At 47.5% G+C, this 72,089-nt stretch overlaps 1 gene segment (V, D, J or C); it reads left to right on the top strand.

Annotated features, from left to right (window-relative positions):
• The first annotated feature begins 30,985 nt into the window (after positions 1-30,985).
• Positions 30,986-71,807, top strand: LOC129520525 (immunoglobulin lambda variable 1-40-like). The segment is given in 4 exon segments: positions 30,986-31,067; positions 31,160-31,491; positions 68,559-68,649; positions 71,647-71,807. Coding segments are annotated over 4 exon segments (642 nt in total).
• The last annotated feature ends 282 nt before the right edge of the window (positions 71,808-72,089 follow it).

Genomic DNA, 72,089 nt, shown 5'->3' with positions numbered 1-72,089 from the left:
CTCCTTCCTAGGATCTGTCCTCCCGGCACATGGACCCAAGTCTGGAGAAACCCTGCCATGTGAGTCTGTATGTGCCACTGACCTCAGAGCACAAGGGGCAGACGTGCTGGCAGTTCTAGGAAGGACAGTGTCACAGCTGCAGAAGTTCTGACAAGAATCCAGTAGAGGACTTTCCGTATAGGTCACCTCCTTGGCCATTTGTGCACTTGGACGAATGTTCTTTCCTAGAAATGCTTTTCAATCACACTGATTAACACTCAATGATGATGCCACTGTAAAGATGCAGGTGGAGTCACTAGTATATTGATCTGTGTCTATTGGAGGGAGATTGTGCATGGGAGTTTTGGCTAAAACATCAGCACAGAAGAAGAAAATGGAATAACTTCGGCTCTCATTTGAATAGATATTTAAAAATATTTACTAAAATTCCTTGTCTTTCAATGGACACCAAGGCTCCTTCCACAGTTTGGCTATTGTGGACATTGCGGCTAGAATCATCAGGGTGCAGGTGTCCTGGCGTTTCATTGCATCTGCATCTTTGGGGTAATCCCAAACAGTGCAATTGCTGGGTCGGAAGGTAGGTCTATTTTTAACTAGAAAGATGAATGGATAAAGAAGATGTGGTTTATGTATACAATGGAATATTCCTCAACCATTTGAAATGACAAATACCAGGAGGAAGGGCAAAATGGCGGAAGAGTAGGGTCCCCATGTCACCTGTCCCCACCAAATTACCTAGATAACCTTCAAATCATCCTGAAAATCTGTGAATTCGGCCTGAGATTTAAAGAGAGAACAGCTGGAATGCTACAGTGAGAAGAGTTCGCGCTTCTATCAAGGTAGGAAGACCGAGAAAAAGAAATAAAGAAACAAAAGGCCTCCGAAGGGGAGGGGACCCGCGAGGAACGGGCTGAGACCGGGGCGAGTGTCCCCAGGACAGGAGAGCCCCGTCCCGGAGAAGCAGGAGCTGCACCAACCTTCCCGGGGGAAAGGGGCCCGCAGGGAGTTAGAGCAGGACCCAGGAGGGCGGGGATGCCCTGGGGCTCCCGGGGACACTAACAGACACCTGCGCCCCGGGAGAGTGCGCCGAGCTCCCTAAGGGCTGCAGCGCGCACGGCGGGACCGGAGCAGCTCGGAGGGGCTCGGGCGGCGGCTCCGCGGAGGGGGCTGCGGGGCGGGAGCGCGAATCCACCAGCGCAGGCCCCGCAGCACAGGGCGCCGGGACACAGCCCAGGATCCGGCCTCCCCCGGGACAGGCAGAGGCCGGGAGGGCCCAGGACAGCGAGGACGCTCCTGCCCCGAGCTGAGCAGATCAGCGGCCCCGCCCCGGAGCCTCCAGGCCCTGCAGACAGAGAGCTCCGTGGTTACTGCGGGGGCTGAATCCAGGCTTTCAGAGCTGGCCCCGCCACTGGGGTTGTTCCTCCTGGGGCCTCACGGGGTAAACAACCCCCACTGAGCCCTGCAGCAGGCAGGGGCAGAGCAGCTCCCCCAAGTGCTAACACCTGAAAATCAGCACAACAGGCCCCTCCCCCAGAACCAGCTAGAAGGACAAGTTCCAGGGGGAGGTCGAGGGACTTAAAGTATACAGAATCACAAGATACTCCCCCGTGTTTTTTGTTTTTTGTTTCTTTTTTCATCTTTTTTTTTCTTTTTGATTTCTAATTCCTTCCCCCACCCCTCCTTTTTTCCCCCTTTCTTTTTCTTTCCCTTTTTCTTCTCTTCTTTCCTTTTTTAATTATTTTTCTTTTTTCTTTTTCTCTTTTCTTTCCTTCTCTCTCTCTCTTTTTCTCCTTTTCCCAATACAACTTGTTTTCGGCCACTCTGCACTGAGCAAATGACTAGAAGGAAAACCTCACCTCAAAAGAAAGAATCAAAAACAGCCCTCTCTCCCACAGAGTTACAAAATCTGGATTACAATTCAATATCAGAAAGCCAATTCAGAAGCACTATTATACAGCTACTGGTGGCTCTAGAAAAAAGCGTAAAAGACTCACGAGACTTCATGACTGCAGAATTTAGATCCAATCAGGCAGAAATTAAAAATCAAATGAATGAGATGCAATCCAAACTAGAAGTCCTAACGACGAGGGTTAAAGAGGTGGAAGAACGAGTGAGTGACATAGAAGACAAGTTGATGGCAACGAGGGAAACTGAGGAAAAAAGAGACAGACAATTAAAAGACCATGAAGACAGATTAAGGGAAATAAATGACAGCCTGAGGAAGAAAAACCTATGTTTAATTGGGGTTCCCGAGGGCGCCGAAAAGGGACAGAGGGCCAGAATATGTATTTGAACAAATCCTAGCTGAAAACTTTCCCAATCTGGGAAGGGAAACAGGCCCTCAGATTCAGGAAATAGAGAGACCCCCCCCTAAAATCAATAAAAACCATTCAACACCTCGACATTTAATAGTAAAGCTTGCAAATTCCAAAGATAAAGAGAAGATCCTTAAAGCAGCAAGAGACAAGAAATCCCTGACTTTTATGGGGAGGAGTATTAGGGTAACAGCAGACCTCTCCACAGAGACCTGACAGGCGAGAAAGGGCTGGCAGGATATATTCAGGGTCCTAAATGAGAAGAACATGCAACCAAGAATACTCTATCCAGCAAGGCTCTCATTCAAAATGGAAGGAGAGATAAAGAGCTTCCAAGACAGGCAGGAACTGAAAGAATATGTGACCTCCAAACCAGCTCTGCAAGAAATTTTAAGGGGGACTCTTAAAATTCCCCTTTAAGAAGAAGTTCAGTGGAACAATCCACAAAAACAAGGACTGAATAGATATCATGATGACACTAAACTCCTATCTTTCAATAGTAACTCTGAATGTGAACGGGCTTAATTACCCCGTCAAAAGGCGCAGGGTTTCAGACTGGATAAAAAAGCAGGACCCATCTATTTGCTGTCTACAAGAGACTCATTTTAGACAGAACACCTACAACATGAAAATAAAAGGTTGGAGAACCATTTATCATTCAAATGGTTCTCAAAAGAAAGCAGGGGTAGCCATCCTTATATCAGATAAACTAAAAGTTACCCCGAAGACTACAGTGAGAGATGAAGAGGGACACTATCTCATACTTAAAGGATCTATCCAACAAGAGGACTTAACAATCCTCAATATATATGCCCCGAATGTGGGAGCTGCCAAATACTTAAACGAATTATTAACCAAAGTGAAGAAATACTTAGATAATAATACACTTATACTTGGTGACTTCAATCTAGCTCTTTCTACCCTCGATAGGTCTTCTAAGCACAACATCTCCAAAGAAACGAGAGCTTTAAATGATACACTGGACCAGATGGATTTCACAGATATCTACAGAACTTTACATCCAAACTCAACTGAATACACATTCTTCTCGAGTGCACATGGAACTTTCTCCAGAATAGACCACATACTGGGTCACAAATCGGGTCTGAACCGATACCAAAAGATTGAGATCGTCCCCTGCATATTCTCAGACCATAACGCCTTGAAATTAGAACTAAGTCACAACAAGAAGTTTGGAAGGACATCAAACATGTGGAGGTTAAGGACGATCCTGATAAAAGGTTAAAGGGTCAACCAGGAAATTAAGGAAGAATTAATAAGATTCATGGAAACTAATGAGAATGAAGATACAACCGTTCAAAATCTTTGGGACGCAGCAAAAGCAGTCTTGAGGGGGAAATACATCGCAATACAAGCATCCATTCAAAAACTGGAAAGAACTCAAATACAAAAGCTAACCTTACACATAAAGGAGCTAGAGAAAAAACAGCAGATGGACCCTACGCCCAGCAGAAGATGAGAGTTAATTAAAATTCGAGCAGAACTGAATGAAATTGAGACCAGAAGAACTGTAGAACAGATCAACAGAACCAGGAATTGGTTCTTTGAAAGAGTTAATAAGATAGATAAACCATTAGCCAACCTTATTAAAAAGAAGAGAGAGAAGACTCAAATTAATAAAATCATGAATGAGAAAGGAGAGATCACTACCAACACCAAGGAAGTACAAACGATTTTAAAAACATATTATGAACAGCTCTACGCCAAAAATTAGGCAATCTAGAAGAAATGGATGCATTCCTGGAAAGCCACAAACTACCAAAACGGGAACAGGAAGAAATAGAAAACTTGAACAGGCCAATAACCAGGGAGGAAATTGAAGAAGTCATCAAAAACCTCCCAAGTACAAGAGTCCAGGGCCAGATGGCTTCCCAGGGGAATTGTATCAAACGTTTAAAGAAGAAATCATACCTATTCTACTAAAGCTGTTTGGAAAGATAGAAAGAGATGGAGTACTTCCAAATTCATTCTATGAGGGCAGCATCACCTTAATTCCAAAACCAGAGAAAGACCCCATCAAAAAGGAGAATTACAGACCAATATCCCTGATGAACATGGATGCAAAAATTCTCAACAAGATACTAGCCAATAGGATCCAACAACACATTAAGAAAATTGTTCACCATGACCAAGTAGGATTTATCCCGGGGACACAAGGCTGGTTCAACACTCGTAAAACAATCAATGTGATTCATCATATCAGCAAGAGAAAAACCAAGAACCACATGATCCACTCATTAGATGCAGAGAAAACGTTTGACAAAATACAGCATCCATTTCTGATCAAAACTCTTCACAGTGTAGGGATAGAGGGAACTTTCCTCGACATCTTAAAAGCCATCTACGAAAAGCCCACAGCAAATATCATTCTCAATGGGGAAGCACTAGGAGCCTTTCCCCTAAGATCAGGAACAAGACTGGGATGTCCACTCTCACCACTGCTATTCAACATAGCCCTAGAAGTCCTAGCCTCAGCAATCAGACAACATAAAGACATTAAAGGCATTCAAATTGGCAAATTGAGACCGATTGGTGCCTCTGTCTAAAGGAGCCAATCTTTCGATGGGCACCGAGGCTCCTTCCACAGTTTGCCCATCGAAAGATGAATGGATAAAGAAGATGTGGTTTATGTATACAATGGAATATTACTCAGCCATTAGAAACGACAAATACCCACCATTTGCTTCAACGTGGATGGAACTGGAGGGTATTATGCTGAGTGAAGTAAGTCAATTGGAGAAGGACAAACAGTGTATGTTCTCATTCATTTGGGGAATATGAATAATAGTGAAACGGAATATAAGGGAAGGGAGAAGAAATGTGTGGGAAATATCAGAAAGGGAGACAGAACATAAAGACTCCTAACTCTGGGAAACGAACTAGGGGTGGTGGAAGGGGAGGAGGGCGGGGGGTGGGGGTGAATGGGTGACGGGCACTGAGGGGGACACTTGACGGGATGAGCACTGGGTGTTATTCTGTATGTTGGTAAATTGAACACCAATAAAAATTAATTTATAAAAAAAATATAGGAATATATCATCTCGAACGTTTAAAAAAAAATAAAATAAAGGAGCCAATCTGGAGGCTAGGTACTTGGAGTCAGCCTGAAACGAAGGTGAGCCAGGAGATTGGACGTACAGGAGCGCTCCTGGCACCTGGGACCACAGGGCTTGAGCTGTTCCTGGGGTGGTGGGATCCTGCATCTGATGGGGAGCTTCAGGCCCCTAGGTATATGCTACCCTTGCATGGAGGCTGATGACAATCATAGTCGAGATTCTAGGTCCGAGGGGCCTCCCTTCTCTTAGGTTGTTTGATCTGGGAAAACAGAAAGGCTGAGGTCACATAGGAACAGATGTGTCCTGGGGCTATGGATAAAGTTGGGCACCCTAGGGTCACAAGGGTTTTGGAGGCCCCCAAAGCTGGCAAGGAACAGACGTGGGCCAGGACCTAGGACATATAGGACCTGACAGCCATAGGAGCTGGCCTGGCTTGTGTGCCAACAGAGACTCTGGTCTCCTGGAAGGTCAGGGACACACTTCACCCTGCCTCCAGGGGAAGGAATTCCCTCTGAGCTGGGCCCCCGATCTGGGCAGAGCTCACGGGCACCATGTGAAACTCTTCCCTTCCCCCTTCAAGGCACCTTGCCTTCTGTCTCATTCCACCCAGGGGCTGAAACAGCTCACTGGAATCCTCAGCTCTCTTGGAGGAATTTGCCTTGTGGATCTACTTTAAATTGATGTTTCTGGAAGAATAAGCATGCAAGAAACTCCTGCACTGTCTTCCTTCTGACGCCACTCTGCTCCCTTCATGCAACTTCAATGCAATGGGATGCAGGGACCTTACATTCACTGCTGTTCTGGCTGGTCCTGAGGCAGGGGGACATCAAACTTCCTGTGTGCAATACCTATTCGAGAATGTCCCCTTCTTAGACCTCAGTTCATCTGATCTCAGCTGCTCAAATTATTGGGGGAGCAGACATCCCTCCCTGAGGGACTGGGTTCTCTTGCTCTTTCCATTTTCAGGACATCGTGGCTGCAATTGTGCATCAGCCTCAGGTAGAGCTGGAGCTCTAGACCCACCCAGAGATGGGTCTACTCAGTGTGGGTGTGGCCTTGTTTTGGATCCAGAGAAGCAGCTGGGAACCTCAGAGCCCAAATATGTACTTGAGTCTGAGTAATAGTACAGGAGACACCAGGGAGGGCTACCTGATTTCTGCTGGCACCAACTTATTACAAAGCTGTCAATACTGAAGCCACTGCTCAGGGTGCAGGTGAGTCTGGTTGTTGTTTCCAGGGATGCAGAGAGGGAGGATGGCTGGGTCAGCATAGACTGGGATGGGGAACCTGCAGACACACACACGTCACAGTGAAGACAAGAGACAGGGTGCATGTGGTTGAGGAGCTGAGCCACAGGGATCTGACTGAGGCTGGGGTGCCCCCTCTACCACTGGTGACTGTGCCTTCCTGTGCAGTGACAGAGGAGCACAAGGAGGACAGGGGTCCAGGCCATGGGGGCACAGTCCCTTCTTAGGCCACAGAGCTGGGGCTGGGCTGCCCCTGCCTTGTCTTATCCCCTGTCCCGGGGCCTCACAGAGGAGGGGCTGCTCATGCAATATGATCACCCCTGCCGCTCCCTCCTGTGCACTTACAGGCCTGTGGCCCTGTGACAGGGAGGATTGCTGATGCACTAGCTTCCCCATGGTGGACCTGGAGGGAGTAGCTGCCAGGACCCACGCTGACCCAGGTCCAAGTACCCATCCCAGTTCAGAGAGGACATTACTATTTAGTTCCCACTAAAAGCAAGGTACCCAGCCCTAGGACTGTGTCAGAGGAGGGATTGCATAACTGGGAGCCCTGTCCTGCAGAAATCCCCAGACTCCATCCTACTTCTCACTGCTGGCCTCTGGGCAACTCTCCCTCTTTACCACCTCAGGCAAGCCTCCTCTTCTGCTTCTCTGACTCCTGTGCTCCCACCATGTGAGAGTAACCCTCCAGGGATGGGTAGAGGTCCTGGGGTGTCGTCTCTAATCAGGATTCCTCCATGGCCTGGGTTCTAGCGGGAGGGATCTGTGCAGTCCTCTACCAGGAGAGCCAGGAACTGCTGTGGATATGAGGACAAGACACAGGGAACACAGAACAGGGGATCTCTGTCCCTGTGGGCAGAGTCCAGGAGAGGTGGGTTGGCTCCATGTGCTGAGTGTGAGGAGGAGCTGGTGTGGGGGACACAGATCTTCGTAGAGGAGGACACAGAGGGTGGGAGTGCTGGGCACTTCTTGAGAAAGGTTGACAAGACACAGAAAAGACTGATGAAGCTGCCAGTGTTTTGGGGACAGAGCAGGGCCTGGGCATCAAACAGGGACCAGTGCAGGGCCATTCTGTGACATCCTTCCCCTCCATTTACTGTGAGATTTTTCATCCCAGCTGTGCCCGTCCTCAGGAGTACTCATCAGAGAATTAGCTTCAGTGGACATCCTAGTGCAGAACGTGGGACAGGGAGACCTAGGAGGGTCCTTAGGAGGAGGGAGTGGCTGGAGAATCGTGACAGCCAAGGCAATGGGTAAGGGTGCAGGGGCTTGTGTCCACAGGTGGGACACTGGGAGGTGACTGACTGGACTCCAGGTTGTGGGAGAGGGTGGGATGGTCCATAGTGTCAGGTGGATGGAGGTTGATGCCAACAGAGTCTGGAATGCCTGGAGAGACACAGGTAAGGTCAATCGGGAAAGCAGGTGGAGGACTGGTGGTGGGTCTGTTGTTCCCATGTCACATAAAGACCATATATGTTTTGTACAAGGTGTGGAGACATTCCAAGACAACCAGGGCTGAGGGAAGCCTTCCCTCCCCCAATGGAAGGAGTGAGTGAGTGAGTGCTACATTAACCACAAGCCTGAGGGCTTAGTCTGAGGGGTCCTGAAAGGAAAGCTGGTGGTGACAGAAGGAACAGGGTGATGAACAAACACACAACGATGATGGGAACCAAGTAGTGTAAACCTTCCTCCACCCCTGCATCTTTGCTATGCATCCCTGAAGGGAACCCCTTGTCTATGAGGGGGCGGGGAGGAGAGGACAGGACAGAGAAGCCCAGGGCTCTGCTGGCTGAGGCCACACGGTGGCATTAACATCCTCCCCTCCACAGTGGTCCCTTGTCGTAGACCAGGTAGCATTGCAGGTGATTCATTTCATCATGGGAACCTCTCTAGGCAAGGAATTGTCTGTCCTGCCTGAACACCAGCCTGAGCAATGACTACACGGGGAGGGGGATGCAACATGAACAAGGGAGGGAGTCAGAGCTGAGCACCCATGCACCTCCAGGGGCTTGGATGCTGCAGAGTCACAGGGCAGTGAGGACACTACCTGCCAAGTGTGCAAGAATTACTAGAGTATTTCCCTGGCTGGGCTGGACCAGAAGCCTGGCCTCAAGGGACCTGTCCCACGGTGCCACCTGCTGGGCTGAGACACTGAGTCCTCCAGGCTCTCTCACCCTCCCAGCACTCCTGCAATGATGTCCAGATTTTTGCAGTTGACTGGAGATGACTGGAGATGTAGCCCAGGACAGTGAATGGAGAGGTGCCCACTGTGGAGTTTTGGGCTGACAGGGTTGTTTTTTTTTTCCAACTCATTAATGACCCCGGGTGATTAAATACATGGTGTACTGCACAGGGCTTCTGTTCCCAGGTGGTTCAGCATCCCTGAGAGTGGAGTTTACCTCTTCCAGGTGCCTGAGTTTATATTCAGTCTACCATCATCTTGAACCAACTCTATGCCACAAAGGCCTCACCGTACCGTAGTGGTTGATACCTTATAATAATTCTACATGGTCCCACCTTCCACTTTCATCCTTGTTGTTGTTGTGAGTTTAGATTCTCCTGTGAAGTCCTGTCAGACTGCCCTACAAGGCCCTTAGATGCTTCTCTTTGTCATGAGAATAGAATGCTGTCAGGGAAACATGTCTTCTGCTTCTCCTGGCTTTTCTGGTTTCAAAGATTCTTGATATTTAGCCTGGCTTATAGATGTGACTCTTTCATATACCTAATATATTTTTAAACCAGTTTTTCACTCAGTGTCAGGATTGGTATAAACATAACATTACTATAAATGGAAGCCTCTTCTACTGAGCGGTCTTCCACCTCCTGCACTGAGAACCCTCATGATATGGGTATTGGGCCCTAACCAACTATTATTGCTCAGAATTATTGTTTGGAATTCATGGGGGATGGATATCTGATATCTAGGCTCAATGAACAGACATTTGTCCAAGACCTTTCCAGCCAAGGAGCCAGACGGAGTTAGCAGCAGGCATCATGTGGTTGAACTGAGATAGTCTGAGAGAAAAGCATTAATTTTCTACAGGTCACTAATAAGACCCAGACTGTTCCATGCAGGGATTATTTAACAGTGTTTATGTGAGGTAATATATTAGTGTTACCTAACCTTTGAGCTTGCTGTCTGCATGGCCCTGGAGTTCCAATCAGTCTCCAGTCAAAACCAAATTCAAGGCCAACTCTTTCCCAAGGTTCACTGTTCATTCATACTTGATAAGATCTACGTGGGTAATCCTACCTGAGGGACCAATGTTGCTGGTGCTGTATTATGAGAGTCTCCTGTTACATCACGTGACCCCCAGTGCACAGGTCCTGGCAATGATGTCTGCATTGGTACAGACTAATATGATCTCAGCATGAAAGTGTCCACTATCGTGCTTCCTAGTCTGGGTTTTAATTTTCCGTTTGCTGTTAGCCTGGGAATTCATTATTTCTTCTGTCTCTCTCATATACTTATGATTCATTTTCCTTTTTTATTAGACCACTGTTCTAATGGTTAAGAGTATAAGGATTGACTAAACATTTTATATGGTACGAACACCTTAGAATTTCTTTCCCTACTCCTGAATCAAGGGACCCCCAGTACCTGGTATCCCACCTCTATTCAGCCTTGTATTTATTTGGTAAGTGAAGCAGGGATTAACAGTATAAAGGCCACAGAAACTTCTGATTTTTTTCTGTTATATCAAGGATCTCTATGACAATGAAAGCTCAGTCCATAATTCTCTTCTCTAAAACATGGAGAAGCCTTTCACCATCATTCCAACCTAAGTGTCAGAGGAAAACCAAAGTGAGAGAAAGACTCCAACTGAGATTAAACCTTACTGGTCTCACCTTAGCTTATTACATCTACAACATCCCCATTTCCTAATTCTGACACATCCTGACACATGAAATATTTGAGAACTTTTTACCACATGAATGAGTGGAGACTAGAATCAATCCATTAAAATTTATATCCCCAGTTTGTTCACATTTTTTAGTTTTCACCTGATGTCCCTTTTCTCTTCTGAGACCCAGGTCAGGATTTTTTGTTACATTCCTGATATCTCCTTAAACTTCTAACAATATGATATTGTCTCAGGCTCTCCTTGTTTTCTGGCATCTATGTCCACACTTACTGAGTGAAGATTATGCCTGACATCATTCAGGTCCAAGAGTTTATACCTGTTACTCGAAGTCCTCTGCACAGGAAAGTGTCTCTTCTGTTTATTCATTGGTACAAGCAGTTAAGAATATGGTCCATGAACAGCTCTTCTAGACTTCGAGTTAAAAGTCAATGCTATTATATTCATTTGACCCTCAAATCTTTCCAGTTTTTCCCAGTGGCAGGATTTTCAGGTGGCTCTTGAACTCCTTGACACACCCTGTCACTGTGTGTGTTCCTGTGTATGCATGGTGGGAGTGCACTGATGTGCTTGTGTTTGTTCTGATGGATTCTTCACTTTCTGACACTACAAGGTGTTCCCTGTTCATCCTGTGTAATCCCTGATCTGGGGATCAAGCATTTCTCCCAAGGAGCCTACCTCTCCTCCTGAGAGAATGGGATTAGAGAGCAATAGCTGAGGAAATACACCATAGTGGTGTTATGGGGCTTCACTGCATCTAATCCCTCACAGCGGAAACACGAAGGAATTCTATGTGGGAGTAAGTAACCCAAACATGCACATAGTGGTCACCATTTCCATATGCAATTATCAGTCTCCACCAAATTAGTTTGCAAACTGCCATCTCCAGCTCAAATCCATGACCACAGGCCTCACTGGGGCCTCCTCCCTTGGTGAATCTGAATTTCTGAAGTGAGCAATCAGCTTCAAACAGCGCCAATCCATTTACTTAATTGTGCAATTCCAGGACACAGCGCAGCCCCATCAAAACCATGCACCTGTTCCCCCGCGGACACACCCCTGTCTCCTAGATACAAAGCTCTGTGCAGTCTCTCATGAAGTTGTGGTTTATGTATACAATGGAATATTACTCAGCCATTAGAAACGACAAATACTAGGCGTGGTGGAAGGGGAGGAGATCAGGGGATAGGGCGAATGGGTGACGGGGACTGAGGGGGGCACATGACGGGATGAGCACTAGGTGTTATTCTGTATGTTGGCAAAAAAAAAAGGATGGAGGTGGCTCAGCCCTGGGGAGAGCCCTGGGTGGAAGCACCTGCTGAGACCACACACAGGTCCCCAGGGGAGCCTGCCAGGCCAGAGGGGACACAGATGCTGAGTCCCCATCCGGGAGCTCAGAACCCAGTTCTCAGGCCCAGGCACCCTGAGTGAAGGGTCCTCACTAAGCAGCCCTGTAGGGACCACAGGGCAGTCCCTCAGCGCCCCCTCCTGGTCACAGGGCACACACCTCGGCAAGGCCCAAAGCCCTGAGAGCCCAGCTGGTTTCCAGGGCTCACCAGTTCCCTCCCCATTGGCATGTCCAGGTCTGACTCTCAGAATGGGTTCCATCTCTTGGGCATTAGAAGCATGAGTTCCACATGTTCTCACAGAAATGTATTTGCGTTTCAACCTCCCGTTTTTGTTTATTTTTGTGTATTTTTTATTGGAGTTCAAGAAACTCCTACTGTGTCATCTGGGTGATGTCACTCTGCTCCCTTCATGCAGGCTTAATGCAATGGGATGCAGGAACCTTACATTCACTGCGGGTCTGGCTGGTCCTGAGGGAGGGGGACATCAAACTTCCTGTGTGCACCAGCCATTCGGGAGTGTCCCCTCAGACCTCAGTTTATATGATCTCAGCTGCTCATCTTTTGGGGGACCAGACATCCCTCCTTGAGGGCCTGGGTTCTCTTGCTCTTTCTGATATCCAGACAATGTGGCTGCAATTGTGCATCAGTCTCAGGTGGGGCTGGAGCTCTAGACCCGACCAGAGATGGGTCTACTCGTTTGTGAATGTGGCCTTGTCTTGGATCCAGAGAAGCAGCTGGGGACGCCGGAGCCCAACTGTGTACTTGAGTCCAAGTAATAGTACAGTAGGTACCAGGGAAGGCTCTCTGCCTTCTGCTGGAACCAGCTTATAACATATCTATCAATACTGAAGCCACAGCTCAGGGTGCATGTGAGTCTGGCTGTTGTTCCCAGGGATGCAGAGAAGGAAGCTGGGTCACCACAGCCTGGGATAGAGAACCTGAAGACACCCACACATCACAATGAAGACAAGAGACAGGTTGCTTGTGATTGAGGAGCTGAGCCACGCAGATATGACACAGGCTGGGGTCCCCCCCCCCGCCCTTGCACTGGGGCCTGTACCTACCTGTGCAGTGACGGAGGAGCCCAAGGAGGACAGGGGTCCAGGCCATGGTGGCGCAGTCCCTTCTTAGGCCACAGAGCTGAGGCCGGGGTGACCCTGGCATGTTATCCCCTGTTCCAGGGCCTCACAGGGGAAGGGCTGCTCATACTAATGTGATCATGCCTGTCTCTCCGTCCTCTGCATTTTTTGGTCTGTGGCCCTTTGACAGGGAGGATTCCTGATGCATTAGCTTCTCTCTGGTTGACCTGGAGGAAGCAGCTGCTGCGACCCCCACAGGCCCATGTCCAAGGACCCATCTCAGCTCAGAGAGGACATGACTATTTAGTTCCCACTGAAAGCAAGGTACCCAGCCCCAAGACTGTGTCAGAGAAGGGATTTCATAACTGTGAGCCCCTGTCCTGCAGATCCCCAGACTCCATCCTACTTCCCCCTGCTAGTCCCTGGGCAACTCTCTTTCGTTCCCACCTCAGGCAAGCCTCCTCTTCCCCTGCTTCTCTGAGTCTTGCACCCCCACCATGTGAGAGTAACCCTCCAGGGATGGGTAGAGGTCTAGGGGTGCTGTCTCTGATCAGGATTCCTACATGGACTGGGATCTAGAAGGAGGGATCTGTGTAGTCCTCTTCCAGGAGAGCCAGGAACTGCTGTGGAGTTGAGGACCAGACCAGGGAACAGAGAGCAGAGGGTCTCTGTTCCTGCCGGAGGGGCGCAGGGGAGATGGATTGGCTCTGGGTGACGGACGTGAGCAGGAGCTTGTGGGCAGGGGACCACACATCTTCACACAGAGGAGGACACAGAGGTGGGAATGCTGGGCAATTGCTGAGCAGGGTTGAGAGGACACAGAAAAGTCTGATGAAGCTGCCAGGGTTTTGGGGACAGAGAATGGCCTGGGCATCAAGCAGGGACCAGTGCAGGGCCATCCTGTGACCTCCTTCCCCTCCATTTGCTGTGAGATTTTTCATCCCAGCTGTGCCTGTCCTGTCCTCAGTGGTGTTAATCAGAGAATTAGCTTCAGTGGACCCCCTAGTAGAGAAGGTGGGACAGGGAGACCTAGGAGGGTCATTAGGAGGAGGGAGGGGCTGGATGATCAACACAGCGAAGGCAATGGGGAAGGGTTCAGGGGCTTGTGTCCCCAGGTGGGACAGTGGGAGGAGACTGACTGGACTCCAGGTTGTGGGAGAGGGAGGGATGGTCCATAGTGTCAGGTGGATGGAGGGCGATGCTAACAGAGTCAGGAATGCCTGGAGAGACACAGGTGAGGTCAATTGGGATAACAGGTAGAGGGCTGATGCTGGATCTGTTGATCGCATGTCACATAAAGACCATATATGATTTGTACAAAGTGTGGAGACATTCCCAGACAACCAGGGCTGAGGGAAACCTTCCCTCCCCCAGTGGAAGGATGTGAGTGCTACATTAACCACAAGCCTGAGGGCTTAGTCTGAGGGGTCCTGAAAGGAAAGCTGAAGGCCATAAGGTGACAGAAGGAACAGGGTGATGACCAAACACACAACGATGATGGGAACCAAGTAGTGCAAATGCTTCCCCCACCCCTGCATCTTTTCTATTCATCCCTGAATGGAACCCCTGGTCTATGAGGGAGGAGGGGAGGAGAGGACAAGACAGAGCAGCCCAGGGCTCTGCTGGCTGAGGCCACACGGTTGGCATTCCCATCCTCCCCTCCACAGTGGTCCCTTGTCCTAGACCAGGTAGCTTTGCAGGTGATTCATTTCATCACGGGAACCTCTCCAGGTGAGGGATTGTCTGTCCTGCCTGAACACCAGCCTGAGCAATGACTACACGGGGAGGAAGATGCAACATGAACAAGGGAGGGAGTCAGAGCTGAGCACCCATGCACCTCCAGGGGCATGGATGTTGCAGAGTCACATGGCAGGGAGGACAGTACCTGCCAAGTGTGCAAGAATTACTAGAGTATTTCCCTGGTTGGGCTGGGCCAGACGCCTGGCCTCAAGGGACCTGTCCCACGGCGCCACCTGCTAGGCTGAGACACCAAGTCCTCCAGGGTCTCTGACCCTCCCAGGACTCCTGCAATGATGTCCAGATTTTGCAGTTGACTGGAGATGATGTCATAGCCCAGGGCCGTGAATGGAGAGGTGTCCACCTTGGAGTTTCGGGCTGACAGGGCTTTTTGTTTTTTTAAGTCACTAACAACCCCCGGATGGTTAAATACATGGTGTACTGCACAGGGAGTCTGTTCCCAAGTGTTTCAGCATCGCTGAGAGTGGAGTTTACGTCTTCCAGGTGACTGAGGTCATATCCAGTCCACCATCATCCTGAACCAACTAACTGCCATAACGGCCCACCGTACCTAAGTGATTCATACCTTATAATAATTCTACATGGAACCAACTTCCACTTTGACCCTTGTTGTTGTGGGTTTAGATTCTCCTGTGAAGTCCCCTCAGACTGCCCTGCTAGGACCTTAGATGCTTCTCTTTGCCATAAGAATAGAATGCTGTCAGGGAAAAGTGTCTTCTGCTCCTGCTGACTTCTCTGGGTTCAAAGTTTCCTTGAAATTTAACCTGATAACTGCTTATATATGGGACTCTCTCATACACTTAATATATTTTGAAACCAGTTTGGTACTCAGTATGAGGATTGGTGTAAACAGAACATTACTATAAATGGAGGCCTCTTCTACTGAGCGGTCTTCCACCTCCTGCACTGAGAACCTTCATGATACGTGTATTGGGCCCTAACCCAGCATTATTGTTCAGAATTCATGGGGGACGGATGTCTGAGATCTAGGCCCAATGAACAGACATTTGTCCAAGACCTTCCCAACCAAGGAACCAGATGGAGTGAGCAGGAGGCAATGCAGGGTTGAACTGAGGGAGTTTGGGACAAGAGCATTAATTTTCTCCAGGTCACTAATAAGACACAGGCTGCTGCATATAGGATTTATTTAACAGTGTTTATGTGAGGTAATATATTAGCATTACCTAACCTTTGAGCTTGCTGTCTGCATGGCCCTGGAGTCCCAATCAGTCTCCAGTCAAAACCAAATCCAAGGCCAACTCTTTCCCAAGATTCACTGCTCATTCATACCTGATAAGATCTACGTGGGTTATCCTACCTGAGGGACCAATGATGCTGGTACTATATTCTGAGAGTCTCCTGTTACTTCACATGACCCCCAGTGCACTGGCCCTGGCTATGATGTCTGCATTGGTACACACTAAAATGATTTCAGCATGAAAGTGTCCACTATTCATGCTTCCCAGTCTGGGTTTTCATTTTCCCTTTGCAGTGAGCCTGGGAATTCATTATTTCTTGTGTCTCTGTGATATACTTATGATTCATTTTCCTTTTTAATTAGTCCAGATTCTAATTGTTAAGAGTATAAGGATTTATTTAAAAATTTATATGATACACACCAATTAAAATTAATTTATAAAAAAAAAATAAAATAAAAAAAATAAAAATTTATATGATACAAAAACCTTAGGATTTATTTCTCTACTCCTAAATCAGGGGACCCCCAGGACTTGGTTTCCAACCTCAACAATTCAGCCTTGTAATTATTTGGTGAATGCAGCAGGGATTGACAGTAAAAAGGCCACGGAACCTTTTTTTCTGTTATATCAAGGCTCTCTATGACAATGAAACCTCAGTCCATAGCTCTGTTCTCTAACACACTGAGAAGACTTTTACCATCATTCCAAACAAAGTGTCAGAGGAAAACCAAAGGGAGAGAAAGACTCCACATTAGATTAATCCTTACTGGTTCACCTGATATGATTACATCTGAAACATCTACCATTTCCTGATTTTGACACATCCTGAAACATGAAATGTTTGAGAACTTTTTATCACGTGAATGAGTGGAGACTGGAATCAATCCATAATGATATATATCCCCAGTTTGTTCACATTTTCTAGTTTTTACCTGATGTCCCTTTTCTGTTCTAAGATCCAGGTCAGGATTCTTCATTACATTTCTGGCATCTTCTTTTTTTAAAAAAGATGTTATTTATTTATTCATGAGAGACAGAGAGAGAGAGAGAGAGAGAGAGAGAGAGAGAGAGAGAGACAGGCAGCAGGAGAAACAGGCTCCATGCAGGAAGCCTGATGCAGGACTCGATCCCAGGTCTCCAGGATGAAACCCTGGGCTGAAGGCAGCATTAAACTGTTGACCACCGGGGCTGCTCCATTCCTGGTATCTCCTTAAGCTTCTCCTACTCCGACATTCTCTCAGGTTTTCCTTGTTTGCTGGTTGGTGTCTATGTCCACACTTACTGAGGATTATGCCTGACATCATTCAGGGCCAAGAGTTTACACCTGTTACTTGAAATCCTCTGCACAGGAAAGTATCTCTTCTGTTTATTCATTGGTACATGCAGTTAACAGTATGGTCCGTGGACAGCTCTTATAGACTTGGAGTTAAAAGTCAATGCTATTACATTCATTTGGTCCTCAAATATTTCCAGTTTTTCGCAGTGGCAGCATTTTCAGTTGGCTCATGAACTCCTCAACACATCCTGTCATTGTGTGTGTGTGTGTGTGTGTGTGTGTGTGCCTGTGTATGCATGGTGGGAGTGCATTGATGTCCTTGTCTTTGTTCTGACAGATTCTTCATTTTCTGAAACTACAAGGTGCTCCCTGTTCATCCTGTGTAATCCCCGACCTGGGAGTCAAGCGCTTCTCCCAAGAAGCCTGCCTGTCCTCCTGAAAGAATGGGATTAGAGAGCAATATCTGGGGAAATGCACCACAGTGACATTATGGGGCTTCACTATGTCTAATCCCTCACAGCGGAAACTCAAAGGAATTCTATGTGGGAGTAAGTAATCCAAACATGAACATAGTGGTGACGATTTCCATGTGCAATTATCATTCTCCACCAAATTACACATGATTGCAAACTGCCATCTCCAGCTCTAATCCATGACCACAGTCTTCACTCAGGCCTCCTACTTTGGTGAATCTCCATTCCTGAAGTGAGCAATCAGCTTGCAGCAGCGCCCATCCATTTACTCAATTGTGCAGTTCCAGGACACAGCTCAGCCCCAACAAACCATGCACCTTTTCTCCCCGGGACACACCCCTGTCTCCTAGATACAGAGCTCCGTGCAGTCTCTCGTGACTTTACACTTACAGGGTCCACTCATGTTCAAAGTCACTCAGTAGAGCAGCTTTCCCCCGAGCGCTGCACTGAGGTGGGCTCACAGGTTTGTCCTGCGGGTCCATGGGTTTGGTCACAGACTACATTCCTTCATGGGCCCTAAACCTCATAATTGACTTTTATATGCAGATTTAAGGGCTCTGTCAAGTGGCTCTACACAGTTCAGTGAATCCTGACAGCGCCGTAGTGACATTTCAGTACCACCACAGTAGCATATTGAAGAATTTCATTGCTCAAAAACAATTTTCTCTGTGCACGTGTACTTTTGCTTCTTTTAGCCTCTAAGCAACAGCAGGTATCATTACACTCTCAAGACAATGGCTCTTCAAAAATGTAATACAATAGTCATAATACTGTGAAAAATATCCAGTTTTACAAATGTGCCACCAATTGGATGACATGTTAGTCAGGAACAGCTGTGTGTTCATTATATATAAACCTGCAATAAACCTCCAGGGGCAGATATCTGGTTGCCTTCAGTTTTTAGAGGCTGTGAATGAAGCTGGTATAAACATTCTTGTGCAGGTTTTCCCTGAGCAAAAGTTTTTGGATTTATGTTTATAATTTTATTGTTTTATGTTTGCATCTATTTAACAAAAAATCAGAAATTAAGACAAAACAGCCAGCACTAGTTATATCCAGATAGTTTCTAAAATCAAAAGGAAATAAGGCTGACTTATTTAAGCACAAATTGGGTATTGTTGAGAACCATGGTATATTCAGAGGCAAAAGAAAATGTTTCATTTATTTTAGACTCAGAAGGTAAAAATGAATATCAACCAGCCTAGAGGTAACTACTCACAGCTGAAGAAGTCAAGACATGTCTGTTTACAGGAAGACTCTTCATTCAGGAGGGGCTGCTCTGAGTGACACTGAGGACAGAAGGGGCAGGAGGAGCCTCACCTCAGGCAGGCCCTGGGATGGACCTGGGCCCAGGGCATCAGGAAAGAATAAGCACAATCACAGGCTACTTTGAGGAGGAACTGCTGGCGTCTCCCCGTCTTCACACATGAGTGTGTTTTTGTCTCACTTCCCCCCCGGCCTGGAGCACAGTGAGAGCATTAAGACTATCATCCCAGGATGAGCAATAATAATCGGCCTAGTCCTCAGCCTGGAGCCCAGAGATGGCCAGGGTGGCTGAGCTGCCAGACTTGGAGCCAGAAAATCGATCCAGGACCCCTGAGGGTCTGATATGATGCACTTAGATGATGGTTTTAGGGGCCGTTCCTGGAGGCTGTTTGTACCAGTTAATATAATTATAACCCATGTTGTTTGTACTTCCAGAACAGAAGATGGTGAACCTCTGACCCAGGGCCCCAGACCCTGAGGGCGGCTGGGTCAGCACAGGCTGGGACAGAGAACCTGCAAACAGAGACCCTCATGGAGGATGGGTCATTGAATCTAGGAGCATCTCAGTTTTGGGGGAAGATCACCCTGGGAGCTCATCCATAAGACTGGCGCTGTTCCCAAGCAGAAAGAGCAGAGCATAGTGACACAACTCCTGAACTCCACAGTTGATGTGAGGTGACCCAGGCTTGTCTTATCCTCCCTACTGTCTTCTGGAAATGAAGGGGCTGCTTATGCAAACTTGCAGCCCCTTCCAGACTCTCTCAGACTCCATCTGATAGTGTTCAGGAGAAGAGAGGACAGAAGAGGCTGAGGGCAGGACCTGCTCTGACTTGGACTCAGGAGGGGGTGGTGTGTGCAGCGTTGGGAACCCCCACAGGACCCTGCCCAGGGGCCTCTGCCAGGCTCTGAGGGCACCAGTCTGCTGGGTCTCACCAGGGGCACAAGGGGCAGCTCAGCCTCTGCCCAGTCCTGAGGACAGGGGGGTTCCCGCAGCTGGGAGGGTCCCCCTGCAGGACCCAGGGGATGCAGAGTGACCCCTCCTGGTTACATGTCCCTCTCACGGTCCTCAGTGTCCTGAGGTTTATATCCTGGGCTCCGTCACCAGCACTCAGCAGTGACCTGTAGGACTGTGTGAAGCCCCCTGTGGGGCCTGATGTAAAGAACATGAATACAGTGTCTGTGATTTAAAAGCTTCCAAATAGAGGGAAGAGTCATACAGAAAGAAGCACTCCTGTGGGTGTAAGAATTTATATAATCCTGGACAGCCCAGGTGGCTCAGCGGTTTAACGCCACCTTCCACCCAGGATGTGATCCTGGAGACCCGGGATTGAGTCCCACATTGGGCGTCCGGCATGGAGCCTGTTTCTCCCTCTGCCTGTATCTCTGCTTCTGTGTGTGTGTGTGTGTGTGTGTGTGTGTGTGTGCGTCTTTCATGAATAAGTAATTAAATAAATAAATCTTTAAAAAAAAAGAATTTATATGATCCATAAACCATATGACAGGGTGAAATCATCCCACCCTCTGAGACATTTAGGAACTCCTCAGGGGAAGGTACTCATGTCTGTCTTGAGAGAGGAGTGACCGTGTTCTGCACACAGAAGAGAAAATGAGACCAGGGCATGAAGATGCTCAAACCATGAAGGGACGTGGTGATTTCACAGAGTGAGAATATCATCTGGTGACGATGTCGCCCTGAGATGGATGGGCACACAGAACAGGGAAGGACTGAAGAAACCAGGTGATTTGCGCAGAACAGCTGAGGCAGGAACACAGCAGGCAGTGTTCTCGGCAGCTGTGCTCCCCAGGAGGAAAGCGGGGTGAGAAGGGGAAGAGGATGGTGAGTACAAAGGTCTCTGATATCATGGGTCCCTGAGAGGGTGCTGGTGTCACTGCAGGGGAGCCTCAGGTAAGGAGGGGCTTCTTTGTGCATGAAGGAGTGGAACATCTGGGGAAGGAACACAAACACTGATTTCCTATTTCAAAAATGGGAGAGACCCTGACCTTGAGCAGCAGGAGCAGTGCCCTCTGCATGGGGCTGGTGTGCAGGCCAGGTGAGCAGACCCCGGGGTGGGTGTGGTCATGTAGGGGGGGACAGGAGTCTAGGAAAGAACCCTGGGTCCCCTCCCTGGGTACAGGATGGGGGACAGGAGTCCTGCAGGCAGCATCCCTCAGTCCAGGCTGGCTCCGGGGGCCTCCCCTGCAAGGTGCCTGCAGTTTGTGGCCCTGTGAGTCCTCCTCACTGTTCTAGGTCTCCCAGGGTGAGCTCGCTGTCAGATGAGGTGACACCTGCCCCTCTTGGTTTCCCCATGGGAATGTTCATGGAGGGCTGAGAGCAGTGAGCATGTGTTGGGGGGTATGTTTGCAGACCTTCACACACCAGCTGGGAAGAGATTCATGGAGGAGCATGAGCTGAATGTCCAAGGTCAGGCTGCAGTGTCGGGGACAGTGGGCATCATGAAGATGTGGGGATGGAGAAGAACCCCAACCTCTCCCTCCACCTGTACATCCCCAGGACCCCAGCCACAGGGAGGGAGAGCTAGGGGCTCTCTATCATCCTTTCAACCCCTGGGGAGAGGGGGTCATCCTGGTCAGTCACTGCTCCACTCTCCATCTTCTCCCTGATGTCCTCTTGGGCAGGAGGTACCTCCTGAACTGTGGGGGTCTGGGCATTATAGCAGGTGGGTCCTGGGCCCACGCTCAGGCAGCGACTTCCTTCCCAGCTGCCAGCACCCCATAGACCTTAGGGACAGGCTTCCAATCCCCTGCTGCCCCAGACCCGGTCCCCCTTAGCTAAGATGAGGGGACAGGAGCCCAGAACATAGCCCCCTGCCTCCAGTGCTGTGATTCCCGTACCCATTATGCTTGGAGTTGACAACACCCAGGTCACACCCAACCTTCTTGAAGCTTCACCTCATGACCCCAAATGGCTCAGAATCCCCTGCTGTGGCTCCTCCGTGGGGACTGTCCTCAACTGTCCCCACTACTCCACTGCTTCTCCAGGATTAGAGTGAAGCTCGAGGTCAGCACGATCCCCAGGGCAGGGAGCACATGAACAAAAACATCAGGGATGCTGCCCCCATGGACTCTCGTGTGGGTCCCCGAAGCCTAGTCTCTCTTTGTCTCTGAGTCTGTCTCTGACCCCACTTCCTTCATATGTCAGCTGAGCCTCTGTCCACACTCTTGGTGGGGAGGCCACGGGCTAGACCTGTCTCTACAATGATTTCTGTTTCTGGCCCCAATTTCCAGGTTTATAAGTAATCAATCTTTAGTTTTCAAAGTCCCTGTGTTGCAGCTGAATGACGTCCTGCAGTCGCAATCAGAACCACAAGGACAGATGTGACCATGACATTGGTTATGGAGAGCCTGAGACCCTCACAACAGAGGACCTTCTGTTTCTGAAGGGACAACGCTGGGTCCCACCATCTGTGACATTAGAGGTTGTGGTTCAATTCCAGGCATGGCTCTGAAACATCACAATGACTGACCCCTCTGCCCAGGGACACACTCTGTCATCTGGACTAAGGGGCTCAGGTGCAGTTTCTTTGCTCCCTTTTCAAAGTGTCCAATTTCCCTCAGGTCCCCACCTTCTTGTCTCCTCTTTCGGGAACATGTGGTCACACCTCCTTGGAGCACTGGATGGGATGATGTCCCCCTGTGAGCTCTGTCATGGACCCCAGACTCCTAGAAGACATTCTCTGCCTTCACAAAGGTGCGGTCGCTCTGGGGTACAGTTTACTGAGTTGTGACAACACATCGGTGTGGTGTGGCCTTTGTCACAGTGCCATGTAAGAGAGTAATATCACCACAAATACAATCACCTCACACACTCCCCCTCCTCATTCCCCCCCCCCCCCCCGTCAATCCCTGGCCTCCTTACCACCTCTACATTCCCACCTCTTCCAAAATACAAAGAAATTTCAATGATGTGGATGTAGCCTTGATATGTTCTTCTTCCATAAAAAATGTGCATTTGAAACGTATGTATATTTTTCGACTTGAGAGCTTCTTTCCTTTTTTTGATTAATATCCCTCTCTCTGGACAGCCTGGGTGGCTCAGCGGTTTAGCGCCACCTTCAGCCCAGAGCATGATCCTGGAGACCCTGGATCCAGTCCCACGTTGGTCTCCCTGCATGGAGCCTGCTTCTCCCTCTGCTTGTGTCTCTGCCTCTTTTTCTCTCTGTGTCTCTCATGAATAAATAAATAAATATTTTTTTAAAAAAAAAGACTGTGGAAGGAACCACCATATCCTTTGACAGATGAATGGATAAAGAGGATATATACAATGCAAAATTACTCAGCCATCCGAAAGGATGAATTACTTACAATTTATGTCTACATGAATAGAAATGGAAGGTATTGGCTGAGTTAAAAGAGTCAATCGTAGAAGGACAATCCTCAAATGGTTTCACTCATATGTGGAATATAAGAAATAGTGAACGATGGGTAGCCCAGGTAGCTCAGTGGTTTAGCACTGCCTTCAGCCCAGGGCATGATCCTGGGGTCCCAGGATTGAGTCCCATGTTGGGCTCCCTGCCTGGAGCCTGCTTCTCCCTCTGCCTGGGTCTCTGCGTCTCTCTGTCTGTGTGTCTCTCATGAATAAATAAATAAAATCTTATTAAAAAAAGAAATAGTGAACATTTCTATAAAGGAAAAGAGGAAAACTGAGTGGGGGAAAGTTTGAGAGGAAGACAAACCATAAGAGACTCCTGACTCTGAGAAACAAACAGGGTTGCAGAAAGGGAGGTAGGTGGGGGAAGGGCTGACTGGGTGATGGGCACTAAAGAGGGCATTGAAGGGATGTGTACTGGTGATATATGTTGACAAATTGAGTTTAAATAAATTATTTTGAATAATTGTGATGCCTCGGGGGCTCGAGTGGTTAATGATCTGCCTTCAGCTTAGGCTGTGGTGCTGGGGTCCTGATAGCCAGCCTTGCACTGGGCTGCCTATTCACCAAGCAGTCTGCTTATCCCTGTCCCTCAGCTCCTCCTATCTCATCCCATCTCTCTCTTTCAGATAAGGACCAGATAAAAGGACCCAGGGTTTTTTGTCTCACTTCCTCCTTATCTAGATGCTGTGGGTAAGTGTAGCTGCTCCCACTACCATGTCGTGTAAAACAGTAATAGTCAGCCTCATCCTCAGGGTGGGCTCCTAGATGGTGAGGTCGGCTTTGTTCCCAGAGATGGATCCAGAGAAGCGATCAGGGATCCCAGAGGGGCGGGTGTTTCTGCTGTAGATAATCGTGCCAGGAGCCCACCCTGGGGTCTGTTGGAACGAGTTGGGGTAGTTACTTGTGACTGACCCAGAGCTGAGGCCACAAGTGAATGTGACTCTCCCTCCTGGAGACACTGACAGTGATGGCTCCTGGGTCATCACAATCTGAGAATCTGCTCCTAAAACCAAGAGGAAGGAAGGTATAGTTATGGGAGACAAGCGTCACGTGAGTCCCTGCTTTTATGTTCCCCCAACGGATGCAGAGTCCATTTCCCTGACCTAAGCCATGAGCAAGTATCCCAAGAAAAAGCACCGTCCAGGCCATGGTGGGGAGCCTCAATGGATGTGGACTCCACAAGCTCTTCGGCTGGAATAGGGTGTCCCTGGACCTTTTCTTGACTCTAGACCTATGATAATAAGCAAGTGCTTTATGCAAATTAGCTTCCTGTCTATCCCTCCCCCATGGTCACCTGCAAATCACATGGGGGATCTTGAAAGGGACAGATGCTGGGACATCACATACACAAACGTCTGCAGGGTGGCCTGGGACCCTGATTGTCAGGAAGACATCTTTGACTAGATCACCTACCTATGACCCTGTTGACCTCCACCCCAAAGTTCCTCACTGAGAATCCTGACAGCTCTATGAGGAGATGGATACATTCTCCAACTCCTGGCCCTGCCTCTAAATCACCTCAACTCTGACCCCTCTCTGGAACATTTTCTTCTCTCCCCAGGGACATTGCTCCTTATTTCCTTGGAGGATCCTAGCAGCCACTCCTCCATCCATGAGGACACTGGGAATCTCAGAGTCCATGTGACAGATATAGGGATGGTGCTCTCCTCTTAGTTAATGATGGACAGTGTCTACAAATAGTCCAGGGGGTGCCAACCCAGAATGTCTCTTTATGAGAAATGAATCCAATACTCTGTGAACAAGTGATCCTCATGGGACATTTTGAACTCCATTTCCCTTTTTGCTCTGCTGAGGATCAAATGGTCCTGGAAGGCTGGGGAAGGAACCTGGAGAAGGAGGACTGGCAGGAGCATAAGGATTCTCCAGGAACAGGAGAAGATGAGGCTCAGGCCTCGTGTTTGCCCCAGTGTTAGATACCAAAAGACTGACATTCATTTTGGAATTACCTGTAAATTGTTGGTTTGATAAATCATGCATGTTTTTTTCCCTTTCTCTTCATGTTTGAGAGCCTGAACTCATATCAGAGAACAATACTCATGAATTTCCTATTAAACTAAGGCATCTCTGACACTTTAGAAGACAAAAGGAATTTCACATCTATCAAATTTTGAGATGACGAATGGTATTCATACAAAAGAAAAAAAAAGAACTGGGAAAGCTGAAAAAACTAACAATATCTTTCTCCATAGATAACTATAAAGTAGTGATATAAATGAGAAAATCCAGTAAGAAATAACAACTGAAATGATGGCAGATAAAGGATTCAGGCACTCACTGCATATTTCATCCAGAGCACAATTGGAAGTCATAGTCCGAGCAAGGGTCCCTGAGAGTGTCCACCTGGACACATTGCCCCAGGCCTTTCCCAGACACCAGCGTCCTATTGACTTCCCTGTGGGGCAGACCTGGAGGGGATCTGCAGCCAGAGCAGAATGTAGGGATTGATAGACTGGAGACAGAATCACCCAAGTCCCCAGGAATCCTCAAAGGCAGGAAGGTGATAGAGCAGCGCCCCCTGTGGGTCCTGAGTGATCATACATGAGTCAGGCAGGAGCATCCTCTGGGCTGTCTGGTACCTCTGAGAGGTCATAATGATGCAGGCTGACCAGGGTGCTCTAGAGATCACTGTGTCCCCTGTGGTACATCCTGTCACATCACTGTTCTCTCCCAGAGGGCATGAAATATAGTTCATCTTGAATTAACTGGGGAGTCACAGTAATCAACCAGCCTCCCTCACCTTGAAGGGAGCCCTGAGCCACACCTAGAACCTGTCTCAGGCATCCTCAAGGCTACCGAGGTCAGAGGAATCATTTCCTACTGGGAAGGTCTGGAGCCACTGGTGAGCACAAGGATTGGAAACTGGGTGTGGAGGACTCAGGGCCCAGGAGCCCCTCGCAAAGTTGGAAGATGCAGACAGAAACCCTGTCCCCTGCTGGCTTAGGGTGATGCAGGCTGTCCCTGGGGAGAGCTGTCTTGGCTGTGCTGCTCATGTTGGAAGGACCATGCCGATGCACTCTGTTCATGAGGGTCTACGGTCCCCAGGAGTCCCATCAGTGGGACGAAGTGTGAGCAGATAAAGCTTCAGGGTGCCCAGGACGTAAAAAACAAAAACAAAAACAAACCGAAAACAAACAAACAACAAACAAACAAACAAACAAAAACAGTGAGGTATAGCTTTCCTGACACAAGAGAAGTCATTTTAGTCCCCAGCTATATTCTGGGATCGCTGTCCTAGTGTCTCTGTGTTCCCAGCACACATCTTGCAGATCTACCTAAGATTTAAAAAGAAATACAAAACAAACAAACAACACAAAACCCAATCAGTACTTGAGGATTTTAACAGGACAAAGAGAATGGGGACCTGACAGTCTCTACCAGGCCAGGAGAGATCCTGACCACATCAGAGAACACAAATAAGTGCTGAACCCCCCAGGGCTGATTCAAAGGAAGCCAGGCCCTGCACTCCTTACCCCAGATGAGGACCATAACCCTTTCTGGTTTACACTGGCTCTGGAGCAGGACCTCAGCGCCTTCCCCCTGTGGGACAGTGACCTCTGCTTCACTCCTGAACAAAAGAAACTATTTGGGCAGCCCCAGGTAGCTCAGCTGTGTACCACTGCCTGCAGCCTGGGGCATGATCCTGGAACCCAGGATGGAGTCCCAAGTCGGGTCCCTGCATGGAGCCTGCTTCTCCCTCTCCCTGTGTCTCTGCCTCTCTCTGTCTCTCTCTCTGTCTCTCTCTCTGTCTCTCTGTGTGTGTCTCATGAATAAATAAACAAAATCTTTTAAAAAAAGGAAAGAAACTATTTAACTTTTCTCCATACCTGATCCCTGCAAAACTCAATATCTGTCATTGAGCACTCTTATACTTTTATGACAATATATTTATTAGCACAAGGTTTTAAGATTCTGTTTTTTATAAGAAGATATAACTGGAAACATTGGTTATATTACCAAGATGTTTACTACAATGTCATACTGGTTTATATGTATAAATTTTCATATATATATATATATACATATATATATATATTATTGGAGTTCGAATTGCCAATATATACTATACCACCCAGTGCTCATCCCATCAAGTTCCCCCCCACATGCCCATCACCCAGTCACCCCATCACCCTTCCACCGCCCCTTAGGGGAAAAGGAGAGAAAATGTGTGGAATAAATTAGAGAGGGTGACAAAATATGAGAGACTCCTAACTCTAGGAAATGAACAAGGGGTAGAATGTCATATTTGAATGAGACATATGCATCTGTATACATCGATGCACACATAATCAAATATGACCTGTCAGATTTAGGGAAGTAGCATTGACTTCATGGATCCAGTATAACCTCTTGGAAATATCATCCTACAACCTTCTTACAGAGTTTCCAACAGCTTTATCAGGCTAGTCAGGAGGTCATGTCCTGGCAGGTGCAGGATTCTTGGGATATTTGGGTACCTCAAGAACAGAAAATGCACCCAAGTGTATACGTGTTTCAGGCTAAGTCTGATGACAAGTTTGGCACAAGTTTTGGCTTCACTTCTATACTGGAGGAGCTGTTAAACATTTCATCCAGAGGTTTTTCACAAAAGTTGCAGCAAATTACATTTTAACAAGAGCCTATATGTTCAAGTGCCATACTTGCTGCAACTATATTTAGTAGAAATGAGGGTGTTTGTTGAGAAAACGTATATTTCAATGACACATCTGAGTAAATACTTGATGCGATTACTGTTCATTATAACCTGAACTTGATCCTGATTTTCTCTAGCTTCCTAAAATCTATGGCTACAAGTCTGAAAACTAGCATGTTGACTTTTCTCCCACCTTTGGAAGTGCATTCAAACTGCCCTGAGGTCCTGAAAGCTAACTGCAAATCCAATGATACAACCTTCAGAGAAGTCACCACAGTCGCTCATGCAGAGGTGGTCTTCATGCCAGTGGCTCTCTGGGACAGAGATCACCAGACACATTTGAAGTACAAACCAGGAAAGTCTGTTAGATGGTCACAGCCTTCTGTCACTCTACCTGAAGACGACATGAGCTTGACATCAAGAAATCTTCTCCACTGGTTACCCTCAGAACTCAGAAACTACCTACAATTTCATTCGATCATTTACCATCCTTTTTTCCCCCATACAACTGCCTCTTGTTTAATACCTGATTTCTTGAACCACAAGCCTGACTTTGAGAATGCACCTCCATCAACCCCTCCTGAAATGGGTTTAAATAAACTTGCCATTGTCAGGAGAGGGTCAACAAAACTGAACAATCTGCTAGCACAAGTTTTAACACATGTATCTTTGGGGAAATTTCAGAGAAGGGAGGGAACTGGCTAATCATAGGCTGCCCCAGATTGGACCCCATTGGCATGAACGTTAGTTTCACTTTAAACAAATGAAACTCAGCAGATTTAGGAAAAGCTTTTTAATCCTCCAAAACTGCCAGCTTGTACCAGGAAGAGAGCTATGACCAGGATCCCTCTTTACCTAAGACATGTGTCTCTATAGCACGACAACCTCTCTTTTCCAAACAAATCCTCTCCCCTTCCCTCTAATGCACTTTCTCCTCTTTGGTCATCAGACTGATGCCCCTCTCCTTCACTCACATATGTGTCATGGTGCCTGACTGTCTTTGGAATTCTCCACGTCTGTGTGGATACCCACTATGTAGGCTATGAAGTTTGATTTTCTTCTGTTAAACTGCCAAATTAGATTTATTAATTCTTTATTAATTCCTTTTTAAATAATAAATTTATATTTTATTGGTGTTCAATTTACCAACATACAGAATAACACCCAGTGCTCACCCCGTCAAGTGCCCCCCTCAGTGCCTGTCACCCATTCACCCCCACCCCCCGCCCTCCTCCCCTTCCATCACCCCTAGTTCGTTTCCCAGAGTTAGGAGTCTTTATGTTATGTCTCCCTTTCTGATATTTCCCACACATTTCTTCTCCCTTCCCTTATATTCCCTTTCACTATTATTTATATTCCCCAAATGAATGAGAACTTATGATGTTTGTCCTTCTCTGATTGACTTACTTCACTCAGCATAATACCCTCCAGTTCCATCCACGTTGAAGCAAATGGTGGGTATTTTATTTTTTAAAAGATTTTATTTATTTATTCACAGAGACAGAGACAGAAACAGAGAGAGAGAGAGACGCAGAGACACAGGCAGAGAGAGAAGCAGGCTCCATGCAGGGAGCCCGACGTGGGTCTCAATGCTTGGTCTTGGTCTCCAGGATCACGCCCTGCCCTGCAGGCAGCACTAAACCGCTACACCACTGGGGCTGCCCTGCACTGAGGTTTTAAATGCCGCTTCTATCATTATTCTCCATGCAGTCTGCACAGATCTGTGAACAATATACTCGTAATTCCAACTGCGTCTTCACAGTGACATCATCATTGAGTCTTAGCCAATGCACATTGAATAGATTTTCTTTAAAAGAACATTCATCCAATTTATGTGCACATTTGATCTAGGGGATGACCAATACGCAATCTCTTCCTCTGGATTCTTGGCAGAAATTCTCCAGCTGTCACATCTTCCTGCTAAAACACCCTAGCACGTCTGCCCCTTGTGCTCTGAGGTCAGTGGCACACACACAACCAAATGTGGCAAGGCTCCTGGGGACCTGTGTCCATGTGGGGGAGGACAGATCCTAGGAGGGAGTCACTTCCCACAGGGTGGGGAGAACTAAAGTTTAAAACAGGTGAAAACAGTGAAAGATGGCAACGATGTTCAGTGTGTAACCTTTCCAGGAAAGAGCATGAGGGCTTCCACACACAACCTGGAGAATCCACTCCCTGGGTCTTCAGTATTTCAGGAAACTCAGAGAAGGAGAGGGCTGCAATCAGGGTCATCATATCGGAGGAAGGTTTCAGCATCCTGCGCAGAAGAGGCCACTTGTACATGGGAACCCTTCACTCCTCTGGATGTGACAGTGATGTCAGACAAATTGGTGTAGCGACACCACCTCAGTCCTCAGTGGCCCATCAAAATCTAAGGGATCCGTGGCAGAGAGAAAGAAAGAGAGAGAGAGAGACAGAGAGACAGAGAGAGACAGAGAAAGAGAGAGAGAGACATAGGCAGAGGGAGAAGCAGGCTCCGTGCACAGAGCCGGATGGGGGCCTTGATCCCAGGACTCCAGGATCATGCCCTGAGCCAAAGAGAGACACTTAACCACTGAGCCACCCAGGAGTCCCTCACACCGAGAAATGAGAGTGTAGCCTAAAATCTATGCCACAGTCATGGGAGACCACATGCGGGGAGACTTGTCCAGATCATAGGAGGAGAGTGGACAGAGCTCTGGAGACAGGACCTGTGTCCTATGGGCAACTGATCCCCATGTCATGCAGGGTGAGGTGGTGTCAGGATGCCAGAAGGCGATTGAGGCATATTTATGAGGGGTCAGGCTGGATCAGAGCTGGGAACACCACCTGGCACTGACTGTGGCCTCTGCTCAGGGCTCACAGTGGGGACCTCCCAAACCACACCCTAGCCCGAAACAGCCCCTCCCCTACTGACCCCCAGACATTCTCAGGCAAAGGGACCTGACCCAGGACCAGGGAGGGGTCAGAGAGCTGGGGTCTCATTTGCATGGGAGGGCCCCTCCCTCTCTCAGAGGATGAAGAGGGGAAGGGAGAGATGAGGGGAGGCTCTGCTCAGCTGAGGGGCCACTGAAGACAGGATCCGTGATGACCTCCACCATGGGCTGGTCCCCTCTCCTCCTGACCCTCCTCGCTCACTGCACAGGTGACTGGATGTGGGACAGGGGGAGGGGTCCTGGGAAGACATGTGGGATCCAGACTCCAGCATCACCCTGTCTATTTCTGTCTTTCTTGCAGGTTCCTGGGCCCAGTCTGTGCTGACTCAGCCGGCCTCAGTGTCTGGGTCCCTGGGCGAGAGGGTCACCATCTCCTGCACTGGAAGCAGCTCCAACATCGGTGGATATTATGTGAGCTGGTACCAACAGCTCCCTGGAACAGGTCCCAGAACCGTCATCTATAGTAGTAGTAACCGACCCTCAGGCGTCCCTGATCGATTCTCTGGCTCCAAATCAGGCAGCACAGCCACCCTGACCATCTCTGGGCTCCAGGCTGAGGACGAGGCTGATTATTACTGCTCTACGTGGGAGAGTAGTCTCAGTGCTGGCACAGTGCTCCATGCCTGTGAGGAAGTGAGACAAAAACCCATTTACCCATCTGCAATGTGAGCGAGCGCCCCAGCAGCTGCCTGCTTAGGCTCCCGCTGGGATTCTGCTCATTCTTCAGTTGATGCCCTGAGCCCAGGTGCATCTTGGGAACCTCCTGGGAATAGCACTTGCTTCATCATCTCTGACCTCAGAGTCACTCAGAGTAGCCCATTATACACAGAGGGTGTCAAAGGAAAGAGAAAGTTTTGTCCTCGTGTTCAGGGACAGGTTCTTTTAGGCTACTGAACATTCACTTGTCATCTGCTGTTTTCTCAGTAAATGAAATACTCTTAGGTCGCGAAGCTATCATGGTCCTTCGGCCCCATCCCTGTTCTGCTGATGCACATGTCAGCTCTTTTTGCAGCTGGGATCATTATTGCCTTAGCTTCAACCAGATGATGAGTTCTTCTTATTTGATGTTTGAATGAAACACATAAATCAATGCACACTCAGAAATATAAAAGGTAAAAAATAAAGCTTTCTCAAGAAAATCCCCACGTGAAACTTTATGGAAACTTTATTCATAATCAATACAATTCAAAAAATAAAAAATCTGCACACTTTGTTTATACCAGATTTTTATAAAATGACCAGATTTGAAGTAACGAAGTTTTACTCCAACCTGATGTATAGTCGTAGCGGGTGATATTAGTCAACATTTAAAGAAATAAGTTCTTAAGTTCAAAAGCATGCATGAATATTAACTGCACATTTCTTCAGGATGAATAACATAAATGGCTAAATTCCACATCATGGGAATTTCATTGTATTTTGGAAAAGGCGGGAATCTAGAGGTGTAAGGAGGCCAGGAATTGACAGCAGGTGGAGGAAGGAGGAGGGTGAGCGTGTGAGGCAACTGTATTCCTGGTGATGTCACTCTCCTATAGGGTACTGTGACAGTGGCCACACCACACTGCTTTGTGGTCACATCTCAGTAAACTGTACTCCAGACCATAGCACCTTCGTGTAAGCAGAGAATGTCATCTAGGAGTCTGGGGTCCATGACAGAGCTCACAGGGGAATATCATCCTATCCACTTTCCCAAGGAGGTGTGACCCCTTGTCCCCAAAGGGAGAGGACAGGAAGGTGTGGACCTGAGGGAGATTGAACAGGAAGTTTGAAAATGGAGCAAAGAAACTGCACGTGAGCCCCTTAGGATGACAGAGTGTGTCCCCTGGGCTGAGGGCTCAGTCCCTGTGATGTGTCGGGGCCAGGCCTGGAATTGAACCATGACGTCCACAGTCACAGATGATGGGAGACATCGTTTCCCCTTCAAGAACAGAAAGTCCTCTGTTGTGAGGGTCTCAACCTCTCCATAGCCAGTGTGGAGATCGGACCCGCCCTTATGATTCTGGAGACGATTGCCCTAGGTCCTTCAGCTACAACACCAGATACTTTGAAAACAAAGGTGGATTACTTATAAACCTATAAATTATACCACACACCTGGGGCCATACACAGAGGTCATCGTAGAGACAGAGCGAGCCTGTGGCCTCCCCACCAGGAGTGAGGACAGAAGCTCTGCTGACAGAGAAGGAGTTGGGTTGAGAGACATCACAGAAAAATAACACAAATATTTGATTTTTCTATACTTTTTAGACATTTCAAATGGATCTGGTGTTGACCAGCAGGCTCTTACCATGGAGACAGTCCACAGGGAGTTACCAGTGATGGAAGGGTCACTTTTTTTTTAATAGTAAATTTATTTTTTATTGGTGTTCAATTTGCCAACATACAGAATAACACCCAGTGCTCATCACGTCAAGTGCCCCCCTCAGCGCCCCTCACCCATTCACCCCCACCCCGCCCTCTTCCCCTTCCACCACCCCCTAGTTGCACCCTTATGCTTTTGGGTGCAATAGTAAATGGGATTGACTCCTTAATTTCCTTTCTTCACTCTCATTGTTACTGTAGAGAATTGCCACTGATTTTGGGGGCATTGGTTTTGTATCTTGCCACAATGCCAAATTCCTGTATGAGTTCTAGCAATCTTGGGGTGGAGTTTTTTGGGTTTTCTATGGACAATCATGTCATCTGGGAAGAGGGAGAGTTTGACTTCTTCTTTGCCAATCTGAATGTCTTCTATTTCTTTTTTTTTTTTTTTGCCTGATTGCTGAGGCTATGATTGTTAGTACTATGTTCAATAGCAGTGGTGAGAGTGGACATCCCTGTAGTGTTCCTGATATTAGGGGAAAGGCTCTCATTTTTTCCCCATTGAGAATGATATTTGCTATTTTCATTCATAGATGGCTTTTAAGATGCTGAGGAATGTACCCTCTATCCCTACACTCTGAAGAGTTTGGATCAGGAATGGATGCATTTTGTCAAATGCTTTCTCTGCATCTATTGAGAGGATCATATGGTTTTGTTATTTCTCTTGTTGATATGATCTATCTCCTTGATTGTATTATGAGTGTTTTTTTAATAAATTAATTTTTATTGTTCAATTTACCAACATACAGAATAACACCCAGTGCTCATCCCGTCAAGTGTCCCCCTCAGTGCCCGTCACCCACTCACCCCCACCCCCCGCCCACATCCCCTTCCACCACCCCTAGTTCGTTTCCCAGAGTTAGGAGTCTTTATGTTCTGTCTCCCTTTCTGATATTTCCCACACATTTCTTCTCCCTTCCCTTATATTCCCTTTCACTATTATTCATATTCCCCAAATGAATGAGAACATACACTGTTTGTCCTTCTCCGATTGACTTACTTCACTCAGCATAATACCCTCCAGTTCCATCCACGTTGAAGCAAATGGTGGGTATTTGTCGTTTCTAATGGCTGAGTAATATTCCATTGTATACATAAACCACATCTTCTTTATCCATTCATCTTTCGATGGGCACCGAGGCTCCTTCCACAGTTTGGCTATTGTGGACATGGCTGCTAGAAACATCGGGGTGCAGGGGTCCCGGCATTTCATTGCATCTGAATCTTTGGGGTAAATCACCAGCAATGCAATTGCTGGGTCATAGGGCAGGTCTATTTTTAACTCTTTGAGGAACCTCCACACAGTTTTCCAGAGTGGCTGCACCAGTTCACATTCCCACCAACAGTGTAAGAGGGTTCCCTTTTCTCCGCATCCTCTCCAACATTTGTGGTTTCCTGCCTTGTTAATGTTCCCCATTCTCACTGGTGTGAGGTGGTATCTCATTGTGGTTTTGATTTGTATTTCCCTGATGGCAAGTGATGCAGGGCATTTCCTCATGTGCTTGTTGGCCATGACTGTCTTCCTCTGTGAGATTTCTCTTCATGTCTTTTGCCCATTTCATGATTGGATTGTTTGTTTCTTTGCTGTTGAGTTTAAGAAGTTCTTTATAGATTTTGGAAACTAGCCCTTTATCTGATATGTTATTTGCAAATATCTTCTCCCATTCTGTAGGTTGTCTTTTAGTTTTGTTGACTGTATCCTTTGCTGTGCAAAAGCTTCTTATCTTGATGAAGTCCCAATAGTTCATTTTTGCTTTTGTTTCTTTTGCTTTCGTGGATGTATCTTGCAAGAAGTTACTGTGGCCAAGTTCAAAAAGGGTGTTGCCTATGTTCTCCTCTAGGATTTTGATGGAATCTTGTCTCACATTTAGACAAGATTGAGTGTTGAACCAACCTTGAAACCCAGGTATAAGTCCTACTTGATCATTTTGAATAATATTCTTAATGTATGTTGGAGCCTATTGGCTAGTATCTTGTTGAGAATTTATGCATTCATGTTCATCAGGGATATTGGTCTATAATTCTCCTTTTTGGTAGGGTCACCCTTTTGGTAGGGTCTGGTTTTGAAAATACGGTGATGCTGGCCTCATAAAATGAGTTTGGAAGTATTCCTTCCCTTTCTATCCTTCAGAACAACTTTAGTATAATAGGTATTATTTCTTCTTTAAATGTTTGATAGAATTCCCCAGGGAAATCATCTGGCCCTCGACTTTTGTGTCTTGGGAGGTTTTTGATGACTGCTTCAATTTCCTCCCCGGTTATTGGCCTGCTCAGGTTTTCTGTTTCTTCTAGTTTCAGTTTTGGTATTTTTTGGTTTTCCAGAAATGCATCCATTTCTTCTAGATTGCATAATTTTGGGTGTATAGCTGTACATAATACATTTTTAAAATCATTTATATTTCCTTGTTATTGGTTGTGATCTCTCCTCTTTCATTTATAATTTTAATTTGCTTGATTCTTTTCTCTTGCCCTTTTAATAGGCTGCCTATTACTTTATCTATCTTATTAATTCTTTCAAAGAACCAACTCCTGATTTTTTGACCTGCTCTATAGTTCTTCTGGTCTCTATTTCACCACGTTCTGATCGAATCTTTATTATCTCTCTTTTTCTGCATGGTATGGGTCTTATTTGCTGTTCTATCTCCAGTGCCTTTTGTGTGATGTTCGCATGTGTATTTGAGTTTGTTTTTTTTTCCAATTTTTTGACGGATGCTTGTATTGTGATGTATTTCTCCCTCAAGACTGATTTTGCTCTATCCCAAAGATTTTGAACACTTGTATCTTCATTTTCATTAGTTTCAATGAATCTTTTTCATTCTTCTCTAATTTTCTGATTGACCCATTCATCTTTTAGTAGGATGCTCTTTAACCTCCAGGAGTTTCAGTTTCTTCCAAATTTCTTCTTGTGATTGAGTTCTGGTTTCAAAGCATTGTGGTCTGAAAATATGCAGAAGGCAATCCCTATTATTTGGTCTCCGTTGAGACCTAATGTGACCCAGTATGTGGTCTATTCTGGAGAAAGTCCATGTGCATTTGAGGAGAATGTATATTCAGTTGCATTTGGATGCAAAGTTCAGTGTACATCTGTGAAATCCATCTGGTCCAGTGTATAATTTAAGGCCCTTGTTTCTTTGGTGATGTGCCTAGAAGATCTGTATTTTACAGAAAGTGCCCTATCAAGGCCTCATTCTATTAGCATATTATTATCTAAGTATATCTTTACTTGGATTATTAATTGATTGATATACTTGGTAGCTTCCACAATAGGGGCATAAATATTCATGATTCTAAGGTCTCTTTTTTCATAGACCCTTTAAGTATGGTATAGTCATCTCTTACTACAGTCTTTGGGATAAACTTTAATTTATCTGATATGAGGATTGCTTCCCTAGCTTTCTTTTGAAGACCATTTGAATGGTGAATGGTTTTCCAACCTTTTATTTTCAGGCTGGAGGTGTCCTTGGGTGTAAAATTAGTCTCTTATAGACAGCAAAGAGAAGGGTCATGCTTTTTTTATCCAGTCTGATACCCTGCATCTTTTCATGGGATCATTTAGCCTATTCATGTTCAGAATTAACTATTGAAAGATATGAATTTAGTGTCATTTTAATACCTATTCAGGTCCTGTTTTTGTGGATTATTTCTTTGGACTCCCTTTCTTTTACGGGTCTCTCTTAGTATTTCTTGCAGAGCTGGCTTGGTGGTCACATATTCTTTCAGTTTCTGCCTATCTTGGAAGCTCTTTATCTCTCCTTCTATTCTGAATGACAACCTTGCTGGATAAATTATTTTTGGCTGCATGTTCTTCTCATTTAGTACCTTGAATATATCACACTAGCTCTTTCTGGCCTGCTTGGTCTCTGTGGAGAGTTCTTCTGTTAATATGATATTTCTCCCCATATAAGTTAAGAATCGCTTGTCTCTAATTGCTTTAAATATTTTCTGTTTATCTTTGGAATTTTCAAGTTTCACTATTAAATGTAAAGGTATTGAACAGGTTTTATTGATTTGGGGAGGAATCCCTCTATCTACTGGATTTTAATACCTGTTTCCCTCTCCAAATTAGGGAATTTCTCATCCATGATTTATTCAAATATACTTAGTGGCCCTCCATCCCTTTTGGCATTTTCTGTAATCCCAAGTATTCGTGGATACTTCCTCCTAAGTCTATCATTTGTTTCCCTTAACTTTTCCTCATGGTCTTTTAATTGTGTTTCTCTTTTTTCCCTCAGCTTCCTTCCTTACCATAAAATTGTCTTCTATATCACTCACTCATTCTTCTACCTCATTAACCTTCATCATTAGGACATCCAGTTTCAATTTTATCCCATTTAATTGATTTTTAATTTCGGCCTGATTAGATCTAAATTCTGCAGTCATGAAGTCTCTGGAATCCTTTATGATTTTTTTCCAGAGTCACCAGTAGGTTTATATTTGTGCTTCTGAATTGGCTTTCTGACATCAAATTGTAATCCAAATTCTGGAACTCTGTGGCAGAGAGTACTGTTTTTGAGTCTTTCTTTTGTGGTGATTCTTCCTTCTAGTCATTTTGTACAGTGCAGAATGGCTGCATGAGTTGGCTAAGTCAAGAATATCAACCACAACCTAAGTAAATTTCATCCTAGATGATTCTGATAAGGTAAGAGACCAGAAAAGGAAAACAAAGATCAGAACAAAATAAAACAAAAGGACCACTAAAGTGAAAAACAAAATTTAAAACAAAGTAGTAAAAAAATAAAATGCCAAAAATCCCAAATAAGAAGGAAAAAATGAAGATAAAAAAAGTAAAGAGAAAAGAGAGAGAAAAAAAAAACAGAAAAAAAAAAACAGAAGAAAAAGATAAAACAGGGGGAGACTGGGAGATAGTGAAGAAGTCATAGTGGAGAAGGAATGTAGTCTACCCGAAGGGTCCTACAGTGTGATCCCCTTGGTTCTGAGTTTTCAGTTCTGTATGTTAGAAGATGCTCAGTCCCAAATTTATATAAATCAGAAATACTTTTAGAAAGCCACAATATTGACCACCAAAACATAAACAAGATAAAAGGGTGGCAGAATGGGAATGAGGAGAGAATATAATCTCACAGAATGAACCTGCACAGTATTCCACTTGGTTCTGGGTGCATGCTGGTCATGTTTTAGAAGGTATTAACTTCCACCATTGTAGAACAAAATGAGGCAGACAAAACAAAAAACACAAAGCAAAACTCATGTTTTGGGAGATATATCTCCCAAAATTAAATTGAGTGTGTTGAAAGGAATTGGGAAGCGAATAATATATCAAAGACATGTAATCATAGAAATATGAAAGTCAAAAAAGAAATTTAAAAATGAAGAGGTGATAAAATATTTTAATTAAGGTGGGAATAGAGAAGACTTATTGGAAATTTTTAGTCTGATATTAAAACGAGATGTAATGGAAAAAGGGAAAAACATTTAAAAAGGAAAAGGAAGGGGGGTGCCCTCTAGTTCTACATACTGTAAATCCCTTGTCTCCCCCTGGAACTTTGCAGCGCTGCTTGGTCAAGAACTTGCTCTTACTCTGTCCTTCTAGTTCATTTTCGGGGGGAAGGGCCTGCTGTGCTGATTCTCAGGTGTCTGCACCTGGGGGAGCTGCCCCCGCCCTGTTTACCCTGTGACACCTCTGGTCCCTGGCGGCCCCGCTCCATCCCAGGCACAGGGTGACACCAGGAGGCCATCAGCACTGGCGGCGGCCAGCTCCCCAGACCTGGAGTCAGCTCCAGCAGCTCCCAGTCCGCAGGGGCCTGGATACTCCCGGGGAGGCACAGGTGCCCTGATCTGCAGTTTGGGGGCACCGAGCGGCAGGACACTTCTCACTCTCCTGGGCGCCCCCCCCCCACCTCCGCCTGCCCAGGGGGGTTGTGGGATCCTGGCCTGTGCCTGCCGGCGCCCTGGGATCCGGGGCCTGTGCTGCTGGAATCGCGCTCCCAGGGTGCGACCCCTGAGGGCCCCAGGGCGCAGCCCCCTCCATCCAGAGCCCGGGCCTGACCGACCAGCTTCTCCCCGAGGCCCTGCAGGGCATGTCCCAGCCCTTTATGGAGACAGGCGCACTGTCTGGCACTCACTTTCCCCGGGTGCGCATCAACTGTTAGTGACCCCGGGAGACTGGAGGCTCCACTGCCCCTCCTGCGCTCTTGCCCAATTTCCTCTTAAGTGCTTTAATGTCCAGGAAGAATCCGGTGCAGATTTTTAAAGTTCCCGCTATCTAGGGCTGGGCTTTCCTGCCTGTGGCTTTCACTGACCACTTTAGCCGAGCTCATCGCGGTGCCCCTCCCCCACGTGATTCTTTTTTATTTTATTTTTCTGCCTTCCTACCTTGCTAGAAGTGAAAACCCTCTTCCGTGTCATGTTCCAGCTCTTCACTCTTTAAATCTCAGGTGGATTCATAGGTGTTCAGGATGTTTTGAAAGTTATCCAGGTAAGTTGGTGGCACCAGGTGAGTTGTGGAAGCTACTCCTTTGCCATCTTCTCCAGTTGTAGTGAATTGAGGGGACACCTGCACCCCAATGTTCACAGCATCAGTGTCTACAATAGCCAATTGCGGAAGGAGCCATCATGTCCTTTGACAGATGAATGGCTAAAGATGTGAGATATGTATGTATATCCTGTATATACTGTATACACACACACACACACACAAACACACACAAAGGAGAATTACTCAGCCATCAGAAAGGACAAATGGACCTGGAAGGTATTATGCTGAGTGAAATAAGTCAATCGGATAAAGACAACTGTGATAGGGTTTCACTCATATGTGGAATATAAGAAATAGTGAAAGAGAATATAATGGAAAGGAAGAAAACTGAGTGGGGGAAAATTAGAAACGAAGAACAACCATGAGAGACTCCTAATTCTGGGAAACAAACAAAGGGTTGCAGAAGAGTAGGAGGGTGGGGTGATGGGGTTACAGGGTCACGGGCACTAAGGAGGGCATTGATGGGATGAGCACGGGGGTTATATGTTGAAAAATTGAATTTAAATAAAATATTTTTTAAAATTAGAGTGCCTGGGTGGCTCAGAGTTTGAGCATCTGCCATTGGCTCAGGGCATGATCCTGGAGTCCTGGGATGCAGTCCCCCATGGGTTCCCTGCAATGCGGCTCTTCTCCCTCTGCCTGTGTCTCTGCTACTCTTTCTGTGTCTTTCATGAATAAATAAAAAATATTTAATAAAAGAAGAAAATATGCATCTATAGGGGCTCCTTGCAGGCTCAGTCAGTGTAGAATAGCATTCTTGATCTCGGTTGTAGGTAGAGGTTAGTGAAAAACAAATTCTTAAAAAATGGAAAATATTGGGGATCTCTGGGTGGCTCAGCAGTTCAGTGCCTTCCTTCAACCCAGGGTATGATCCTAGAGTCCCAGGATCAAGTCCCCAATTGGGCTCCCTGCATGGAGCCTGCTTCTCTCTCTGCCTGTCTCTCTGCCCTTCCCTGTGTATGTGTGTCTTTTGTGAATAAATAAATAAAATCCTTTTAAAATGGAATATATAAATGTAATATTTCCTAAAACATAGTATCACAGTATGTGCTCTCATCTGTATGATTTCATCTGTGTTCTACATGTTTTATGGGGGAAAAAGTTTTAGTGATGTTAAGATTATTTCCTATTAATAAACATTCTGTCTAGCATTTTTGAGGATCCATTGGTATCGTGTGTAAGAAAGGAAAGCGTTGTTACAGGGAGGCACAATTTCATGCCAGCATCCCCAGGGAATATGCTCTACTGAGGTCACCAGTAAAGGGATACCCTACCTTAGGGCATGTGTCCCTGCTCGGGAGCTATTGCCCCAGGACTGTGGCCCACCCCCTCATCTGCCTCTGTCACTGTGCTTAGCTGTCTCTTATCACTGTCATACACCTGACTTTAAGCTCCACAGAAGCTTCTCGATAATGAGGGCTGGAGACAAGGGCCCAGGGTTTTTTGTCTCGCTTCCTCCTTACATGAGATGCTGTGGGTAATTGTAGCTCCTCCCACTGACATCATGCATACCACACTAGTAGTCAGCCTCATCCTCAGGCTGGGCTCCTGTGATGGTGAGGGCAGCTTTGTTCCCAGAGATGGATCCAGAGAAGCGATCAGGGACCTCAGAGGAATGGCTGCTTGTGTCAGAGATAAGCATGCAAGGAGACCGGCCTTGGGTCTGCTGGTACCAGCTGGGTAGTTACTTGTAGTCACTGACCCAGAGCTGAGGCCACACGTGAGTGTGACTGTCCCTCTTGGAGACACTGAGACTGATGACTCCTGAGCCACCACAGTCTGAGAATCTTCTCCTAAAACCAAGAGAGAAAGGTGTTGTTATGAGAGATAAGGGTCACCCTGAGACCTTGATTTTGTGTGCTCTTCAAGGATGCAGAGTCCATTTCCCTGACCTGAGCCATAAGCAAGGAGCCCAAGAAGAAGCACTGTCCAGGCCACGGTGGGGACCCTCACAGGATGTGGTCTCACAGGATCTTCAGCCAGAATAGGGTGTCCGTGGGCCTTTTCATGACTCCACACCTATGAGATTAAGGAAGTGCTTCATGAAAATCAGCTTCCTCTCTCCCCTGGCCCAGGGTCACTCACATGTAATCTGGGAGATCTTGAAAGCAGCAGATGCTGGAACCTCACACACACCAATGATAGCATGATGACTGGGACACTGCATGTCAAGAAGACACCTTTCACCAAATCAACTTCCTATGACCCTGGTGACCTCCACCCCAAAGTTCCTCTCTGATAATCCTGAGAGCTGTATGAGGAGATGGATGTTTTCCAACTCCTGGCCCTTCCTCTAAATCACCTCAACTCTAACCTCTCAGGGTGACATTTTCTTCCCTCCCCAGGGACATTGCTCCTTGTCTCTTTGGAGGATCCTAGCAGCCACTCCTCCAGCCATGAGGACACTGGGAATCTCAGAGTCCATGTGACAGATGTAGCAATGGTGCTCTCCTCTTTGTTAATCATGGACAGTGTTTACAAGGAGTCCAGGGGTGCCAATCAAGGATGTCTCTATCAGAAATGAACACAAAACTGTGTGAACAAGTGAACCTCATGGACCATTTTGAACTCCATTTCGCTTTGTTTTCTGTTGAGGATCAGATGGCTCTGGAAGGCTGGGAAGGAACCTGGAGAAGGAGAACAGGCAGGAGCTTAAGGATTCTCCAGGAACAGGGGAAGATGAGGCTCAGGCCTCATGTTTTCCCCAGGGAGAGACACCAAAATGACTGGCATTCATTTTGAATTACTTGTAAATTGTTCGTTTGATAAATCCTGCATGTTCTTTCCCCTTTCTCTTCATGTTTAAGATTCAGAACTCATATCTAAGAAAAATAATCATACTGCTGATTAGCCTATTAAACGAACATATCCCTGACACTTTAGAAAAGAATAGGTAATTTCATTACTATCAGATTTTGAGACGAGAGGGATCCCTGGATGGTGCAACGGTTTGGCGCCTGCCTTTGGCCCAGGGTGCGATCCTGGAGACCCGGGATCGAATCCCACATCGGGCTCCCGGTGCATGGAGCCTGCTTCTCCTTCTGCCTGTGTCTCTGCCTCTCTCTCTCTCTGTGTGACTATGATAAATAAATTTTAAAAAAATAAAAAAAAAAGATTTTGAGATGAGGACCAGTATTTATACTCAAGAAAATAGAAGAATGGGGAAAGCTGAAAACACAATCTTTTCCATATATAAGTATATAGTGACATAAACAAGGAAAGAAATAAGAACTGGAATGATGGCAAATAAAAGACTCAGGCACTTACTGCATACTCCATCATGAGCACATTTGGGAGACATAGTTAGAGCAACAGTCCCTGAGGGTGTCCACCTGGACACATTGCCCCAGGCCTTCTCCAGACACCAGCATCCTATTGGCTTCCCTGTGGGGCAGGTCTGGGTGAGGATCTGCAGCCAGAGCAGAATGGAGCGATTGATAGACTGGAGACAGAATTACCCAAGTCCCCAGGAGTCCTTTCAGGCAGGAAGGTGATAGAGCAGCGCCCCCGTGGGTCCTGAGTGATCCTACATGAGTCAGGTAGGAGTGTCCTATGGGCTGTCTGGTACCTCTGAGAGGACATACTGATGCAGGCTGACCAGGGAGCTCTAGAGATCACTGTGTCCCCTGTGCTATGTCCTGTCACATCACTGTTCTCTCCCACAGGGTGTCAGGGAACCAGCACTGGGAGCTCGGGGGCTCCTCCCTGGTTGGGGTATCTGATGCATGGCTCACTGCCTCTTCACATCTGCTCCCCTCATTCCATGTTCCCCATCACTGAGAGACTGCACACAACTAGTCTCAGCTCTAATACTCCCAGGGGATCAAGGCCAATTTTTTAAAAAAGATTTTACTTATTCATTCATGAGACACAAACACACACACACACACACACACACACAGACACAGAGAGAGAGAGAGAGAGAGAGAGAGAGAGAAGTACAGATACAGGCAGAGGGAGAAGCAGCTCCATGCAGGGAGCCCGATATGGGACTTGAACCCGGCACTTCAGGATCACGCCCTGAGCTGTAGGCAGGCACTAAGCCGCTGAGCCTCCCAGGGATCATGGACCTCCTGAAATTATGGTTGCGAAAAACTGGAGCACAAATTAGCCAATTAGCCCTGCCTTGCCCAGAATTGTTGATGTTCCCATGGGATAGAGGCGAAGCGATCTACTGAGTAGCTGACACCATGGCAAATGGGCAAAAGGAAATTGCCTTCTTCTTCCAGGTTATGGACACCATGTCTTTGCTGAGCAATAAAGTGAACCCTGCATGAGGGCGCATTTGGGGGATTCATTAGTGTATGCAAGCAGTGGGCACGTTTTTCCAAATATTTCCTCCCCTTAGGCCAACTTATCTCAATATCCTCTTACCATGAGAGTTGGTGCTTTTGGAGATTGGGTGTTTTTGGCTTGATTTTATGGCTCTCAGCCTCTGGATAGTTCTTGGTTGGAGGAACTTACAGCCTCGTATCTTACATGTGGGAGACATAATACAAGAGAAGGAACCCCAGGTTCTCCCTGCTGTGCTCAATTTGTTTGAAGTCTTCCTTCTTCATTCTACCTTCTGAAGTCTTCCTATACTTGTCTCTTGTAGTGTGTCAGGACATTTCAGTTGTAGGATCAGACCTGATTGAATGGGAGCACTTCCTGTTGTCCAGAACTAGGGATCCTCATGGTGCCTTCTCTGATTGCTTCACTGCAGTGCTAGGATGGGGAGGATCCTGCCGAGGTGATGCGATGGAGGTGATTTATCTTGACTTTCAAGCTGTTAAAGTAAAGGACAAGTAATTTGAGTATCTTTTTACATTATTCTTTATAGAACAATAAAAACTATAGACAGCACATAACCAAAACTTCAATGCAAAACGTTTTACAAGCCAGATGGGACCCGTTATAGTACAAATGTCCAGCTTTGTGTTCTTAAATGAGGGGATTGAAGATGATATATTTTATTACCATTTTCCGTATCTTTTTGTGTGTTGAACTTTTTATTTATATACAGAAAAAAGGCAAAAATGTGTTAGAGATGTCTAACATACATTTCTTTTTCTTAAAGATTTTATTTATTTATTTATTCATGAGAGAAACAGAGAATGAGAGAGAGAGGCAGAGACACAGGCAGAGGAAGAAGCAGATCCCATGCACAAAACCCAATGTGGGACTCGATCCCGGGTCTGCAGGATCAGGCCCTGGGCTGAATGCAACAGTAAACCACTGAGCCACCTGCTCTGCCCCTAACATACATTTCATCCAGTGTTTCTAACGGCTTTCATACTGAGGGACCCAAAGCACCGGAAATGAGGGACAGAGAACCTGCTGAATCTCATAAAGGTATTTTATCTCTTCGCTGCCTCAGCTTTGACCTTCTGTGTCCCTAATTGACGTGAGGGTAAAGACCCCAACTGTTCTCCTTGCATCTCCTTTGCAGTCATGCTTAGGGGGCCCTGGCCTCTTCCTGACAGATGGAGGATTTATTACAAATGTCCAGGGAATGGCTGAGGACAGAGAGAGGCTGTGTCATGATAGGAACTGGCCATGGAGTCCCAGACACCACTGACCCAGCGAAGTACTTACCTTCGCAATCTCCAGATTCATATCAGGAGGTGTGGAAAGGACAAGCCTAGGGAGGTGTGAGTGCTGGTGGATCAGGGCCTGCTGTGTGTATTAGGATTAGACCCATCACTGATAAGACACTCAACATATGAGGAGAGAGAAGGAGAGTCCCCAGCTGCCCTTTGCCTGTGACTAGTACAGAAAGTAGTGATATGGAGGTGGGACATGTGCAGGACATCATGCAGCAAACCCTGAGATCTGCTGGCACCCCCCCCACACATACAGTCTCCCTCACTGCCACCCACATCCCTGAGCAGGGGCTCCTCATGCACATCCACACTCCACCCCTGGAGAAGTCCAACAGCTTCAGGCCATGAGGAGGTGTCTCTCAAATGGACTTTTTAAAGGGTCTCTCTCCTCCTGTTTTCCACAGGGTGGCCAAGGCAGGAGGATGCAGGGAGGGAAGCACATGAACATCCTAACCTACAACCTAATTATTAGAGCCTCGCTCTGAGGCTTCAAAGGCCTTGGTTGTCCCTGAACTAGGGCTCACACCCAGAGGGACTCAGCTCATGGGAAGCCTCCTGTCACAGCAGTGACCAGGCGGCCTTGAGCTCCCCGTCTCATCACAGAAGGACCCAGACATCCTGTTGACTTCCCAGTGCAAACTAGAAATGTGTCCATTAATGACTCTCTGGAAAGACAAGTAGAGATGAATGTACACATTGTGTGGCTCCTATGTATGACCATATGTATTCTCAGTCCTCAATCAATCAATTGTAGCAGAATTTAGAATTTTTATCTATGGGCATTTTACAAAATAAGAAATGTGAATTACGTCATGAATGGAATAATACTTGAAAACTTCTTTTTTTTAAAAAAAGATTTTATTTATTTATTCGAGTAGAGAGAGAATGAGAGAGAGAAGCAGGCTCCATTCAGGGAGTCTAATTCAGGACTCGATCTGGGACCTCAGAATCATGCCCCAGGCTGAAGGCAGTGCTAAACCACTGAGCCATCCAGGGATCCTCAAAACTTGAAAAATTCTAATCATAATTATTTCTTCAACAATAAATGCAGTCAACTTTCAACTATGAAATGACCTGAATAAAGTAACTCAGTGAAGAGAAAACCCATTGCACACCAGGAGGGGTGCTGCTGTTTGATTCTAGGGAGGAGACGGAAAGTAAGTGCAATGTTTAAACCCCCTTCATGCACATGGACTTAAGTCCCCTGTAAGGTGAGAGCCAAGGCTGTGGCCATATGTCAGTCCAGCCCTCTACTGGCTGTGAGGTGACAGCTGGCCTGGAGCCTCAGAAGGAACCTCCAGTACATAGCACATTCAAGTGTCCTCAGACCTGTGTAGACGTGTATGTGCAGACCTCATGGCTGACAGATCTAGGGGACTGGACGTCAAAGCCACCTCTTGTTCAGTGCGAAGCACACAACTCAGAGCCTCTCACGAGGGCCTCAGGGCAGGAACCAGGAAGGAAAAAGAATTATTCTGGGACTAGGCAGCTGCAGGTCGCAGGATAGACAAAAAGTGACCCTGCTGATAGAGGGAACATACCTCAACATCTTAAAAGCCATCTATGAAAAGCCCACAGCAAATATCATTCTCAATGGGGAAGCACTGGGAATCTTTCCCCGAAGATCAGGAACAAGACAAGGATGTCCCCTCTCACCACTGCTATTCAACATAGTACTGGAAGACCTAGCCTCAGCAATCAGACAACAAAAAGACAGTAAAGGCATTCAAATTGGCAAAGAAGAAGTCAAACTCTCCCTCCTTGCCGATGACATGATACTCTACATAGAAAACCCAAAAGCCTCCACCCCAAGATTGCTAGGACTCATACAGCAATTTGGTAGTGTAGCAGGATACAAAATCAATGTCCAGATCAGTGGCATTTCTGTACACTAACAAGGAGACTGAAGAAAGAGAAATCAAGGAGTCAATCCCATTTACTATTGCACCCAAAAGCATAAGATACCTAGGAATAAACCTAACCAAAGAGGTCAAGGATCTATACCCTGAAAACTACAGAACACCTCTGAAACAAATGGAGGAAGACAAAGATAGATGGAAAAACATTCCATGCTCATGGATTGGAAGAATAATACTGTGAAAATGTCAATGTTACCCAAGGCAATTTACACATTCAATGCAGTCCCTATCAAAATTCCATGGACTTTCTTCAGAGACTTAGAACAAATCATCTTAAGATTTGTGTGGAATCAGAAAAGACCCCGAATAGCCAGGGGAATATTAAAAAAGAAAACCAGAGCCGGGGGCATCACCATGCCAGATTTCAGGTTGTACTACAAAGCTGTGGCCATCAAAACAGTGTGGTACTGACACAAACACAGACAAATGGATCAGTGGAACAAAATAAGGAATCCAGAAGTGGGCCCTCGATTCTATGGTCAACTAATATTCCCTGAAGCAGGAAAGACTATCCACTGGAAGAAAGACAGTCTCTTCAATAAATGGTGCTGGGAAAATTGGACATCCACATGCAGAAGAATGAAACTAGATCGCTCTCTTATACCATACACCAAGATAAACTCAAAATGGATGAAAGATCTAAATGTGAGACAAGATTCCATCAAAATCTTAGAGGAGAACACAGGCAACACCCTTTTTGAACTTGGCCACAGTAAGTTCTTGCAAGATACATCCACGAAGGCAAAAGAAACAAAAGCAAAAATGAACTACTGGGACTTCATCAAGATAAAAGCTTCTGCACAGCCAAAGAAACAATCAACAAAACTAAAAGACAATTGACAGAATGGGATAAGATATTTGCAAATGACCTATCAGATAAAGGACTAATATCCAAGATCTATAAAGAACTTATTAAACTCAACACCAAAGAAACAAACAATCCAATCATGAAATGGGCAAAAGACATGAAGAGAAATCTCACAGAGGAAGACAGTCATGGCCAACAAGCACATGAGGAAATGCCCCGCATCACTTGCCATCAGGGAAATACAAATCAAACCCGCAATGAGATACCACCTCACACCAGTGAGAATGGGGGAAATTAACAGGACAAGAAACCACAAATGTTGGAGAGGATGTGGAGAAAGGGGAACCCTCTTGCACTGTTGTTGGGAGTGGGAAATGGTGCAGCCACTCTGGAAAACTGTGTGGAGGTTCCTCAAAGAGTGAAAAATAGATTTGCCCTATGACCCAGCAATTGCTCTGCTGGGGATTTACCCCAATGATATAGATGCAGTGAAACCCCTGGACACCTGCACCCGATGTTTATAGCAGCAATGTCCACAATAGCCAAACAGTGGAAGGAGCCTTGGTGTCCATCGAAAGATGATGGATAAAGAAGCTGTGGTCTCTGTATACAATGGAATACTCATCAGCCATTAGAAAGTACAAATACCCACCATTTGCTTCAATGTGGATGGAACTGGAGGGTATTATGCTGAGTGAAATAAGTCAATCGGAGAAGGACAAACATTATGTGGTCTCATTCATTTGGGGAATTTAAAAAATAGTGAAAGGGAATAAAAGAGAAAGGAGAAAAAATGAGTGGGAAATATCAGTGAGGGTGACAGATCATGAAAGACTCCTAACTTGGATCCCTGGGTGGCGCAGCGGTTTAGCGCCTGCCTTTGGCCCAGGGCGTGATCCTGGAGACCCGGGATCGAATCCCACGTCGGGCTCTCGGTGCATGGAGACTGCTTCTCCCTCTGCCTATGTCTCTGCCTCTCTCTCTCTCTCACTGTGTGCCTATCATAAATAAATAAAAAATAAAAAATAAAAAAAAAGAAAGACTCCTAACTCTGGGGCACTAAACTCTTTTAAAAAAATCATCACACAGTGTAGATTTTAAGCTTCACTCTAGCTACTCGGTGTGAAACTATCCACGGTTTCTTTGGCTGTTCATGGGCCATTGGGTACAGAGATGGTGACTGTATACCAATTCCTCTGACATCACTGTCACATCCAGAGGACTGACGGGTCCCCGTGTACACATGGCCTCTTCTGGGCAGGATCCAGACACCTTCCTCCTATATGATCCCCCTGTTTGATGCCCTCCCCTACCCTGAGTTTCCTGAAATCCTGTGCCTTCTGCTCAGGGCTCACATCTGTGACCTTCCCACCCCTAACCCTACACATCCCCTCCGTTGTCCACCCCCCTGACATTCTAAGGCAGAGGGACCTGACCCAGGACCAGGGAGGGGTCAGAGATCTGGGGTCTCATTTGGATGGAAGGGCCCCTCCCTCTCTCAGAGGATGAAGAGGGGAAGGGAGAGAGGAGGGGAGCCTCTGCTCAGCTGTGGGACCACAGATGGCAAGATCAGTGATGACCTCCACCATGGCCTGGTCCCCTCTCCTCCTCACCCTCCTTGCTCAATTCAAGGGGACTGGATGTGGGGAGAGGGAAAGGGACCCTGGGAGGACAAGTGGTTCCTGGCTTCCTCCTCTTGTCTCCAGACCCCAGCATCACCCTCTGTGTCTCTCCCTCATTTTAGGGTCCTGGGCCCAGCCTGTGCTGACTCAGCCGGCCTCAGTGTCTGGGTCCCTGGGACAGAGGTTCACTATCTCCTGCACCGGAAGCAGCTCCAACATCGTTGGCAATTCTGTGAACTGGTACCAGCAGCTCACAGGAAGAGGCCCCAGAACTGTCATCTATTATGATAACGACCGACCCTCTGCGGTCCCTGAACAATTCTCTGGCTCCAAGCCAGGCAGCACAGCCACTCTGACCATCTCTGGGCTCCAGGCTGAGGACAAGACTGATTATTACTGCTCAACGTGGGACAGCAGGCTCAGAGCTCCCACGGTGCTCCAGGCCTGTGGGGAAGTGAGACAAAAACCCACTTACCCATCTGCAAAGTGTGTGAGCACCCCAGCAGCTGCCTCCTTAAGCTCCCCCTGGTTTTTTGCTTATTTTAAGCCTGATGCCCTGGGCCCTAATACATCCTGAGACCCACCTGGGAATGTCGGCTCCTTTGTCTTCTGTGTCCTAAGAGTCACTCAGAGTAGCCCCAAATTGTACAAAATGAGTCTCAAATGAAAGAACAAGTTTTGTCCTCGTGAACTGGGACAGTTTCTTCTAGGCTAGTGAACATTCACTTATCATCTTCTGATTTTTCAGTAAATGAAACACTCATAAGTCATGAAACTATCATGGTCCTTCAGCCCCATCCCGGCTCTACTGATGCAAGTGTCAGCTCTCTATGCAGCCAGGATCATTATTGGCTCAACTTCAAGGAGATGACTAGTTCTGTTTATTATTTGATGTTAGCATGGAACTATAAATCAATACGCACTTAAAATTTGAAAGGAAAAAAAATACCTTTCTAGAGAAAAACCCTCATGTGAATGTTTATGGAAACTACTCAAAATCACCACACCTGAAAGTATTCGAAAACCTGCACTCTGATTTTAATACCAGCTTTTTATAAAACGATGGACAGTTTAGGCAAGGAAGATATCCTCCAATATGATGTATATTTGGAAAGAGGGATATTAGTCAAAATTTAAGGAAATAAGCTTCCAAGGACAAAAATACACATTTTATTTTTTATTTTTTATTTTTCTAAAAGATTTTATTTATTTATTCATGAGAGACACAGGCAGAGAGAGAGAGAGAGAGAGAGAGAGAGAGAGAGAGAGAGGAAGAGATACAGGTAGGGGGAGGAGCAGGCTCCATGCAGGGTGCCCGATGTGGGACTCGATCCCCTGTCTCCAGGACCACGCCCTGGGCTGAAGGTGGCAATAAACCCCTGAGCCACCTGGGCTGCCCCTACATGAATTTTAAAAGCACATTTCATAGGGAATAAGAACATATAACAGGCTACATTCCACATAACTGGAATTCTATTGTATTTTGGAAGAGGCGGGAATCTAGAGGTGGTAAGGAGGCCAGGGATTGACAGCAGGTGGAGAAAGGCGGAGGGTGAGTGTGTGAGGTGACTGTATTCCGAGTGATGTCACTCTCCTACACGGCCTGTGATGGTGGCTGCACCACACTGCTGTGTTGTCACAGCTCATTAGACTGTACCCCAGAGCCACAGCACCTTCATGCAGGCAGAAAATGTCATCCAGGTTTCTGGGGGCTGTGATGGGGCACAGGATGACATCATCCCATCCACTGGTCCAAGTAGGTGTGCCCTGTGTCCCTGAATGGGGAGGTCAGGAAGGAGGGGACCTGAGGGAGTGTGAACAGACAGTTTGAAAAGGGAGAAAAGAAACTGCACATGAGCCCCTTAGTCCAGATGACAGTGTGTCCCCAAACGGAGGGGTCAGTCTTTGTGAGTGTCGGAGTCTTGCCTGGATTTGGACCACACCTCCGTGTTCACAGATGGTGGGAACCAGCGTTGTCCCTTCAGGAACAGAAGGTCCTGTGTGGTGAGGGTATCGGCCTCCTCATAATCAATATCAAGGACGGACCTGTCCTGGTGGATCTGATGACACTGCAGGACGTCCTTCATGTACAACACAGGAAACTTTGAAAAATAAAGGTTGATTACTTGTAAACCTGGAATTTGGGGCCAGAAACAGAAATCATTGAAGAGATAGGTCTAGCCCGTGGCCTCCCCACCAGGAGTGTGGACAGAGGCTCAGCTGACATATGGAGAAGTGGGGTCAGAGACAGACTCAGAGACAAACAGAGACTAGGCTTCGGGGACCCACACGGGAGTCCATGGGGGCAGCATCCCTGAGGTCTTTGTTCATGTGCTCCCTGCCCTGGGGATCGTGCTGACCTCGAGCTTCACTCTAATCCTGGAGAAGCAGTGGAGTAGTGGGGACAGTTGGAGACAGTCTCCACGGAGGAGCCACAGCAGGGGATTCTGAGCCATTTGGGGTCATGAGGTGAAGCTTCAAGAAGGTTGGGTGTGACCTGGGTGTTGTCAACTCCAAGCATAATGGGTACGGGACTCACAGCACTGGAGGCAGGGGGCTATGTTCTGGGCTCCTGTCCCCTCATCTTAGCTAAGGGGGACCGGGTCTGGGGCAGCAGGGGATTGGAAGCCTGTCCCTAGGGTCTATGGGGTGCTGGCAGCTGGGAAGGAAGTGGCTGCCTGAGCGTGGGCCCAGGACCCACCTGCTATAATGCCCAGACCCCCACAGTTCAGGAGAGTCCTCCTGCCCAAGAGGACATCAGGGAGAAGATGGAGAGTGGAGCAGTGACTGACCAGGATGACCCCCTCTCCCCAGGGGTTGAAAGGATGATAGAGAGCCCCTAGCTCTCCCTCCCTGTGGCTGGGGTCCTGGGGATGTACAGGTGGAGGGAGAGGTTGGGGTTCTTCTCCATCCCCACATCTTCATGATGCCCACTGTCCCCGACACTGCAGCCTGACCTTGGACATTCAGCTCATGCTCCTCCATGAATCCTCTTCCCGCTGGTGTGTGAAGGTCTGCAAACATACCCCCCAACACATGCTCACTGCTCTCAGCCCTCCATGAACATTCCCATGGGGAAACCAAGAGGGGCAGGTGTCACCTCATCTGACAGTGAGCTCACCCTGGGAGACCTAGAACAGTGAGGAGGACTCACAGGCCCACAAACTGCAGGCACCCTGCAGGGGAGGCCCCCGGAGCCAGCCTGGACTGAGGGATGCTGCCTGCAGGACTCCTGTCCCCATCCTGTACCCAGGGAGGGGGTCCACGGTTCTTTCCTAGACTCCTGTCCCCCCCTACATGACCACACCCACCCCGGGGTCTGCTCACCTGGCCTGCACACCAGCCCCATGCAGAGGGCACTGCTCCTGCTGCTCAAGGTCAGGGTCTCTCCCATTTTTGAAATAGGAAATCAGTGTTTGTGTTCCTTCCCCAGATGTTCCACTCCTTCATGCACAAAGAAGCCCCTCCTTACCTGAGGCTCCCCTGCAGTGACACCAGCACCCTCTCAGGGACCCATGATATCAGAGACCTTTGTACTCACCATCCTCTTCCCCTTCTCACCCCGCTTTCCTCCTGGGGAGCACAGCTGCCGAGAACACTGCCTGCTGTGTTCCTGCCTCAGCTGTTCTGCGCAAATCACCTGGTTTCTTCAGTCCTTCCCTGTTCTGTGTGCCCATCCATCTCAGGGCGACATCGTCACCAGATGATATTCTCACTCTGTGAAATCACCACGTCCCTTCATGGTTTGAGCATCTTCATGCCCTGGTCTCATTTTCTCTTCTGTGTGCAGAACACGGTCACTCCTCTCTCAAGACAGACATGAGTACCTTCCCCTGAGGAGTTCCTAAATGTCTCAGAGGGTGAGATGATTTCACCCTGTCATATGGTTTATGGATCATATAAATTCTTTTTTTTAAAGATTTATTTATTTATTTATTTATTTAATTACTTATTCATGAAAGACACACACACACACACACAGAGAAGCAGAGATACAGGCAGAGGGAGAAACAGGCTCCATGCCGGACGCCCAATGTGGGACTCAATCCCGGGTCTCCAGGATCACATCCTGGGTGGAAGGTGGCGTTAAACCGCTGAGCCACCTGGGCTGTCCAGGATTATATAAATTCTTACACCCACAGGAGCGCTTCTTTCTGTATGACTCTTCCCTCTATTTGGAAGCTTTTAAATCACAGACACTGTATTCATTTTCTTTACATCAGGCCTCACAGGGGGCTTCACACAGTTCTACAGGTCACTGCTGAGTGCTGGTGACGGAGCCCAGGATATAAACCTCAGGACACTGAGGACCGTGAGAGGGACATGTAACCAGGAGGGGTCACTCTGCATCCCCTGGGTCCTGCAGGGGGACCCTCCCAGCTGCGGGAACCCCCCTGTCCTCAGGACTGGGCAGAGGCTGAGCTGCCCCTTGTGCCCCTGGTGAGACCCAGCAGACTGGTGCCCTCAGAGCCTGGCAGAGGCCCCTGGGCAGGGTCCTGTGGGGGTTCCCAACGCTGCACACACCACCCCCTCCTGAGTCCAAGTCAGAGCAGGTCCTGCCCTCAGCCTCTTCTGTCCTCTCTTCTCCTGAACACTATCAGATGGAGTCTGAGAGAGTCTGGAAGGGGCTGCAAGTTTGCATAAGCAGCCCCTTCATTTCCAGAAGACAGTAGGGAGGATAAGACAAGCCTGGGTCACCTCACATCAACTGTGGAGTTCAGGAGTTGTGTCACTATGCTCTGCTCTTTCTGCTTGGGAACAGCGCCAGTCTTATGGATGAGCTCCCAGGGTGATCTTCCCCCAAAACTGAGATGCTCCTAGATTCAATGACCCATCCTCCATGAGGGTCTCTGTTTGCAGGTTCTCTGTCCCAGCCTGTGCTGACCCAGCCGCCCTCAGGGTCTGGGGCCCTGGGTCAGAGGTTCACCATCTTCTGTTCTGGAAGTACAAACAACATGGGTTATAATTATGTTAACTGGTACAAACAGCCTCCAGGAACGGCCCCTAAAACCATCATCTAAGTGCATCATATCAGACCCTCAGGGGTCCTGGATCGATTTTCTGGCTCCAAGTCTGGCAGCTCAGCCACCCTGACCATCTCTGGGCTCCAGGCTGAGGACTAGGCCGATTATTATTGCTCATCCTGGGATGATAGTCTTAATGCTCTCACTGTGCTCCAGGCCGGGGGGGAAGTGAGACAAAAACACACTCATGTGTGAAGACGGGGAGACGCCAGCAGTTCCTCCTCAAAGTAGCCTGTGATTGTGCTTATTCTTTCCTGATGCCCTGGGCCCAGGTCCATCCCAGGGCCTGCCTGAGGTGAGGCTCCTCCTGCCCCTTCTGTCCTCAGTGTCACTCAGAGCAGCCCCTCCTGAATGAAGAGTCTTCCTGTAAACAGACATGTCTTGACTTCTTCAGCTGTGAGTAGTTACCTCTAGGCTGGTTGATATTCATTTTTACCTTCTGAGTCTAAAATAAATGAAACATTTTCTTTTGCCTCTGAATATACCATGGTTCTCAACAATACCCAATTTGTGCTTAAATAAGTCAGCCTTATTTCCTTTTGATTTTAGAAACTATCTGGATATAACTAGTGCTGGCTGTTTTGTCTTAATTTCTGATTTTTTGTTAAATAGATGCAAACATAAAACAATAAAATTATAAACATAAATCCAAAAACTTTTGCTCAGGGAAAACCTGCACAAGAATGTTTATACCAGCTTCATTCACAGCCTCTAAAAACTGAAGGCAACCAGATATCTGCCCCTGGAGGTTTATTGCAGGTTTATATATAATGAACACACAGCAGTTCCTGACTAACATGTCATCCAATTGGTGGCACATTTGTAAAACTGGATATTTTTCACAGTATTATGACTATTGTATTACATTTTTGAAGAGCCATTGTCTTGAGAGTGTAATGATACCTGCTGTTGCTTAGAGGCTAAAAGAAGCAAAAGTACACGTGCACAGAGAAAATTGTTTTTGAGCAATGAAATTCTTCAATATGCTACTGTGGTGGTACTGAAATGTCACTACGGCGCTGTCAGGATTCACTGAACTGTGTAGAGCCACTTGACAGAGCCCTTAAATCTGCATATAAAAGTCAATTATGAGGTTTAGGGCCCATGAAGGAATGTAGTCTGTGACCAAACCCATGGACCCGCAGGACAAACCTGTGAGCCCACCTCAGTGCAGCGCTCGGGGGAAAGCTGCTCTACTGAGTGACTTTGAACATGAGTGGAGCCTGTAAGTGTAAAGTCACGAGAGACTGCACGGAGCTCTGTATCTAGGAGACAGGGGTGTGTCCCGGGGAGAAAAGGTGCATGGTTTGTTGGGGCTGAGCTGTGTCCTGGAACTGCGCAATTGAGTAAATGGATGGGCGCTGCTGCAAGCTGATTGCTCACTTCAGGAATGGAGATTCACCAAAGTAGGAGGCCTGAGTGAAGACTGTGGTCATGGATTAGAGCTGGAGATGGCAGTTTGCAATCATGTGTAATTTGGTGGAGACTGATAATTGCACATGGAAATCGTCACCACTATGTTCATGTTTGGATTACTTACTCCCACATAGAATTCCTTTGAGTTTCCGCTGTGAGGGATTAGACATAGTGAAGCCCCATAATGTCACTGTGGTGCATTTCCCCAGATATTGCTCTCTAATCCCATTCTTTCAGGCGGACAGGCAGGCTTCTTGGGAGAAGCGCTTGACTCCCAGGTCAAGGATTACACAGGATGAACAGGGAGCACCTTGTAGTTTCAGAAAATGAAGAATCTGTCAGAACAAAGACAAGGACATCAATGCACTCCCACCATGCATACACAGGCACACACACACACACACACACACACACACACAATGACAGGATGTGTTGAGGAGTTCATGAGCCAACTGAAAATGCTGCCACTGCGAAAAACTGGAAATATTTGAGGACCAAATGAATGTAATAGCATTGACTTTTAACTCCAAGTCTATAAGAGCTGTCCACGGACCATACTGTTAACTGCATGTACCAATGAATAAACAGAAGAGATACTTTCCTGTGCAGAGGATTTCAAGTAACAGGTGTAAACTCTTGGCCCTGAATGATGTCAGGCATAATCCTCAGTAAGTGTGGACATAGACACCAACCAGCAAACAAGGAAAACCTGAGAGAATGTCGGAGTAGGAGAAGCTTAAGGAGATACCAGGAATGGAGCAGCCCCGGTGGTCAACAGTTTAATGCTGCCTTCAGCCCAGGGTTTCATCCTGGAGACCTGGGATCGAGTCCTGCATCAGGCTTCCTGCATGGAGCCTGTTTCTCCTGCTGCCTGTCTCTCTCTCTCTCTCTCTCTCTCTCTCTCTCTCTCTCTGTCTCTCATGAATAAATAAATAACATCTTTTTTAAAAAAAGGAGATGCCAGAAATGTAATGAAGAATCCTGACCTGGATCTTAGAACAGAAAAGGGACATCAGGTAAAAACTAGAAAATGTGAACAAACTGGGGATATATATCATTATGGATTGATTCCAGTCTCCACTCATTCACGTGATAAAAAGTTCTCAAACATTTCATGTTTCAGGATGTGTCAAAATCAGGAAATGGGAGATGTTTCAGATGTAATCATATCAGGTGAACCAGTAAGGATTAATCTAATGTGGAGTCTTTCTCTCCCTTTGGTTTTCCTCTGACACTTTGTTTGGAATGATGGTAAAAGTCTTCTCAGTGTGTTAGAGAACAGAGCTATGGACTGAGGTTTCATTGTCATAGAGAGCCTTGATATAACAGAAAAAAGGTTCCGTGGCCTTTTTACTGTCAATCCCTGCTGCATTCACCAAATAATTACAAGGCTGAATTGTTGAGGTTGGAAACCAAGTCCTGGGGGTCCCCTGATTTAGGAGTAGAGAAATAAATCCTAAGGTTTTTGTATCATATAAATTTTTAAATAAATCCTTATACTCTTAACAATTAGAATCTGGACTAATTAAAAAGGAAAATGAATCATAAGTATATCACAGAGACACAAGAAATAATGAATTCCCAGGCTCACTGCAAAGGGAAAATGAAAACCCAGACTGGGAAGCATGAATAGTGGACACTTTCATGCTGAGATCATTTTAGTGTGTACCAATGCAGACATCATTGCCAGGGCCAGTGCACTGGGGGTCATGTGATGTAACAGGAGACTCTCATAATATAGTACCAGCATCATTGGTCCCTCAGGTAGGATAACCCACGTAGATCTTATCAGGTATGAATGAGCAGTGAATCTTGGGAAAGAGTTGGCCTTGGATTTGGTTTTGACTGGAGACTGATTGGGACTCCAGGGCCATGCAGACAGCAAGCTCAAAGGTTAGGTAATGCTAATATATTACCTCACATAAACACTGTTAAATAAATCCTATATGCAGCAGCCTGTGTCTTATTAGTGACCTGGAGAAAATTAATGCTCTTGTCCCAAACTCCCTCAGTTCAACCCTGCATTGCCTCCTGCTCACTCCATCTGGTTCCTTGGTTGGGAAGGTCTTGGACAAATGTCTGTTCATTGGGCCTAGATCTCAGACATCCGTCTCCCATGAATTCTGAACAATAATGCTGGGTTAGGGCCCAATACACGTATCATGAAGGTTCTCAGTGCAGGAGGTGGAAGACCGCTCAGTAGAAGAGGCCTCCATTTATAGTAATGTTCTGTTTACACCAATCCTCATACTGAGTACCAAACTGGTTTCAAAATATATTAAGTGTATGAGAGAGTCCCATATATAAGCAGTTATCAGGTTAAATTTCAAGGAAACTTTGAACCCAGAGAAGTCAGCAGGAGCAGAAGACACTTTTCCCTGACAGCATTCTATTCTTATGGCAAAGAGAAGCATCTAAGGTCCTAGCAGGGCAGTCTGAGGGGACTTCACAGGAGAATCTAAACCCACAACAACAAGGGTCAAAGTGGAAGTTGGTTCCATGTAGAATTATTATAAGGTATGAATCACTTAGGTGCGGTGGGCCGTTACGGCAGTTAGTTGGTTCAGGATGATGGTGGACTGGATATGGCCTCAGTCACCTGGAAGACGTAAACTCCACTCTCAGCGATGCTGAAACACTTGGGAACAGACTCCCTGTGCAGTACACCATGTATTTAACCATCCGGGGGTTGTTAGTGACTTAAAAAAACAAAAAGCCCTGTCAGCCCGAAACTCCAAGGTGGACACCTCTCCATTCACGGCCCTGGGCTATGACATCATCTCCAGTCAACTGCAAAATCTGGACATCATTGCGGAGTGCTGGGAGGGTCAGAGACCCTGGAGGACTTGGTGTCTCAGCCTAGCAGGTGGCGCCGTGGGACAGGTCCCTTGAGGCCAGGCGTCTGGCCCAGCCCAACCAGGGAAATACTCTAGTAATTCTTGCACACTTGGCAGGTATTGTCCTCACTGCCGTGTGACTCTGCAACATCCATGCCCCTGGAGGTGCATGGGTGCTCAGCTCTGACTCCCTCCCTTGTTCATGTTGCATCCTCCTCCCCGTGTAGTCATTGCTCAGGCTGGTGTTCAGGCAGGACAGACAATCCCTCACCTGGAGAGGTTCCCGTGATGAAATGAATCACCTGCAAAGCTACCTGGTCTAGGACAAGGGACCACTGTGGAGAGGTGGATGGTAATGCCACCGTGTGGCCTCAGCCAGCAGAGCCCTGGGATTCTCTGTCCTGTCCTCTCCTCCCCTCCTCCCTCATAGACCAGGGGTTCCCTTCAGGGATGCATAGAAAAGATGCAGGGGTGGGGGAAGCATTTGCACTACTTGGTTCCCATCATCGTTGTGTGTTTGGTCATCACCCTGTTCCTTCTGTCACCTTATGGCCTCCAGCTTTCCTTTCATGACCCCTCAGACTAAGCCCTCAGGCTTGTGGTTAATGTAGCACTCACATCCTTCCACTGGGGGAGGGAAGGTTTCCCTCAGCCCTGGTTGTCTGGGAATGTCTCCACACTTTGTACAAAACATATATGGTCTTTATGTGACATGCGATCAACAGATCCAGCATCAGCCCTCTACCTGTTATCCCAGTTGAACTCACCTGTGTCTCTCCAGGCATTCCTGACTCTGTTGGCATCGCCCTCCATCCACCTGACACTGTGGACCATCCCTCCCTCTCCCACAACCTGGAGTCCAGTCAGTCTCCTCCCACTGTCCCACCTGGGGACACAAGCCCCTGAACCCTTCCCCATTGCCTTCGCTGTGTTGATCATCCAGCCCCTCCCTCCTCCTAATGACCCTCCTAGGTCTCCCTGTCCCACCTTCTCTACTAGGGGGTCCACTGAAGCTAATTCTCTGATGAACACCACTGAGGACAGGACAGGCACAGCTGGGATGAAAAATCTCACAGCAAATGGAGGGGAAGGAGGTCACAGGATGACCCTGCACTGGTCCCTGCTTGATGCCCAGGCCATTCTCTGTCCCCAAAACCCTGGCAGCTTCATCAGACTTTTCTGTGTCCTCTCAACCCTGCTCAGCAATTGCCCAGCATTCCCACCTCTGTGTCCTCCTCTGTGTGAAGATGTGTGGTCCCCCGCCCAGAAGCTCCTGCATACTTCCGGCACCCAGAGCCAATCCATCTCCCCTGCGCCCCTCCGGCAGGAACAGAGACCCTCTGCTATCTGTTCCCTGGTCTGGTCCTCAACTCCACAGCAGTTCCTGGCTCTCCTGGAAGAGGACTACACAGATCCCTCCTTCTAGAACCCATTCCAAGTAGGAATCCTGATCAGAGACAGCAGCCCTGGACTTCTACCCATCCCTGGAGGGTTACTCTCACATGGTGGGGGTGCAAGACTCAGAGAAGCAGGGGAAGAGGAGGCTTGCCTGAGGTGGGAACGAAAGAGAGTTGCCCAGGGACTAGCAGGGGGAAGTAGGATGGAGTCTGGGGATCTGCAGGACAGGGGCTCACAGTTATGAAATCCCTTCTCTGACACAGTCTTGGGGCTGGGTACCTTGCTTTCAGTGGGAACTAAATAGTCATGTCCTCTCTGAGCTGAGATGGGTCCTTGGACATGGGCCTGTGGGGGTCCCAGCAGCTGCTTCCTCCAGGTCAACCAGAGAGAAGCTAATGCATCAGGAATCCTCCCTGTCAAAGGGCCACAGACCAAAAAATGCAGAGGACGGAGAGACAGGCGTGATCACATTAGTATGAGCAGCCCTTCCCCCGTGAGGCCCTGGAACAGGGGATAACATGCCAGGGTCACCCCGGCCTCAGCTCTGTGGCCTAAGAAGGGACTGTGCCACCATGGCCTGGACCCCTGTCCTCCTTGGGCTCCTCCGTCACTGCACAGGTAGGTACAGGCCCCAGTGCAAGGGCGGGGGGGGGGACCCCAGCCTGTGTCATATCTGCGTGGCTCAGCTCCTCAATCACAAGCAACCTGTCTCTTGTCTTCATTGTGATGTGTGGGTGTCTTCAGGTTCTCTATCCCAGGCTGTGGTGACCCAGCTTCCTTCTCTGCATCCCTGGGAACAACAGCCAGACTCACATGCACCCTGAGCTGTGGCTTCAGTATTGATAGATATGTTGTAAGCTGGTTCCAGCAGAAGGCAGAGAGCCTTCCCTGGTACCTACTGTACTATTACTTGGACTCAAGTACACAGTTGGGCTCCGGCGTCCCCAGCTGCTTCTCTGGATCCAAGACAAGGCCACATTCACAAACGAGTAGACCCATCTCTGGTCGGGTCTAGAGCTCCAGCCCCACCTGAGACTGATGCACAATTGCAGCCACATTGTCTGGATATCGGAAAGAGCAAGAGAACCCAGGCCCTCAAGGAGGGATGTCTGGTCCCCCAAAAGATGAGCAGCTGAGATCATATAAACTGAGGTCTGAGGGGACACTCCCGAATGGCTGGTGCACACAGGAAGTTTGATGTCCCCCTCCCTCAGGACCAGCCAGACCCGCAGTGAATGTAAGGTTCCTGCATCCCATTGCATTAAGCCTGCATGAAGGGAGCAGAGTGACATCACCCAGATGACACAGTAGGAGTTTCTTGAACTCCAATAAAAAATACACAAAAATAAACAAAAACGGGAGGTTGAAACGCAAATACATTTCTGTGAGAACATGTGGAACTCATGCTTCTATGCCCAAGAGATGGAACCCATTCTGAGAGTCAGACCTGGCCATGCCAATGGGGAGGGAACTGGTGAGCCCTGGAAACCAGCTGGGCTCTCAGGGCTTTGGGCCTTGCCGAGGTGTGTGCCCTGTGACCAGGAGGGGGCGCTGAGGGACTGCCCTGTGGTCCTACAGGGCTGCTCAGTGAGGACCCTTCACTCAGGGTGCCTGGGCCTGAGAACTGGGTTCTGAGCTCCCGGATGGGGACTCAGCATCTGTGTCCCCTCTGGCCTGGCAGTCTCCCCTGAGGGCCTTTGTGTGGTCTCAGCAGGTGCTTCCACCCAGGGCTCTCCCCAGGGCTGAGCCACCTCCATCCTTTTTTTTTTTGCCAACATACAGAATAACACCTAGTGCTCATCCCGTCATGTGCCCCCCTCAGTGCCCGTCACCCATTCGCCCTATCCCCTGATCTCCTCCCCTTCCACCACGCCTAGTATTTGTCGTTTCTAATGGCTGAGTAATATTCCATTGTATACATAAACCACATCTTCATGAGAGACTGCACAGAGCTTTGTATCTAGGAGACAGGGGTGTTTCCGCGGGGGACAGGTGCATGGTTTTGATGGGGCTGCGCTGTGTCCTGGAATTGCACAATTAAGTAAATGGATTGGCGCTGTTTGAAGCTGATTGCTCACTTCAGAAATTCAGATTCACCAAGGGAGGAGGCCCCAGTGAGGCCTGTGGTCATGGATTTGAGCTGGAGATGGCAGTTTGCAAACTAATTTGGTGGAGACTGATAATTGCATATGGAAATGGTGACCACTATGTGCATGTTTGGGTTACTTACTCCCACATAGAATTCCTTCGTGTTTCCGCTGTGAGGGATTAGATGCAGTGAAGCCCCATAACACCACTATGGTGTATTTCCTCAGCTATTGCTCTCTAATCCCATTCTCTCAGGAGGAGAGGTAGGCTCCTTGGGAGAAATGCTTGATCCCCAGATCAGGGATTACACAGGATGAACAGGGAACACCTTGTAGTGTCAGAAAGTGAAGAATCCATCAGAACAAACACAAGCACATCAGTGCACTCCCACCATGCATACACAGGAACACACACAGTGACAGGGTGTGTCAAGGAGTTCAAGAGCCACCTGAAAATCCTGCCACTGGGAAAAACTGGAAAGATTTGAGGGTCAAATGAATATAATAGCATTGACTTTTAACTCGAAGTCTAGAAGAGCTGTTCATGGACCATATTCTTAACTGCTTGTACCAATGAATAAACAGAAGAGACACTTTCCTGTGCAGAGGACTTCGAGTAACAGGTATAAACTCTTGGACCTGAATGATGTCAGGCATAATCTTCACTCAGTAAGTGTGGACATAGATGCCAGAAAACAAGGAGAGCCTGAGACAATATCATATTGTTAGAAGTTTAAGGAGATATCAGGAATGTAACAAAAAATCCTGACCTGGGTCTCAGAAGAGAAAAGGGACATCAGGTGAAAACTAAAAAATGTGAACAAACTGGGGATATAAATTTTAATGGATTGATTCTAGTCTCCACTCATTCATGTGGTAAAAAGTTCTCAAATATTTCATGTGTCAGGATGTGTCAGAATTAGGAAATGGGGATGTTGTAGATGTAATAAGCTAAGGTGAGACCAGTAAGGTTTAATCTCAGTTGGAGTCTTTCTCTCACTTGGGTTTTCCTCTGACACTTAGGTTGGAATGATGGTGAAAGGCTTCTCCATGTTTTAGAGAAGAGAATTATGGACTGAGCTTTCATTGTCATAGAGATCCTTGATATAACAGAAAAAAATCAGAAGTTTCTGTGGCCTTTATACTGTTAATCCCTGCTTCACTTACCAAATAAATACAAGGCTGAATAGAGGTGGGATACCAGGTACTGGGGGTCCCTTGATTCAGGAGTAGGGAAAGAAATTCTAAGGTGTTCGTACCATATAAAATGTTTAGTCAATCCTTATACTCTTAACCATTAGAACAGTGGTCTAATAAAAAAGGAAAATGAATCATAAGTATATGAGAGAGACAGAAGAAATAATGAATTCCCAGGCTAACAGCAAACGGAAAATTAAAACCCAGACTAGGAAGCACGATAGTGGACACTTTCATGCTGAGATCATATTAGTCTGTACCAATGCAGACATCATTGCCAGGACCTGTGCACTGGGGGTCACGTGATGTAACAGGAGACTCTCATAATACAGCACCAGCAACATTGGTCCCTCAGGTAGGATTACCCACGTAGATCTTATCAAGTATGAATGAACAGTGAACTTTGGGAAAGAGTTGGCCTTGAATTTGGTTTTGACTGGAGACTGATTGGAACTCCAGGGCCATGCAGACAGCAAGCTCAAAGGTTAGGTAACACTAATATATTACCTCACATAAACACTGTTAAATAATCCCTGCATGGAACAGTCTGGGTCTTATTAGTGACCTGTAGAAAATTAATGCTTTTCTCTCAGACTATCTCAGTTCAACCACATGATGCCTGCTGCTAACTCCGTCTGGCTCCTTGGCTGGAAAGGTCTTGGACAAATGTCTGTTCATTGAGCCTAGATATCAGATATCCATCCCCCATGAATTCCAAACAATAATTCTGAGCAATAATAGTTGGTTAGGGCCCAATACCCATATCATGAGGGTTCTCAGTGCAGGAGGTGGAAGACCGCTCAGTAGAAGAGGCTTCCATTTATAGTAATGTTATGTTTATACCAATCCTGACACTGAGTGAAAAACTGGTTTAAAAATATATTAGGTATATGAAAGAGTCACATCTATAAGCCAGGCTAAATATCAAGAATCTTTGAAACCAGAAAAGCCAGGAGAAGCAGAAGACATGTTTCCCTGACAGCATTCTATTCTCATGACAAAGAGAAGCATCTAAGGGCCTTGTAGGGCAGTCTGACAGGACTTCACAGGAGAATCTAAACTCACAACAACAACAAGGATGAAAGTGGAAGGTGGGACCATGTAGAATTATTATAAGGTATCAACCACTACGGTATGGTGAGGCCTTTGTGGCATAGAGTTGGTTCAAGATGATGGTAGACTGAATATAAACTCAGGCACCTGGAAGAGGTAAACTCCACTCTCAGGGATGCTGAACCACCTGGGAACAGAAGCCCTGTGCAGTACACCATGTATTTAATCACCCGGGGTCATTAATGAGTTGGAAAAAAAAAAACAACCCTGTCAGCCCAAAACTCCACAGTGGGCACCTCTCCATTCACTGTCCTGGGCTACATCTCCAGTCATCTCCAGTCAACTGCAAAAATCTGGACATCATTGCAGGAGTGCTGGGAGGGTGAGAGAGCCTGGAGGACTCAGTGTCTCAGCCCAGCAGGTGGCACCGTGGGACAGGTCCCTTGAGGCCAGGCTTCTGGTCCAGCCCAGCCAGGGAAATACTCTAGTAATTCTTGCACACTTGGCAGGTAGTGTCCTCACTGCCCTGTGACTCTGCAGCATCCAAGCCCCTGGAGGTGCATGGGTGCTCAGCTCTGACTCCCTCCCTTGTTCATGTTGCATCCCCCTCCCCGTGTAGTCATTGCTCAGGCTGGTGTTCAGGCAGGACAGACAATTCCTTGCCTAGAGAGGTTCCCATGATGAAATGAATCACCTGCAATGCTACCTGGTCTACGACAAGGGACCACTGTGGAGGGGAGGATGTTAATGCCACCGTGTGGCCTCAGCCAGCAGAGCCCTGGGCTTCTCTGTCCTGTCCTCTCCTCCCCGCCCCCTCATAGACAAGGGGTTCCCTTCAGGGATGCATAGCAAAGATGCAGGGGTGGAGGAAGGTTTACACTACTTGGTTCCCATCATCGTTGTGTGTTTGTTCATCACCCTGTTCCTTCTGTCACCACCAGCTTTCCTTTCAGGACCCCTCAGACTAAGCCCTCAGGCTTGTGGTTAATGTAGCACTCACTCACTCACTCCTTCCATTGGGGGAGGGAAGGCTTCCCTCAGCCCTGGTTGTCTTGGAATGTCTCCACACCTTGTACAAAACATATATGGTCTTTATGTGACATGGGAACAACAGACCCACCACCAGTCCTCCACCTGCTTTCCCGATTGACCTTACCTGTGTCTCTCCAGGCATTCCAGACTCTGTTGGCATCAACCTCCATCCACCTGACACTATGGACCATCCCACCCTCTCCCACAACCTGGAGTCCAGTCAGTCACCTCCCAGTGTCCCACCTGTGGACACAAGCCCCTGCACCCTTACCCATTGCCTTGGCTGTCACGATTCTCCAGCCACTCCCTCCTCCTAAGGACCCTCCTAGGTCTCCCTGTCCCACGTTCTGCACTAGGATGTCCACTGAAGCTAATTCTCTGATGAGTACTCCTGAGGACGGGCACAGCTGGGATGAAAAATCTCACAGTAAATGGAGGGGAAGGATGTCACAGAATGGCCCTGCACTGGTCCCTGTTTGATGCCCAGGCCCTGCTCTGTCCCCAAAACACTGGCAGCTTCATCAGTCTTTTCTGTGTCTTGTCAACCTTTCTCAAGAAGTGCCCAGCACTCCCACCCTCTGTGTCCTCCTCTACGAAGATCTGTGTCCCCCACACCAGCTCCTCCTCACACTCAGCACATGGAGCCAACCCACCTCTCCTGGACTCTGCCCACAGGGACAGAGATCCCCTGTTCTGTGTTCCCTGTGTCTTGTCCTCATATCCACAGCAGTTCCTGGCTCTCCTGGTAGAGGACTGCACAGATCCCTCCCGCTAGAACCCAGGCCATGGAGGAATCCTGATTAGAGACGACACCCCAGGACCTCTACCCATCCCTGGAGGGTTACTCTCACATGGTGGGAGCACAGGAGTCAGAGAAGCAGAAGAGGAGGCTTGCCTGAGGTGGTAAAGAGGGAGAGTTGCCCAGAGGCCAGCAGTGAGAAGTAGGATGGAGTCTGGGGGTTTCTGCAGGACAGGGCTCCCAGTTATGCAATCCCTCCTCTGACACAGTCCTAGGGCTGGGTACCTTGCTTTTAGTGGGAACTAAATAGTAATGTCCTCTCTGAACTGGGATGGGTACTTGGACCTGGGTCAGCGTGGGTCCTGGCAGCTACTCCCTCCAGGTCCACCATGGGGAAGCTAGTGCATCAGCAATCCTCCCTGTCACAGGGCCACAGGCCTGTAAGTGCACAGGAGGGAGCGGCAGGGGTGATCATATTGCATGAGCAGCCCCTCCTCTGTGAGGCCCCGGGACAGGGGATAAGACAAGGCAGGGGCAGCCCAGCCCCAGCTCTGTGGCCTAAGAAGGGACTGTGCCCCCATGGCCTGGACCCCTGTCCTCCTTGTGCTCCTCTGTCACTGCACAGGAAGGCACAGTCACCAGTGGTAGAGGGGGCACCCCAGCCTCAGTCAGATCCCTGTGGCTCAGCTCCTCAACCACATGCACCCTGTCTCTTGTCTTCACTGTGACGTGTGTGTGTCTGCAGGTTCCCCATCCCAGTCTATGCTGACCCAGCCATCCTCCCTCTCTGCATCCCTGGAAACAACAACCAGACTCACCTGCACCCTGAGCAGTGGCTTCAGTATTGACAGCTTTGTAATAAGTTGGTGCCAGCAGAAATCAGGTAGCCCTCCCTGGTGTCTCCTGTACTATTACTCAGACTCAAGTACATATTTGGGCTCTGAGGTTCCCAGCTGCTTCTCTGGATCCAAAACAAGGCCACACCCACACTGAGTAGACCCATCTCTGGGTGGGTCTAGAGCTCCAGCTCTACCTGAGGCTGATGCACAATTGCAGCCACGATGTCCTGAAAATGGAAAGAGCAAGAGAACCCAGTCCCTCAGGGAGGGATGTCTGCTCCCCCAATAATTTGAGCAGCTGAGATCAGATGAACTGAGGTCTAAGAAGGGGACATTCTCGAATAGGTATTGCACACAGGAAGTTTGATGTCCCCCTGCCTCAGGACCAGCCAGAACAGCAGTGAATGTAAGGTCCCTGCATCCCATTGCATTGAAGTTGCATGAAGGGAGCAGAGTGGCGTCAGAAGGAAGACAGTGCAGGAGTTTCTAGCAAGCTTATTCTTCCAGAAGCATCAATTTAAAGTAGATCCACAAGGCAAATTCCTCCAAGAGAGCTGAGGATTCCAGTGAGCTGTTTCAGCCCCTGGGTGGAATGAGACAGAAGGCAAGGTGCCTTGAAGGGGGAAGGGAAGAGTTTCACATGGTGCCCGTGAGCTCTGCCCAGATCGGGGGCCCAGCTCAGAGGGAATTCCTTCCCCTGGAGGCAGGGTGAAGTGTGCCCCTGACCTTCCTGGAGACCAGAGTCTCTGTCGGCACACAAGCCAGGCCAGCTCCTATGGCTGTCTGGTCCTGTATGTCCTAGGTCCTGGCCCACGACTGTTCCTTGCCAGCTTTGGGGGCCTCCAAAACCCTTGTGACCCCAGGGTGCCCAACTTTATCCATAGCCCCAGGACACCTCTGTTCCTTTGTGACCTCAGCCTTTCTGTTTTCCCAGCTCAAACAACCTAAGAGAAGGGAGGCCCCTCGGACCTAGAATTTCGATTGTGATTGTCATCAGCCTCCATGCAAGGGTAGCTGCATGTACCCAGGGGCCAGAAGCTCCCCATCAGATGCAGGATCCCACCACCCCAGGAACAGCTCACGCCCTGTGGTCCCAGGTGCCAGGAGCGCTCCTGTACATCCAATCTCCTGGCTCACCTTCGTTTCAGGCTGACTCCAAGTACCTAGCCTCCAGATTGGCTCCTTTAGACAGAGGCACCAACCGGTCTCAATATGAGGCCAGGACCTACCAACCCAGACACAAGACCACTCCCCCAGTGTGGTCCCCAAACCTGTTCACCCCTGTAGATGCACAATCTCGGCCCACTCACATGGTGCCAGTACCCAGGCCCATCCCTGCAGAAGGTGGAGATGGACATGATGGGCTTCCAGGTACCAAGTAAGGAAACCACAGGGAGAAGGTGGGAGAGGGCAAATTCTGAGCATGAGACAAGTTCTTTGAGCAAATAAAGTGCAGAGAATGAGTAATCTGGGTGATTGTTCATAATGTTACCCTCAAGAATATATAGGTTCACCATTTGTAGGAAAATGTTACCTATTGAGCTGATAGCCCAGAATATGAGCATTAATTTATAATCTCCACGTTTCAACACAATCCTACTAAAGACTCCACTGTAAAATATGTGAAACAAAATGAGGTTTTTCCATAAAAGAAAATAATCTGTATGGAGAAAAATTAATGAAGGAATCAGTGAATGAGGGTCCCAATATGTCTCTACAGTGTGGACTATATTCTAATACAATGTGGCCTGATGGGAGCCACTGTACTGTGCATCTGTGAACACACTGTGCTTCTCGGATTTGTCACTGATACAACAAATATGTTGGTACAAAATGAACAACGGGTAGCAGATGTGGAGGTGGTTGAGGGGATGGGGAGACTGGGTGACGGTCAATGAGGGAGGAACTTGATGGATAAGCACTGGGTGTCATAAAATATGTTGGCAAATAAAATTCCATGCTCATGGATTGGCAGAATTAATATTGTGAAAATGTCAATGTTACCCAGGGCAATTTACACGTTTAATGCATCCCTATCACAATACCATGGACTTTCTTCAGAGAGTTAGAGCAAATTATTTTAAGATTTGTGTGAAATCAGAAAAGACCCCGAATAGTCAGGGGAATTTTAAAAAAGAAAACCATAGCTGGGGGCATCACAATGCCAGATTTCAGGTTGTACTACAAAGCTGTGGTCATCAAGACAGTGTGGTACTGGCACAAAAACAGACACATAGATCAGTGGAACAGAATAGAGAACCCAGAAGTGGACCCTGAACTTTATGGTCAACTAATATTCGACAAAGGAGGAAAGACGATCCACTGGAAGAAAGACAGTCTCTTCAATAAATGGTGCTGGGAAAATTGGACATCCACATGCAGAAGAATGAAACTGGACCACTCTCTTGCACCATACACAAAGATAAACTCAAAATAGATGAAAGATCTAAATGTGAGACAAGATTCCATCAAAATCCCAGAGGAGAACTCAGGCAACACCCTTTTTGAACTTGGCCACAGTAACTTCTTGCAAGATACATCCACAAATGCAAAAGAAACAAAAGCAAAAATGAACTATTGGGACTTCATCAAGATAAGAAGCTTCTGCATAGCAAAGGATACAGTCAACAAAACTCAAAGACAACCTACAGAATGGGAGAAGATATTTGCAAATGACGTATCAGGTAAAGGGCTAGTTTCCAAGATCTATAAAGAACTTATTAAACTCAACACCAAGGAAACAAACAATCCAATCATGAAATGGGCAAAAGACATGAAGAGAAATCTCACAGAGGAAGACATAGACATGGCCAACAGGCACATGAGAAAATGCTCTGCATCACTTGCCATCAGGGAAATACAAATCAAAACCACAATGAGATACCACCTCACACCAGTGAGAATGGGGAAAATTAACAAGGCAGGAAACAACAAATGTTGGAGAGGATGCGGAGAAAAGGGAACCCTCTTACACTGTTGGTGGGAATGTGAACTGGTGCAGCCACTCTGGAAAACTGTGTGGAGGTTCCTCAAAGAATTAAAAATAGACCTGCCCTACGACCCAGCAATTGCACTGCTGGGGATTTACCCCAGAGATTCAGATGCATTGAAACGCTGGGACACCTGCACCCCGATGTTTCTAGCAGCCATGTCCACAATAGCCAAACTGTGGAAGGAGCCTCGGTGTCCGTCGAAAGATGAATGGATAAAGAAGATGTGGTTTATGTATACAATGGAATATTCCTCAGCCATTAGAAACGACAAATACCCACCATTTGCTTCAACGTGGAATGGACCTGGAGGGTATTATGCTGAGTGAAGTAAGTCAATCGGAGAAGGACAAACAGTGTATGTTCTCATTCATGTGGGGAATATGAATAATAGTGAAAGGGAATATAAGGGAAGGGAGAAGAAATGTGTGGGAAATATCAGAAAGGGAGACAGAACATAAAGACTTCTAACTCTGGGAAATGAACTAGGGGTGGTGGAAGGGGAGGAGGGCGGGGGTTGGGGGTGAATGGGTGACGGGCACTGAGGGGGGCACTTGACGGGATGAGCACTGGGTGTTATTCTGTATGTTGGTAAATTGAACACCAATAAATATGAATTTATTAAAAAATACACAAAAATAAACAAAAACGGGAGGTTAAAACACAAATACGTTTCTGTGAGAACATGTGGAACTCATGCTTCTAATGCCCAAGAGATGGAACCCATTCTGAGAGTCAGACCTGGACATGCCAATGGGGAGGGAACTGGTGAGCCCTGGAAACCAGCTGGGCTCTCAGGGCTTTGGGCCTTGCCGAGGTGTGTGCCCTGTGGCCAGGAGGGGGCGCTGAGGGACTGCCCTGTGGTCCCTACAGGGCTGCTCAGTGAGGACCCTTCACTCAGGGTGCCTGGGCCTGACAACTGGGTTCTGAGCTCCCTGATGGGGACTCAGCATCTGTGTCCCCTCCTACCTGGCAGTCTCCCCTGGGGACCTGTGTGTGGTGCCAGCAGGTGGTTCCCCACAGGGCTGTTCCTGGGGCTGAAGCCACCCCCATCCTCCTCAGTGTGTGGTGTGAGCAGAGCTCCAGGATCAGGGCCTGGGGAGGGGCTGGGCTGTCAGTGGGTGGTGCCCTGTGCATGGACAGCCCCTCCTGTGGCAGACGGGGGAGGAGAAGAGGAGGCCCAGCACAGCCCATCCCACGGAGGGGACCAGGGACTGTGTCACCCTGACCTGGGATCTTTAATGTTCATTCTACTCTGTCAGTGCACAGTCAGGACTGACCTCAGGGACACAGAGCCACTGTCAGCCTATGTCAGCTGGTCTAGCTTAGAGGTTTGAGGAAATTCAGTCTGACCCCTAATCCATCACCCGTGAATGTGTCTGCAGGTTCCCCGTCCCAGCCTGTGCTGACCCAGCCGCCCTCCCTCTCTGCATCCCTGGGAACAACAGCCAGACTCACCTGCACCCTGAGCAGCGGCTGCAGCGGTGGCCATACGCTGGTTCCAGCAGCCAGGAGGCCTCCTGAGTACCTGCTGATGGTCTACTGAGATTCACCAGGGGCCGGGGTCCCCAGCCGCTTCTCTGGCTCCAAGGACACCTCAGCCAATGCAGGGCTTCTGCTTGTCTCTGGGCCGCAGCCTGAGGACGAGGCTGACTGTCACTGTGCTACAGACCATGGCAGTGGGAGCAGTTCCTGATACTCACAGGGTCTCAGAGAAGGAGGAAGTGAGACAAAGACCTCTGGACCCACAGTCATGGTCTGGAGCTACTTTTCAGAGAATCTTACCTGGAGATACATGCAGGGGCACATAATATGTAGGAAGGTCTGG

The sequence above is a fragment of the Nyctereutes procyonoides genome, unplaced genomic scaffold (assembly GCF_905146905.1).
Source record: "Nyctereutes procyonoides isolate TBG_1078 unplaced genomic scaffold, NYPRO_anot_genome, whole genome shotgun sequence".
NCBI classification, from domain to species: domain Eukaryota; kingdom Metazoa; phylum Chordata; class Mammalia; order Carnivora; family Canidae; genus Nyctereutes; species Nyctereutes procyonoides.
The sequence above is the reverse complement of the archived record's forward strand: the minus strand, read 5'-3'. Positions and strand labels throughout refer to the sequence as shown.